Here is a 59918-nt window from a genome sequence, read left to right on the forward strand (position 1 = left end):
GCTGGGGTAAGCCAGTCAACTAGGTAGGGTACAAATAAAGTAGTAGTAGTAGTAGTAGTAGTAGTTGTTGTTGATAAAATTGTTGTTGTTGTTGTTGTTATACAAAACAACAAAAGTTGTTAATCTGTATGCCAAACAGGGAAGATGAAGATAAATATTGGGCAGTATCCAATGAAGTGTTTCAGCTAGTGCAAGGACTTTTGGCTGAGTGATGGAATTTCCCTTCCCTCTCCTCATGCATCCCCTAAATCTGTTCTGAGGTTTTCCCCAATCCTATGAAGCAAATCTGGGGAAAGGGTGCCAGGGGGGACACATGAAGAGAAGAGAGGGAGGGGAAGTTCCACTGTGCAAGTGGAAATCCTTGCACAAGAAAAAGCACTTTGCTGAACACCTCCCATACTAATTGGATAAAATATTTAAATTAGCCCAACAGGCCTCAGTTGCCTTCATTGTTGTCAGAACCATAAAACAAATTGTGAAAACAGGAAACTGCAGCATTTTATGAAGTACCAAAGAGGGATTCATTTTTCCAGCCTGACTTCAACAATATATGGGTATATTGACTGATTGATAGCTATTGATAAATTGATAGGGTTTTTTAATAATCATAATTCGAACATTCTGGTCCAACACCATGGAATTCCAAGACCAATGCTTTAGTAGCTTAAAGGCAATCCAGTTCCAGCATGTATGTCCTACATTTCTCACTTTACTGCCTTTCAAAAGAAAAACCACATTTACACTCCTGGAAGGTGTTCCAAAAGTATATGCAATGACAATAAATGCTTTATTTACTCCATACATAAACAGGTCTAAACAGAATGTGAACTTGCTTAAACTATCATAATATAAATTAAAATCTAACCTTAATGTTAGAACTATTTAGAGAGAGAGAAAATTCAGTGGACTTCTTGATACTACTTGTCTCAATAAAATGGCTGGAAGAGGACCATAACTGCTTTTAAAGCAAATACATCTCAAGATAGTCAGCTGCAGTTTGAATTACCTTGCAGGTTTCTAAAAAATTATTACTTTAATGTAACACTCAACTAGTCACTTACCCCGCAAATGACAAGGCAGCCCTATTGACCCCATAACAGTTGGCAGTAGGAAGTGTTAAATGTACACGCTCACACCTATGGCGCTGCTCTTTACGGTTGACCTGTATTAAATAAAAGTGGCACACAGCACCCTTTCATTCTCTTTTCTAGCTTTAAAGAGGTACTAGAAAGCTGGATTACTATATTCCACAGAAGCACAAAGTGCATCAGACCCTCTTTTTAACTCCTTCCCTCTTTGTTTTTTAAAGGTCAGTAAACAGAGAAGAAGCTGAATCTCCAGTAGTGTTGTATAAGAGAATGGGGGTAAACAGGAGAGAGGATGTATAACTGCCTAATTATTTAAAATGCTGACCTGCATTAGAGGAGAAATGCCACAGAGTTAGATCATTTATACAGATAGTAGCATAGACGGTGGAAACTTTATCTGCTCAAACTTCTAGAATCCCTGTGGGTATTTGCCCAAATGCAGTATTTATTAAGAATAAATCTTCAATCCTACACAGAAGCCATAGCATTATTAGTAATGAGTTAATGTGAAACAAGAAAAGTGCAATGTAATAGCATTAATCCAAATGCACTCTAAGAAATGTGCCAGTACTCAGCAGGAGTAAGCCAATGTTATAAATAACAGGTTTCACTGTAAAACCCAAACTGTAATGTGAAAGGAATAGGATATTTAAAAATAAATTCATATTAAAAGAAAGTCTCAAACAGCTACAGAAAGCTGTTTCTTTTTATTACTGAATATATCAGAGTATTCCATTTGGCTTCTAAATAGCTAACAAATACATAAAAACATTGTTTTATGCTGAATAAAACTATTTTGGCATAGTTCAAGAAAAATATACTTAACAGCAGTTCACCAACCTTTTAGCGTAAACTGGGCCAACAGAGCTCACTCTCATTCCATTAAGAAAAGACCCATTCAATCTTTCTCCATGTAACTAAAACACTTATTTCCTTAATGTCTGCCGTTCAACCCATTTAATCAGAATTTTAATTTAAACTTGTTACCTAATACAAAGCAATCAACGTGATTCAACAAGATTTCAAGATGCAAGCAACCATTATATATATGCATGTTAAAAATCATGTCTCTTCAGATTTTTATTACTTTGAATTTCTAGTGTTTAAACCAGAAATTTATTTAAGCACTGTCCAAGACCCAGAATCTTCTCAGTCACTACAGAGCAACACCACAAAATTGAGACATCCAGCATTATTTAAACAGTGGTGTAAACAAACATAGGAAGTGACTTTTCTGTTTACACACAGCATTAGAATTCAGATGGAGAAACCAAGTGTCAAAACCATGAATAACAGTTTTCCAGCAGACAGGCAGCACCTTCAGTGCAGATGAGGCAGGAAGAAAAAATACTAATATATGTTGAATCAACTCATTTGCAGTTTAATCCTTCCACTAATACACCCAGCAGGAATCCTCACCACTAATCCTTGCTTCATTTTCTATGCACTCTCACAACATTTGGAGCAAGGCACCGTTGTGGGAGAAAAGGATTTGATCACATGTATGTCAATTTATGTTCACTATTGCTTGATATATATCACATGGGAGTTCAATATACACGTAATCTATGATTGCCTCTGATGAATGTTTAAAGATTGTAGGCATGCTGAGCCCTGAACCACAAACACACACAGTAATACCTGACAACACTGCAGAAAAACTGCAAAGCTTTCTATTGCTAATGCACATAGATCCCGTTTATCAAATACAATGTTGTCAGGGACTCAGGAGCAGGAGCACTGGGGAGAAAGGAAATGGAGAGCGAAGGGGAAGAATCCGAGGGCAGCGTAGGGGAGTATGACAGTGGCCCGAGAGATTCCATGAGCTTCTCCAGCGAATCAGAAGATTCCCAGAAGGGGGCGCCGATGGTCAGGGCAAGGGGGGGTCCCAGGGGGGACGCACCAGAAACAAGGAGCCAGAGGGGAACCCCAAAGCAGCAGTGGGGGATCGGGACCAGTTTCCCCACCAGAGCGTAGTGGGGGGGAAGAGTCACATGTGTCAGGGCCAGCGTCTCCTCCAGCGGGGAGAGAGAGTGAGTCAGGGCTGACCACGCCTCCAACGGAGGGGAGGTCAGTTGCAGCTAGCCCCCCCAGAGGGGGAAGCAGTGACAGCAGCAGCAGTGAAACGGTCAGGAGAAAAGTTACCGGCTGGGCGCGCGCGCCAAGTTCAAATGTACAGGCGCGGGGAACAGCAGGAGACCCGGATGGGGAACCAGCTCCTAAAGCCCGCCGGAGGGAGGGGGAAGGCTCAGGGGACTCAGCGTCAGAAGAGTCTAGAAAGGGCGAGACCCCAACGGCCAGGCGGAACCAGAGGCGGAAGGAACAGAGGAAGAGGTGGAGTAAGGCTAGAGTCTTAAATTGGTGTCTGGGGGGAGGAGACTCAGACGGAGCATCAGCGGTCTGACAGTTGAGACGTAGAGCTGCGCGCTGCGGCTCTGGAAGTGAAACTGAACTTCAATAAAGACTTTTGTACTTAACAACGAAGCAGTGTTGGTCCTTTGTGAGCTGGGACCTTGGGTAGCTCTGACAAATGTGTTCCCTGGAAATGATTTTATTAGGCAAGCGTTCACATAACAAGTCCGCGATTTCCATTATTTCCTATGAAAATATTTCTAATCGGGGATTTGTCTGTTCTCTTTCCCCCGTCTCCATGGTTCTTTCCTGAAATGGCTGCAGCAAATCAGCAAAAGAGAGGCAACAGAGAAGGAAACTGATTTGTCCTCTCTCTACTGCTCCCTGATTTGTTTGATTTTTCCTGCTCTCTGATTTGTCCAATCTTGCTCCCCCACTCTGTGGTTTCTGTCCAGAAGTGGCTGCTGCCAACTAGCAAAGCACAAAAAAGGTAGTAAGGAAATCAGCTGTTCAGATAATAATAATAATAATAATAATAATAATAATAATTGTTATTTATACCCCGCCCTCCCCAGCCAAGGCCGGGCTCAGAGCGGCTTACAAGCAATAATAAAAACAAGTTAAATGATTACAACTTAAAAACAAAATTAAAAAATACAACATTAAAATATTGAAACATTAAAATATTAAAATGTAGCCTCATCGCAGAGGGAGAAGGAAAAGAAAAAAGAGAGGGAGGGAATCAAATTGGCTCCAAGCCAAAGGCCAGGCGGAACAACTCTGTCTTACAGGCCCTGCGGAAAGAAATCAGATCCTGCAGGGCCCTGGTCTCGTGAGGCAGAGCGTTCCACCAGACCGGAGCCAGAGTTGAAAAGGCCCTGGCTCTGGTTGAAGCCAATCTAACTTCCTTAGGGCCCGGGACCACAAGGGTGTTGCTATTTATGGACCTTGAGGCTCTCCGTGGGGCATACCGGGAGAGGCGGTCCCGTAGGTACGAGGGTCCTAGGCCGTGAAGGGCTTTAAAGGTCAAAAGCAGCACCTTAAATCTGATCCTGTACTCCACCGGGAGCCAGTGCAGCTTGAAAAGCACTGGGTGAATATGCTCCCATGGCAGAGACCCCGTGAGGAGTCTCGCTGCAGTATTCTGCACCCGCTGGAGTTTCTGGGACAGCTTCAAGGGCAGCCCCGCGTAGAGCGAATTACAGTAGGAGATGACCGTCGCATGGATCACTGTGGCCAGGTCGGGGCGGGAAAGGTAAGGGACCAACTGCTTGATGCGGCGAAGGTGGGAAAATGTCGCCTTGGCTGTTGCTGTAACTTGCGCCTCCATGGAAAGGGAGGCGTCAAGGATTACACCCAAAATCTTAACGGAAGGCAATGGCACTAATTGGGCCCCCGCAAGAGAAGGGAGTTGGTCCCTCATCCCCATGCCATCCCGACCCAGCCATAGGACCTCTGTCTTCGAAGGATTTAGTTTCAATCGGATCCCACGAAACCATCCAGCCACAGCTTCCAAGCATTTGGTCAGTGTGTTCGGGGCCGAGTTGGTGTGGCCATCCATCAGCAGATAGAGCTGAGTGTCATCAGCATATTGGTGACAGCCCAGCCCAAAGCTCCGGATAATCTGGGCGCATAAAGATGTTAAAAAGCATTGGGGAGAGGATTGCGCCCTGCGGCACTCCACACACCAAGGAGTGGCATGACGACATTTCCCTCCCTAGTGCCACCCTCTGTCCCCGACCAGAGATAAAAGAGCACAGCTAGTTACAGGCTATGCCCTGTATCCCCACGTCTGCGAGGCGGTGGACCAGAAGATCATGATCAACCATGTCAAAGGCTGCTGACAAATCTAAAAGGATCACCAGTCCTGACCCGCCTCGATCCAGCTGTCTACGGAGATCGTCTGTTAGGGCAACCAGAGCCGTCTCGGTCCCAAAACCAGGACGGAAACCGGACTGAAATGGATCTAAAGCCGTTTACTATAAGTGAATCTGTGGAGTTTATAGCGAAGTTTCGGCAGAATTCTTTAAGTATGAATAAGTATGAATAAGTGAATTTTCTGATAAGAGAGTGTGCAGATAGCAGTACATGCTTTCCCCTTCTGCAAAACAGAACACATGAACAAGCCCTAGGAACCTAACTGGTTGAACAAAGCAGTGACAAAGTACAATTCAGTTCTTGAAATACAAGTAAAATACAAGTAAATAATTTAAAGTGATTTTCAGTCAATAAAATGGAACTGATTATCGAGAATAATAATTTATCTCAGAAGATGGCAAACATTATTAAGATAGTTCATATTAAAAGGGGTATATTAATTTTCATAAAGGGAGTTATTACATTAAAATAAAAGAATTTTTAAAAATCAACTTTGTAAGTATTCCGATGAAACCTCATAACATTCCATAGAAAGGTATCCCAAAAAACAAATTACACAACTAAATGTATTAAATTAGTGGGCAAATGTATAAAATTATTGACAATGCACAGATATTTAATAGCCATGTTCACATGTACTGCCATAATTTAGCATTATATGAGTGAGCCTTAGAATTATACATTCTCTGGCAATGGTCACAGAAGCTGAGAGGCATTATTAACGGAACATGTTGAGGGAGACACATGGTAACAAAACTGCACAAGGAAACTTGTTTTGGACATTAGTGTTGCTATTATTTTGCTTCGTGGTCAAAATATTTATCCTGGTATAATACTGGGTCAGATTCAATCTGCTAATGTTATTTTTCAAACTAAGGATCATGTAGAGGGAATCTCTTAAATGAAAATGTAATACAAGCAAAAACCTACTATGGATCTTGTGACAGGGACCTCTAGACAACAACTGTATTTTGTTTGCAAGAAATAAGCTAGTCCTGTGTATTCAATAGCAAGAGTCTTTCTCTAAACATCAGTACATTTGTTTCTCAGGAAAAAATGTGTTTTGCAAAGCCTCTTTAGTTCAGCAGCAATACTCACTAGAAGATGGGAGTCAGCCTTCTTGTAACTTATGCTGAGCGAAACATTTAGGGCCAATTCTATGCCACAGTTGCACTGGCAAGGGTAGTATAGCCAGATATGGTACTCCGAGACAATAAAAACAAATGCTATGTACTGGGACAATAAGAAAAAGGAAAGAAATCCAAGAGAATAGGCGTACTGTTTATAGCGTAACGGATAATAACTACAACTTCAAAAAGCAAAATGCAACTGTCTAGAATGCAAATTTTGTAGTAACATGCTGCACTAATCGATAAGGTGAGCACCCAATGGACTCCAAATCTTGTGGAACATCTAAGAAAGAAAAAATAATCAGTGGTCAATCCAGCAGGAAAGGTGACAACACAAACTCAGCAGAATTTGTCCTGGGGAAAAAACAGTTACATTGAGGACAAGTAAATTTCCCCAAAGAACAAATTGTAAACATTCTGATATGGAGTAGTGGAGGATTATAAATTAACAAAAACATTAATCATGTAAAAATGACACACTCAAGAGGAATGACTCTTTCCTAAAAGCAGAAGTCCACTATTAAGGGGGAGACAATATATTTCATACAAATATAGAAATATCTCAAAAGAACCCAAGAGACAAGGGATAGACCAGTGGAGATGGTAAAGAATAACCAGAAGGAGAAATGGTACATCAGGCATCTATGTAAAATAAAGTTTCCTTATAAAATAAGACAGAGATTTATTTATTCTGATTTCTGGAAATAGCACTCAACAGTATAGAAAAGCTGTGTACACATTACTAGCTTAAAATGCACATAAATTGTTCTATTTCCCAATTCAGATTGAAGCTGAGGGGGAAGCATAAGAATGCCATATTTCATAAGAAACAAATAGAAATGATACAGGATAGATATGGATTGTGCCTAATGTGTATACACCACTTCCCCAACCAGGGATGAAAGTACACTATGTACATATTAACTGGGTGTACAAAGCTTAAAAGAATAAGATTAAACGTAAGCGCAAGCCATCCAAAAAGTCAAAACATTAAAAATCAAGACATAAAACAGCAGCTAAAATTTGAACAGTACAGCTGCCAGATTAACCTGGTTAGACTAGATGACCCTTGGAGTCCCTTCCAACTCTACCATTCTAACCTGTCTCTATAAAAATGACCTTGCTCGGTTGGGAATCAACAAAAGAGAGAGAGCTTAATGAACCTATTGAAAGAAGAAAGTTTAAAATATCAGGTGCAGCCACTGAAAAGGCCCTTTCATGTTTTTGGCAGCTCAGAGAAAGGCCTATATGGAAGATTTCAAAGTTCTGGTAGTCTGGATAAACTTCTATTTGTTTGCTCTCATCCAGTCCATTACCAGCTCCAGGCACACAATTACAACAATCTCCCTGGATTGAGATGCACAGGAGAGACAGAAGTTTCATGCAAATGTTGACTTGCCTGAAGTAACAAGATGGGATACCAAGAGGCAACACCCAGTATCAAAAAAGAAATCCTACCAGCACCAACAGGAAATAAACAAAAACTGCAGGAAAGGGGTGATGTTACTGAATGCTTCTCTAGACAAAAGAAAGGTTGATCTTGAAAGCTACCGTATAATGTCAACGAGAAGACTAGGCTACACCACCTCGCCCTCTGTGGAGGAAAAGCAATCAGTAATTGAATCCCTTCAATAGTGTCTGAAGTTGTGCTGCCGGGATACAACTTGACAACTTCAGCAAGAACTAGGCCACAGCAATATGAAAAGTTATCCTATTAGTAATATGAGTATCTTATTTGAATTATTTGACTGAAAGGTACATAGATAATGTAGCAATTAGTGTATAAATACATACTACTGAAAAGAACTATGAAACACCTCTATTCAAATACAAAAGATACAAAAATTAAAGCAGACTAAAAAAAAATTGTCCGGTACAGCCAGCTGTGCGGTAAACATGCACTTGAAAAGGAGTTCCTAAACTGGTTTCAAATGTTCCACAAGTTTAATTCTGCTTGAAAACAGCACATCTATTGATATGTATATCAATAGATATATATATATATATATATATATATATATATATACACACACACACATACATACATACTGATTTTAATTGTATTTTATTGCTTCTTCTGTGTCTTCTATTTTATTTATTAAAATATTTATTCTATAGAATTCAAGTTGTAATGCAATAAATGCAATGCAGTAAAATACATATACACTAAAAGCAGTAAAAATATAATTAAAAATTATACTGTATCTAACACAACTCACACAGTGGTCCACGGGAAAGAAGTTTTGGAACTACTAGATTGATGGCCCAATGGATATAGAGCTAGACTTCAAACCTGGGAGGTCTCAAGCACAACAACAGATTGTTTTGGAAGGCTAGCCATTCTTGCTCCATCTTAGTTCACCACAAAACCAGTGACCTAATTCACAGAATTGTTTTCAGACTGAAATAAGGAAGTGCTGTAACTGGTCATCAGCCTTAGGCCTGGGTATAAGTATAGCATGATGTCCGAAGGGGGGGTGTTATTGCTTTGTTTTTGTTCTATTATGTATTTTGTTTTCCCATTTTGTACTTTGTGCTATGAACCACCCTAGGATTTCAGATGCAGGGTGGCATATGCATTAATCCTTAATGCCTATATGCAATAACATCAGGAAGGGCAGCATACGATTGCATGAGAAAAGTACTTGTCCAGGGCAGGAAAGGAACATGCATGCACAATTTGCAAGAGCCGATATGTATGGAGGAGAAGGTGGAGGAGGGAGAGGGGGCTGCTCTGGAAATCCCAGCATCAACTCGTCTAGCGAGCCTGACCCACAAACACAGAAAATCCCCCGTGCCCGTTGAGATCCGGCCGCCCTGACGAGAAACGGCTGCTGCGGCGAGAGGCGCAAACACGCAAAGATCCCCTAGGAAAACGCGTGTCAACGAGGCGGCAGAAAATAATAATAAAAAAAAAGTACAGGCTCCCAGCAGCAGCCGGCGCGACTTCGCACCGCCAGGCGGGAGAAGAGTTTGCCCAGGACGGAGCGGGAGGAGGTGCGCTTCCCGGAGGAGGCGCCGGGGCCGCCGAGCCGCGCAAAAGGCGCGCTGCCCGCGCAGGGAGAAGAAACTCACTTTTTGTGTGGCGGCGGCGGGTGCTTCTCTTTCCTGCCGGGCGGCGCAGGGTGCTTGGCGCGGCGCCTCCGGGCCTGCAGGGCCAGCACTGCTGGGCGAGAGAGAGGGAGAGAGGCCGGTGAAGGGAGAGGCGGCGGCGGCGGCGGCGCCTCACGCTCCCCGTGAGGAGAAGGACGGGGAGACCCCGCCAACCCTGGGGACGACGACCACCCGCCCACGGTACCTCTCCGGGAGCTCATAGCCGAGGACACCACCGCCGTCGTCGTCGTGGGGCCGCCGCGCCCAGCGCCTCACGGCACATCGGCCCCGCTGCTGCTGCTCCTCGCCGGCCTCGACCGCGGGCGCCGGCTGAGGAGCAGGAGCTCCCGGACTCGGCGCACATGCGCAGTTGGCCCGCGCCGGGCGGGAGGCGGCGCTGGAGCCGGAGGGGGATGGTCGCTAGGCAACCGGAGGGAGGCCTCGAGAGGGCGGCAGGTGCCTGGGAGGGAACCCCGAGGTTTCCTTCCACCCCGCCTTGCAAAGGCGTTGGCGGCCGCTGCTGGCTTGTTATTCAACCCGCGCTTCTTCTGTTGCTGGGGTGCCTGAACACGTGGGCTGAGTGACAGAAATGAGCAAAAGTTGGCAGCCCTCGTTTCTGGAAAGCAGTCGCTTCAAAACATACGCGCGTGGTTTCGTTTCGTTTGCCACCTTTCCACTGTTCAGAGCATGCTCGAGGCGGCTCACAATGGAAGGAAAGCAACGTGACAACATCACGGAATCGTGAAGTTGAGAAAGGACCAGTGGCGTAGCGTGGGGGTTGCGGGGGGGGGGGGGCCGGCCGCACGGGGCGCAACATCTGGGGGGGATGCTTGCACTCGCAGCTCTCTGCCCCTACCTGGCTCACTCACTCTCTCTCACTGCAGTGCTGGCTGTGCGAATCCGATCCGAGCCGCCGGGTCGCCGCCCACTGTGGAGGGGGTGGGTGCCAGGCGTGCGGTGCGGAGAGAGAGCGAGGGACTATCTGGGGGAGGGACAGTGCAGCGGCCACCCAGCGCAGCGCTGAGCGCGGGAGAGAACCACACCAGACCAGACCAGGCAGCAGCAAGAAGAAGCTGGCAGCGGCGGCAGGTTAGGGGGCGCAAATTACTTGCTTTGCCCCGGGTTAGGGGGCGCAAATTACATGCCTTGCCCCGGGTGCTGACAACCCACGCTACGCCACTGGAAAGGACCAGTGGCGTAGCGTGGGTTGTCAGCATCCGGGGCAAGGCAAGTAATTTGCGCCCCCTAACCCGTGGATTTGCACCCCCTAACCCGTGGATTTGCGCCCCCTAACCCGTGGATTTGCCCTAACCCCAGATGTTGCGCCCGGTGCGGCCGGCCCCCTCTGCACCCCCCACGCTACGCCACTGGAAAGGACCATGAGAGTCATCTAGTCCGCCCCGTGCAATGCAGGAATCTTTTTGCCCAAGGTGCATAGCTGTCAACCGTCCCTTATTTGGCGGGAAACTCCCTTATCCCAGTGCCATTTCCCGCTGCTGTCCTGGATTGATGATGTCCCTTAAATTTCCCAGGTTTCATTCTCGCCCGGCTCGGGGTCCTCCGCCACGAGAGAGAGCGCACGCACGAGCTGCCGCGTCTCAGTCTCTCCCTTTTCCCCCTCAGGGGGCATGTCGTGAGGAGACGGGTGGTTTCGGGTGGGCAGGCAGCCCCTCTCTTGCTAGACTTCCACCGCGCCGCCAGGGGAAGCTGGAGGTGGTGGTGGCGGCGGCGGCTGAGGAGGCGGCCTGAGGGAGGAAGAAGAGGAGGGGATGGGGAGGGACGCAGAAGGGCAGCGCTTCAGCAGCCGCCACAGCGCCGCAACCACATCATGCCGGGCTCGCGGGCGGCATGGGCGAGAGTCTCCCTCCCTCCCTCTCTCTTGGGTGGGGAAGGGCCGATGGAACTCCTCGCACCAGGACGACGGCAGCCCCTACGTGCTGCTTAGCATCCCCTCCAACCAGTGCAGCATCTTAATGTAGTGATTTCCCCCTCTGCATCCCTTCCATAACTCTATTTTTATAAATCATTTGTCCATCCATACTTCAAATTTTTACTACAAGTTTTCTGTCAGTCCTACCAATGTATGTAACTCTTTACAATAGCTTTTCAACTAAATTATAAACTTTCCCCATTCTTTATTAAAGAGGTCCTCTTCCTGGTTTCTAATTCTGCCTGTAAGCTTTGCCATCTCGACGTCATTCATCAGTTTTGTCTGCCACTCTTCTTTGGTCAGAGTTGTAGATCCTTAGGATCATTTAGTCCAACCCCCTGCAAAACACAGTCAGTGGCAGCAAAAGCAGCATGGCTCCATGAGTGCCGGATTTCTTGTATAAGCTCAGTAAAATCCCTTATTTTGGCTGCTGATCCCTTATTTTCGAGGCTGCTGGTCCCTTATTTTCAAATCTGTAAGTTGACAGCTATGCCAAGGTGGAGCTCGGACCCACGACCCTGAGATTAGGCGTCTTCTGATCTACTGACTGAACAGTAAAGAAAACATTATAAAAAACACAACCAAATAGAAGAAGTTCCACATATATCACAACATGATCAAAAATGCAAAAAGCCAACAGCGACAAACACAACCTTAAAAACCCAAACAACACCCCAGTGCATTGCTGAAGTCAGTCAGGGTCCTGCCTTCCCAGGTCAGGTATAAAAAAGCCGTGCAAAACAGGGAGTAGGTCTTCCATTTACCGTATTTTTTGCACCATAACACTCACTTTTTTCCTCCTAGAAAGTAAGGGGAAATGTCTGTGCGTGTTATGGAGGGAATGCCTACGGGTGGCATGCCTACGGATTTTCCTCCTCTAAAAACTACGTGTGTGTTATGGTCGGGTGCGTGTTATAAAGCGAAAAATACGGCAATTATAACACTGCTTTCGCATATGCAGAGTTATCATTAGTTTGCAGGTGGATTATGTTTGGCTTTACAAGAAGGTTCATAGTTCAGTGGGCAGAGCATATGCCTTGCGTGCAGAAGGTCTCAGCTTCAATTCCTGTGATCCTTAGTTTCATTACCTTCAGTTGTAAAGAGATCTCAGGTAGCAGGATTGAGATGATCTCTGCTTAGACTCCCTTGCCAATAGACAAAATAGTCAGCACTGAGGCAGACATGGGCCTGGTCTGACATAAGGCACCTTCCTATGGTAGTATATGAACTCTGGCGCACCATGCAATAACCATTCATGTGGCAATTTCTCCTAGTTATGAAAAGCATGGAACAGCTGCATACATTTTGCACACCATTGCAATACCTAATGTCACTGAGTTTCTTTAAAAAAAAAAGATATTTATTAAAGTTTCAAAAAGAGTTACAAAGTAAAAAAGGGGGGAGAAAAAATACAAAGTACAGAAAAATAGAAAAATAAAGCAGTTAAAAACATATCAATCTTTTCATGTCTTGTCTTTCATTTGCTTGTTTCCCTGACCTCCTCACACCTCCCTTTTTTGTATTCCAGTTCAGTTAGTTAATTCAGCAAATCCTTTCCCTTCTTGTTTTTATCTTAGTCCTTTACCTTAATGTATTGTAACTTTGCATTCTCATCTAATAACAGACCATTTTTACATACTCCTTTATGACATTACCGCTAAAACCACTTAACTTCATTCCGACATCGTTCTAACATTCATTTATTTTGCAATATTTATATAAGTAATCTTTAAATTTCTTCCAATCTTCTTCCACCGACTCTTCTCCCTGGTCTCGGATTCTGCCAGTCATTTCCGCCAGTTCCATATAGTCCATAACCTTCATCTGCCATTCTTCCAGGGTGGGTAACTCTTGTGTCTTCCAATACTTTGCAATGAGTATTCTTGCTGCTGTTGTAGCATACATAAAAAAAGTTCTATCCTTCTTTAACACCAATTGGCCGACCATGCCCAGGAGAAAGGCCTCTGGTTTCTTCAGGAAGGTATATTTAAATACCTTTTTCATTTCATTATAAATCATCTCCCAGAAAGCCTTAATCTTTGGGCATGTCCACCAGAGGTGAAAGAATGTACCTTCATTTTCTTTACATTTCCAACATTTATTATTGGGCAAATGATAAATTTTTGCAAGCTTGACTGGTGTCATGTACCACCTGTATATCATTTTCATAATATTCTCTCTTAAGGCATTACATGCCGTAAACTTCATACCTGTGGTCCAAAACTGTTCCCAGTCAGCAAACATAATGTTATGTCCAACATCTTGTGCCCATTTTATCATAGCAGATTTCACGGTTTCATCCTGAGTATTCCATTTCAACAGCAAGTTATACATTCTTGATAATATCTTAGTTTTGGGATCTAGCAGTTCTGTTTCCAGTTTTGATTTTTCCACCTGGAAGCCAATTTTCTTGTCCAGATTGTAAGCCTCCCTTATTTGATAATAATGAAGCCAATCTCGAACTTTGTCTTTTAGTTTCTCAAAACTCTGCAATTTCAATTTATCTCCTTCTTGTTCCAAGATCTCCCAATATTTCGGCCATTTGGCCTCCATATTGAGCTTTTTCTGAGCCTTTGCTTCCATCGGTGATAACCACCTTGGGGTTTTATTTTCAAGTAAGTCTTTATAGCTTATCCAAACATTGTACAATGCTTTCCTGACAATATGGTTTTTAAATGCTTTATGTGCTTTGACCTTATCATACCACAAATATGCATGCCACCCAAATACATTATTAAAACCTTCTAAATCCAAAATGTCTGTGTTCTCAAGAAGCAGCCATTCTTTCAGCCAGCAAAATGCTGCTGATTCATAGTAAAGTTTGAGGTCTGGCAGGGCAAATCCACCTCTTTCTTTTGCATCGGTTAGTATTTTAAATTTTATTCTGGGCTTCTTGCCCTGGCAGACAAATCTAGAGATATCTCTCTGCCACTTCTTGAAACAGTCCATTTTGTCCAAAATTTGCAATGATTGTAACAAAAACAACATTCTTGGCAATACATTCATTTTTATAGCAGCAATACGGCCTAGCAAGGAAAGCTTCAAATTTGACCATATTTCTAAATCCTTTTTCACTTCTGACCAACATTTTTCATAGTTATCTTTGAAAAGATTTTTTCCTTCCAGTAGCACCTTAAAGACCAACTAAGTTAGTTCTTGGTATGAGCTTTCGTGTGCATGCACACTTCTTCAGATACACTGAAACAGAAGTTGCCAGATCCTTCTATATAGTGAGAAGGTGGGGAGGGGTATTACTCAGAAGGGTGGTGGGAATGGGTGATTGGCAGATAGCTGTGATGAGCCTGTTGACGACTCTTAACGACTGCAATAGGTAATGAGTTGCATAATGTTCTTGATGTCCGATTTATGTCCGTTTATTCTTTGGCGTAAGGTTTGGCCTGTTTGTTCAATATAGAGAGCTGAAGGACACTGTTGGCACTGTTGGCATTCGGACATCAAGAATCACAAGACAGAGAAACCAGTAGGAGAACACTTCAATCTCCCAGGACATTCTATACAAGATCTCAAAGTAGCTGTATTACTACAAAGGAATTTCAGAAATAGACTGGAAAGAGAAGCTGCTGAATTGCAACTCATTACCAAACTTAAAACCATGGAGAGACCTGGTCTGAACAAAGACATTGGATTCTTATCTCATTATACATGACAAAGCCATTTTTCACCTTCTCACCCCTTGCTTTTTCCTGTAAGACCTATTGCAGTCGTTAAGAGTCGTCAACAGGCTCATCACAGCTATCTGCCAATCACCCATTCCCACCACCCTTCTGAGTAATACCCCTCCCCACCTTCTCACTATATAGAAGGATCTGGCAACTTCTGTTTCAGTGTATCTGAAGAAGTGTGCATGCACACGAAAGCTCATACCAAGAACTAACTTAGTTGGTCTTTAAGGTGCTACTGGAAGGGAAAAAAATTTTTTGTTTTGACTATGGCAGACCAACACAGCTACCTATCTGTATTTGAAAAGATTCAGGTTCTTAGCGGTCATATTAACCCCCAGGTATTTTACTTTCTTAACCAATGTTAAACCTGTCTCCTTCTGAAACCTCTCTTTCTCAATCGGTGTTAGATTTTTCTCTAAAACCTTAGTTTTTAACTTGTTCAACTTGAATCCTGCGACCTGACCAAATTCTTGAATCAATTCCAATACTCTTTTAGTACTAGATTCTGGCTCCTGTAATGTCAGTACTAAATCATCTGCAAATGCTTTCAATTTGTACTGTTTAGCTCCGACTTGTATACCTTTAACCAATTGGCCCCTTCTAATCATATTTAGGAGAACCTCCAGGACCGAAATAAAGAGCAATGGGGAAATTGGGCAACCTTGTCGTGTCCCTTTCTCTATCTTAAATTCCTCCGTGACCACATTATTAACAATTAGTTTGGCCTTTTGTTCTGAATAAATTGCACCTATACCATTTCCAAAACCTTGACCAACCCCCATCCCCAGAAGATTCTTCTTCATGAAGCTCCAAGCAATGTTGTCAAAAGCTTTCTCCGCGTCTACAAATATCAAAACTGCTTTAGTGTTAATGTTCACTTGTAATTTTTCTAAAATATTAATTATATTTCTTGTGTTATCAGACAAGTGTCTGCCCGGGAGAAAGCCTGCTTGGTCTTTATGTATCTCTTCCACTAGTACTTTTTTTAATCTTTTAGCCAAAACGTCTGCAAAAATTTTGTAATCCACATTAAGCAAAGATATGGGGCGGTAATTCTTAAGTTGTGTCTTTTCAGACTTGGTTTTCAGTATAAGTGTAATGTAAGCTTCCTTCCACGACTCTGGTGCTTTTTTCCCTTCCAAAATTCCATTACAAACTTCTAATGTCACTGAGTTTCCTGTGGCTTGTAAACAGTAAAATCCAGCGTGTATAGACACCCTAGATACAGACCTCTTGCCTTGGTGAAGGAGTCACTGCCACAACATATTTTGTGCCAGGGCAGAAAATCCAAATGGTGCCCATCATAGTGGCAGAAAATAATAATAGACTAAAATACATAAGAACATAAGAGTCTGCTGGATCTGGTCAATGGCCCATTTAGTCCCGCAACCTTTTCTCACAGTGGTTAACCAGATGCCCACAAGCAAAATCTGACCACAACAGCAATCTGCCCAACTGGTATTCAGAGGTCTGCTGCCACTAAGAGTGGATGTGGATGGAACATTACCATAATTTGCTGCAATTTAATTGTACCCCAAAACATACTATCTGAGGAATGCCACCCTGCCTGGTGGCAGAAGGGCCCCAATCTCAGCTGTCATCTGAGGGTCAAAATAGTTAAGATGCCAGAAGATCCATGAGTGGGAATACAGGTACTTCAAGATTGTTGCTATTTTCAGGTGGTATTCCATTATACGCTGGCAAAGTAAGTTTGCTCATATACAGTTGATTGGCAGGTCTTGTGCAATGACAGGAAAATGCATTGTAAAGTGAGAAATAACATTTGCTTTGATGCCACATCATCCAACCTCCCTACAAACAAACCAGGTTGATTATTCAATAAAGAGATCACCTGGAAGTGCCTTGGGTCTCTTTGTGAGTTTTGTCAAAGGTACAACAGCAGGTGCAGATGTCCGGATTTGGTTTTGGACCACAGTACTAAGGTTAGGAATCACCTATGCCATTTCCTCAAATTAAATTGCCTCCTAAAGTTGCTGTTTGCCCCATGAGGGGAAGTTACATGTGAGGAAAGGGTTGTGTGTGGTCTGGTCTGAATTCTCATTCCAACTCCCCACCCCCATGTTCCCTGTTAGCTTTGGGGAAACCCACAGGAGATCAAGTCACCCATTTCCCATCATCTAGTCTAGTTTGGACATCAATATACAATACCAACATTGGCCCGAGGCTTAATTGGAATGACCGAAGAGCTCCATAAGTTGTTTTTACATCCTACATCCTTCTAAGACAGCTGAAAATTGAATTTTGAAAACACAAGAAGCAATTTTAATGTTCTAAGGAGTGGACTTTGCGTGGTGGAATAGGAGGGGTCGTGGTAGCCCCACGTTTCTCTCTCTCTGTCTTCGCCTCTCTCAGGGCTGGTGATGGCCCACCTGCAAAGGAAGGTCGGCATCATTGCAAGGATAAAAGGAAGACAAGCGGTGCTGTAGAGTTTAGGGAGGGTTTGGAGTTTTTCTATCAACTCATCGCAACTCATCGCATCCAGGGCAGCTGTCTACCAACTCCACCTGGTATGCAGGCTGAGACCCTACCTGCCCGCGGGCTGTCTCGCCAGAGTAGTGCATGCTCTAGTTATCTCCCGCTTGGACTACTGCAATGCACTCTACGTGGGGCTACCTTTGAAGGTGACTCGGAAACTACAACTAATCCAGAATGCGGCAGCTAGACTGGTGACTGGGGGCGGCCACCGAGACCACATAACACCGGTCTTGAAAGACCTACATTGGCTCCCAGTACGTTTCCGAGCACAATTCAAAGTGCTGGTGCTGACCTTTAAAGCCCTAAACGGCCTCGGCCCAGTATACCTGAAGGAGCATCTCAACCCCCATCGTTCTGCCAGGATGCTGAGGTCCAGCGCCGAGAGCCTTCTGGCGGTTCCCACATTGCGAGAAGCAAAGCTACAGGGAACCAGGCAGAGGGCCTTCTCGGTAGTGGCGCCCGCCCTGTGGAACGCCCTTCCACCAGATGTCAAAGCGATAAATAGCTACCTGACATTCAGAAGACATCTTAAGATAGCCCTGTTCAGGGAAGTTTTTAATCTGTGATATTTTAGTGTATTTTTGGTTTCTATGGAAGCCGCCCAGAGCGACTGGGGAAACCCAGCCAGATGGGCGGGGTACAAATAATAAATTATTATTATTATTATTATTATTATTATTATTATTATTATTACCATGAAAAGGGCAAGAACTGTCCGACCCACCTTCTGCCTTCGCAGTTTTAAGGAGGAGGAGGACCTAAAAAATGTGGGAAAGGCATTCTGTTTGAAGTCCAAACGGAAAAGGGGACACTTTTGTCCAAAAAAGGAACAATCCTATTTTTCTAGGGATGAGTGGCAACCCTATTGGTATCCCAAAATAGCTACTAATACAGTGTGATCATACCTTGCATTTATGCAGCACATGTAAAGTGTTCAACATGCTTAGGATGCATTATTTTGGTTCTTACAACAAACATATAATAAATTGTCCCCATATGCGGAGTGAGGACTCAGGAGCTGAAACACTTGTGATTTGCCTGGGGTCATCCAGTGAGCTAATAGTGGAAGTAAGGTTTGAATCTGAACTTCACACTTTTAGTTACTTTGGTGTTCATATAATACATATAATTCAAGCCACATTAGCACATATTTAACTGAACTGTAATACATAGCTATGGTCTGCCATAGTGATTAAAACAGGACACATCAAAAGGCCACATTGAATATATAAGCAGCCTGGCCACAGCTGCCAGAACAACCAAGTTATCCTAAATCCACTATCACAGGAGCAGTCCAATTAGGAACACATTTTTCTTTATTCTTAAAGGATCTAAATTGTCTTAAGACTGTCCTAGATTCTCTCCAGCTTTAAAGTTGTACTATTTCAAACTAGTGCTACCAAAAAAACCCCATGGGATCATTAACCTAGTTATGGGTCAGCACTTTTTTCTAGATCCATGAAGGCTAGAAACTAAAGCATAATCCTCAAACTAAGTAACTCAAGATTGCCCCATTAAATTCAAAATTCAGTAGATCCTTCCTGGATTTGTGAATTGATAACTGCGGTCCAACATTTAAAATTTAAAGCATCATGATGAATAAGATTGCTCCTCCCACGCACTGCCTTTCTTCATTTACAGTAATGACCCTGTTTACTCTGTAAGAACCTGAAGACACTGCATATTTAAAGCAGTTTAATCACTATTATATGTGAGGCCCCGGGATGTCTAACAGATGTTTAACCTCTACAAAACTATAGTGTCCTAAGTTCCTTAGGGACAACAACAACAGTTAAATCGGTTTGCAATCGGCTTGTAATGCCAACTAGTGTGTCCTTGTTTTCCACTGTTTTTTACTGTCACGGTTTACTGCATTGTGTGGCTGAAACTGTATAAATATCAACATCCACTCCTTGTCTTCAGTAAAGTGCACAGGATTTGTGAGGAGTTACAACATAACGGGCCAACATCCAACATGTTTAAAGCCTATCAAAAGTAATAAGAGTAGTACCTTGGGTTAAGAACTTAATTCGTTCCGGAGATCCGTTCTTAACCTGAAACTGTTCTTAACCTGAAGCACCACTTTAGCTAATGGGGCCTCCTGCTGCCACCGCGCGATTTCTGTTCTCATCCTGTAGGAAAGTTCTTAACCCGAGGTACTATTTCTGGGTTAGCAGAGTCTGTAACCTGAAGTGTCTGTAACCTGAAGCATCTGTAACCCAAGGTACCACTGTAGTCTCAAGTGTGCTTAACTTGACTTTGGTGACTAGATAATACTTTGCCCATGGAAAATGCTGCCCAAGTGCATTTTCAACTGTTGCTTGGCCTGACCAAAACTTTGTTGATGCAAGTCCCAATCCAAAGAGTCACATGAATCCTGCCTTTAGGAAACTGTTTTTGAGCCCCAGGAGACTTTCAGAAGGGGCTGCTGCTAAAAGCAAAGAGAGAAACTCTGTGCAAGTTCCTGGGCAAACATAAAGGATCTTGACCACAGTATTTATTTACTAGCTGATCAGATGTGAAGTACAAATGAGTTTCCTAAATGAAGGAATGAAAATCCTCATTAGCATGCCAGTCCAACACCCTTCTCTTCCACAGCCTCCCTCGTTGCTCATTTCCATGCCTATTGTATGCATCTGTGGTGACAAAGAGCTTCTATATGTACAAAGAGTTGGCAATTTTTCATTCCCAGCGACTAGCTGCATGCCTGCAGTTACTCTATGTCAACCTGGCTTGAAGAACTCTTGAAACAAGTTTGGTGAAAGGCTGCAATTAATATAACAATTTAAAAATGCATTTGTACTTGGCACCTGAGACAGAGACTTTGTTACTCCATTGCACATATGTAAAATATTGCATCTCTGCAGGCATGAAAAGAGTCAGGACTGGGATTCTAATGAGATGTCACCATAGTAAAACAATACATTGTTTTGTTTTAAAAAAAATCTTACAGTGGCTTGCTGGTGGTATTGTGGCTCTTCTAAAAGCCTACTTGTATGATTTTAGAAAAACGTATTATGATGAGAGACATGTGCTCCACCTATTTAGTGCTGATTACAGGTTATAGTAATGTTTTTAAAGAACAAATAAAATGGAAGTAGATAAATAGATGGGGCCTACTTGTAAGGGATGTTCCTAGGGGACCAGATTTATCGGACCATACCAGCCCCCTACCTTGCAGAAATCCACTATGTTGAATACCGCAGACTTCTTACAGCGGCTAGATTAAATGTCCTTGACTCTGCGATATTGTGGGGAAGGTACAGGGGAGTACCATACGCCCAGAGAACCTGTCATTGTGCCATGGGTGTGGTTGAGTCCACCGAACACATTCTCTTGACTTGTCCTTCTTATGCAGAGCTTAGACAAAATTTTATAGACCCACACCTATGTCAATTTAGCTTCCTACCCGGAGAAAACCAGGTTTTACACTTGCTGAATAATGTCACTAGAGCTATACCTTCCTTGGTGGCCAAATTTCTTTTTTTAGCTTTTAAGCGTTGCAAGACTATAATTGACTGTATTGATATGGGGCTATCTGTTTAGCCCATTTTAGTGTTGGCTAAGTTCTAAAATCTTCCTGGATGTTTTAACTGTGTATTGACAAATGTACTTTTTTCTTACTGACGGTCGAATAAAAGGTTGATGATGATGATGAAGGGGCACAACACTTTCTACTGTGGCTCAAGTGCTATGCTGTACAATTAAAATTGCTGCTTTATACAGTGATCCTGCGGTAGAACCTTTAAAAAAGAGTAATCTCTGCAGAACGTGACCTGTAGTGTAGCGTGCAGTATGAAGAAAACAAGTCCAAATTCTCAACATTTGGCATTTTTCTGGAGAAGGCACTTAAATATAGTCTTGGTAGCAACCTTACATGTTGTAACGTAAGTGTCAAGATTAAAGACTGCTTATATGTTTTCCAGTGTTTAAACCACATAAAAATTTAAGCATAAAAGTTAAACCAATATATAAGCCATATTATAGAAGAAATGTGTGCAGCAGCTACACAATCTAGATGCATGCAAAATCTCATAACTATACAACCGTCTCCCTAAAATAATAGCATCAATGTTACATCACAAGTAACTTTTATGAGTCGTGTTTTCTTCAAAAACTAGCACAAGTTTTCAATGGGATCTGCATAACTGGTTTCAACTGCTGCCTGTGCCAAGTAACACACCCCATACTCTCAAATAAGTGAGCATACAATTGCAGACTAAGGTTTTATCTTATTTTAAGCAGGAGTGGGTGGATCCAAAAGGGTGGAGCACCCACACAGAGGGCCATTAACTTCACCCCTTATTTCCTCATTTCAAAAAATGGGCTTTAGCCATTGTTATGTACTGAGTTGAATAGGATCCAAACTGCAGCAGTCTGACTGGTCCTAGAACAATAGGATCCAAAAGGCAGCAGTCTGATTGGTCCTAGAACAATAGGATTCAGAATGCAGCAGTCTGATTGGTCCTAGAACAATGCAGCAGTATGATTGGTTGGCAGGAACCACCCAATCATGCTCCAGATAGAAGTGAATCCACAACCTGATTGGCTTACAGTAGAATTCCGGAATTAGCCAATCATGTGCAGCCCATTGTGTAAATAATGTATATAAAGCAGATGCTTTGAGGGGACTTTCATTCATTCCTCCTCACCACTATGAGCTGAATAAAGAGCATGAAATCACTTTGCGACTCTGAGTATATTTCAGCCATGGTAACTACAATGCATAGAACTGAACTGTAGGTTCAGTTTTCAGGGACAAATGATGAAGTATTCTTAATTCCTGGGTTTCAGCCTACTTTTTCTGGCTATAGTGTTGCTGCTGGTATAGCAGTAGTAAAAGAAATAAACCTTGCATTTGCTCAGAGAAATACAAGGTTACTTCTCATGAAAACTTCACCTATCAGATAGTTTCCTATTTCATGTAGCATCAAGATCTCAAGCTAATTTATTGAACAGTCTGGATACTGATGCTTTTCCTCCTACACGTATGCAACAGTTTGGCTCTAAAAGTCTACTTTTGGCTTATCAAAGCAGGGCAACCTTCTTTAACGCAAATATAAACCAGTTACTGTGATACATGTATAAACAAACAGGAGCAGTCAATTAACATGCCATTCATGACAGTGACTGCAGCTACATCTAATGTTATGCAAGCAATAAATGAGGAGGCCTTGCAACTAAACTTCAGAATGGAAAACGTCTAACTATTGTGCGTTCATAAAGAAGTAAAAATCCTCTTTTAAGTATTTATAAAGATCTCTTATGAATGAACTTAGTCAGTTTCACATAACTGGGGAAAACAGCAGCTCTCCGCCTCCAGGCATTGAAAATTCTCTGTACTCCTACAGCAACTTCCATTTCAAAACAAAGTAATCTCTTATTAGTGTTTCTAAATATGAAATGTGACACTAAGAATTAATTTTCATCCGATTCTAACTTTATCTGGTGCAGCTTTAGATCTACATTTTCTTATTTCCATCAATGCCTGTCTTTAGCAACAAAAAACTAGGCAGACATCAGCCAAAAGTATAGTTAATGTCATTTTTAGTTTAATTGGTCTGGTGGTGGAAGAGCTGCTACATTGTACTAGTGGCAACTGTAAGATCACAGCCACAAAGGCACTCTGTACTGTGAGAGTTCAGATGGTCATGTCTAAGCTTAATAAACCAAGTTATTAATAAGTCTCTTGGACTTCTCCCTTCAGAGTGGGAGCTAGCAGTCTAGGTTTTACAATGACAATACTTTCTTAGTTCATCCGATCCAAGAAACTATGGTTAGCAGTTTTGGAAAGAGGCAGGATATTAAGACAAATGCAATCTATGATTTAATATTCTGGCTTGTTCCAAAGTTGTTAACCAAATTATGTATGCAATGTATGTATGTATAAATGACAAGCAGTATGCTATTTTATACAAATAAATAAAACTGAATAGTTTCCAGTTGTGTGGACCAAAAACTTGTTAATTAAAGACTTCCTGTTTTGTATGCTGATTTGTGCAAAGAGAGGTGCAAAGGGCTAAGAAGCTCATTCGTATCTTATTAAGCTGATTTATGGTTATCCAAGTGTGGCCACTGTGTGAAAGCCTGGGCATGGCTTGCAGTTATGCATTCTCTTAGAGCTTAATTCTCCCTCCATGTGTAACTCTGCCCCTCCTTTTCTCTCACCAGTGTGTCGCTTATGTATGTCCATTCCTTTCCTTATTTTTCCCATGGGCAAGCTGGCCCTCCAAACACACGGCCTAGAAAAAGATGTATTTTAAAAATTATTATTATCCCCTTACATAGTTATTGAAATGCCTCTCTCCATATCCACCAGTCCAAGTCCTAGTATTGGGGGGTGGGGTGGAAAGCTGCTTGTAGTATCACCAAGTGGTGTGACCGGGAACCTGGAGCAAGGCCTTCTCCGTGGTGGCCCCCCAGCTATGGAACTCCCTCCCCACAGAACACAGATGGCCATGCCACAGATGGACTTTCACCGCTTGGTGAAGACGTATTTATTCTCCCAAGATTTTGGACGCTGTGTGAGCTTTACTTTGCTTTTTAACGCCTTTCTGATTGCAGTAGCAGCCATTTTTATTTGTTCAAATGCAAAATAAATAAATAAATCACAACTAAATCTGTAAAAAGAACTTCTTGATAAAGCAGTATCAGTACTCTGACAAGGCGTTTTGTGGCTTTGTATTCCGTCCTTGAAATATATGACTACGTAATAAACCTTGGGACTTTGACTAATCCTGTTGATTGACACTAAGATATTTTATACAAATAAAAAAGAAATAGAAATTGCTGGATTGGAAGGAGACCTAAATGGCATCTAGTCTGGCTATTTACACGACTGCAGATCCTTACATTAGCAAAGGTAATTGGCAGTGTAATTAAGACTACAGTGCATAAGATCCTTACATTAGCAAAGGTAATTGGCAATGTAATTAAGATTACAGTGCATAAGAAGCTGGCTGAAGGAAGGACCAAGGATTATGGTAAGATTGTCATATGGATAAACAAGTTATCACCATGTTACAATTTTCTCAAAGCAGTAAATTCATATCAATGTAAATGTAAACAACATCCCCCCCCCTCCATATTTGCACTATCAGCAGGGATGGGAAGGAAATTGCTTGACCTGTGGTATCACATTGTCATATATACGAGTTCAAAGAAGGGCAGATGGGGTTGCCGTCACTTTCCTTTTTGGCATTTTTTCATGAAAGCTTTGTTAGCAAACATGGTTTGTACTATGTATAGACTTGAAGGGGTGCATTAGCCTTCCCCAGAGAGATCTTGACCATTCAGACCACAATCTACCTGTTGACTCAACACCATTGTGACCTCATCTGGCAAGACGGTAGATTTTCCAACCACAAGGGCCTATGTTGAAGAAGCCAATGAAATCTAGATGTAACTCTGGCCATTAATTTTAGCCAGGCAAATATAATTACTTTATGCTGTTTTGCAGGTTATCTACTATAATTTGGTTCCCTGTAATTGAATTCCCTTTCCTTACCTTAGTCCTCCCATGTTTTAATGTTGCATGTTATCTCTATGTTATGTGATTTATTTCTATACTTTAATCCCAGAGCCATTTAGGTATTGCGTAAATTTTTAAATCATCTAAATAATATGAATCAGCATAATGAATATTCAGTCAGATTATTAGCTTTCAACTGTATATATTTTATCTGATTTCCCCTCGCTAGTATTTTGGAAAAGGTGAGCTTTTCAAATCCTTTACAAATGAATTATAGGATCTACTTATTAATAGAGGGGAATTCAATTTAGGTTAATGATTTTTAAAATAAAGATATAATAGTATAAAGCAACCCTTCTCAATCTTGGGTCCCCAGATGTTGTTGGACTACAACTCCCATCATCCCTAGCTAGCAAGACTAGCAGTCAGGAATGACAGGAGTTGTAGTTCAACAACATCTGGGCTCCCACAGTTGAGAAATGCTGGTAAAAAGATATAATAGTATATACAAACATGTCTGAAGAGGGACATGGATTCATGCATTAATTGAAAGAAACTGAAATAATTATATATGTGGTCTCCCAAGTTTTTGAGCTTAATTGTATTTTTAAAATTTAGGTAGACCATGTAGTAGTAAATAACTAGATAACTAATTTGTTATGGATAGGCACTAATATTGGTTTTGATTAACATTTTGTATCTTCTTATGTATAGGAAATAATGGTGGTTCCAATTATCACTAGAAATATTATTGTCTTACAAGTTGGCAAACAGGTATCTCTTGGCAAAATCAGTTGTGTAATTTGGCACTTGGCACGATCTAGCCCAGAGATTTTTAATCCTTTTGTGTCTGGAATTCTGGAAAGTTTGAGAAAGTGTTAAGGGCACCGATCACAAAATGGCTGCCGCCAGGGATGTGCCCAAACACAAAATGGCTCCTGCCTCCAAAAGGGCAAAGAAAGAATGAAAGAAAATAAATGGAAACATAAAAGGGTTGTAATATGGAAAAACATTTTAATTTTCAAAAAAAAAATAAGTTTGAACAACTTTCTTCTTTGCCAGACACTGTTGAGTTGTTATGTTGTCTGTTACTGGTGTGCTGCTGTAAATTAGAGTTAGAAAATAAAATATAATTGAATCCAGAAATTATTTTGAATTACTACAGCCAGCCATACACATGCATATTTACAAATAAAAAGTGTGTGGTAGATGAACAATACTAGCCCAGACTGGTGTGATGTTTAAGACTGAATATCACCTACAAGCTTCTCAATATTTGGTGTGTATGAGAAGGTTAGAATAATAATAATATTGTTGCTGCTTTTGCACTGTGTTCTCCCCTCCCCAAACATATTGGGAGCCAGACAAGAGGAAATAGTGGTGATAATAATGATGCCTCTGAAATACCTCCACCTGTAAAAACAACACCACGTGGTAACAACCAGGGAAAATATTATAATTGTTATCTCTATCATCATTATGATGCCTCTACATTACACTTCCTGCCCCCCCACCCCCACAGAAACAACTTTGGAACAATCTCTACTATAAGAAAAGAAAGCATTGCTATGTCCTCACCTCTCTTTAAGAGCTGTGTGCTCCACATACTGGCAGGCAGCAAAATAGACAATGCAGCAATGGGAGCATTCTTGCGTTTCCTCCTCTACCACCATTTTTTCATAGTTTCTCAAGCAAGCTGCCTCCGACTGTTCACATGGTCAGTGGACAACAAAGTCCCATCCTTCTTTCCTTACTCCAAACACACCTATTGAAAAAGCCTCTCAAGTAGGGCTTGCCAATTGCTCGATGCAGCTGGTAGGCAGCAAAACAAAACAAATACTGCAGCAAACACATAGAATCAAGAAATAGAACATAAGACAGAAGCAAGAAAGCTCACTAAAGGGGAGGGAGAAACAGCAGCTTTTTAGTACTGCAAGGATTCCTGTCACCTGGGGTCCAAAGAACTTGGTCTTCAGTCACAGCTCTCTCTACATTCATTAGCTAAAAACATGAAATGTGGGAGCAGCCATGCTGGCTCATTTCACAGAAATTGCTTAGAAGGGTACCTGGACATTTTGCTTCGTAACTTTCCTTTTAGGAGGGCTACAGATTTTATTTTATTTTTTAAATGAAAACTCAGAGTCTGGGGTCCTTGCAAGAGGCACCAATGAAGGCTTTTGTGGGTACCATGGCATCCACAGGTACTGGGGTTGGTGACCCCCCTACCTAGCCAAAGCTGTGCACTTTAAAATCCTATCATTTCAATGGCAGAGATTTATGTACTTAACTATTCAATTAAAATGAATGGAACAACAACTTTTACTGGATCATGTACTCTCTTATGAAGTAGCCTCTGCCACCACAGTCTGATTTAGGAGTAAGCAGGGCTGCTGTTTGTTTTGACAGTTCTAGCCTCAGGCCTTATTTTTAAATAGACGTAATAAAAACATTACATTACATTCATGTAAAATACTTGTTTTCAGTATACCACTTCTCTAAGGCTAGCAGTGTGAATGAGATCTACATGAAGGCATTTTTACGCATGATCCACATATACTTTCCATACTTAATTCCTTTACTTAAGCCTCAGATACTTAAAAAAAAAAACCATTATGCAAGAGAGACAGGAAATGTAGATTGAATTTGCATACATTAAATATGTGGGAAATGTAGAACACTATTTCCAGATGGCACCAGAGGCCTATGCTTGAAGGAGGCTGCAGACTCCCGGGAGCCTAAAAGGAAATCTCTTGAGAAAAAGGGTGGAAGACTTGCACAAGCTTCTGTACTACATAGGTTAGGTCCAGATTACATTGGAAAATCATGTTGACAATGAACTGGATAATGATTGGGGGCAATGCCTGCCCTGCCTTAAATGAATCAACCAACATCTTATTGAAATACCAGAGTATATGAGGAACAAGAAGAAATCCAAAACATACACTTAGATTTATCGGATATAATGGGCATTGTCAAGACGCTACTGTGTTGTCAGAAAAGAGTTGGCTTCCAATTCAGTCATGCTCAGAGTAGGTCCACTGAAATCCATTGATTTAAAAGGATCTACACCAAGCATGTTTTAGCTGGATACCATCCAAGATATATAGATGCTGAACTGTCTTTGAAGCTTGACAAAAATTGGTCTGCTTTTCAAAATAAACAGCTGACGTTTATAGGGTTGCCATATTCTGAAGAACAAAAAAAAGAGGACACAGTTGCCGACTTCCACTTTTGGATCGACATGACGACTTTATCCATTAAAAAGAGGATGTGCCCTGGAAATGACGACATATGGCAGCCGTGAAAGTAGTACCTGCTGTTTTAGTTCTCCATTGCTTGTTCTTTGGCACTACGGAATGGAAGGACAAGTTGCTTTTCAAACAAAGGCAGATCTAAAGGTTAATAGGTAAAAATCCCAAACATAATAGGTAAAGGTTCATACCATTAGGTCCAGTTGTGACCGACTCTGGGGTTGCAGCACTTACTTACGCTTTACTGGCCGAGGGAGCTGGCGTACAGCTTCCGGGTCATGTGGCCAGCATGACTAAGCCGCTTCTGGCGAACCAGAGCAGCGCACGAAAACGCCGTTTACCTTCCTGCCGGAGCGGTACCTATTTATCTACCTGCACTTTTGACATGCTTTTGAACTGCTAGGTTGGCAGGAGCAGGACTGAGCAACGGGAGCTCACCCCGTCGCAGGGATTCAAACCGCTGACCTTCTGATCAGCAAGTCCTAGGCTCTGTGGTTTAACCCACTGCGCCACCCACGTCCCGATAACATAGTAGGTACCATCTAGCTAAACATATGCATGCTGGAAAGATCTGCAGCATATTACCTCTGAAGCGGCATGTAAATATACCTTTGGTATATATTTTCGCAGGACATGTACTTGGCCGGATTCTGACCATTAGGATTTGCATGGAAATAGCATGTTTTGAAGCAAGATAATCATATTCTTCCAAGACATTCCCCTACAATAAACTTTTAGTAATCTTTAGTTACCTCAATGACACATGGTGCAGAAAAGTTGGATATAAATGACTGCAATAAGCAGGTCTTCTATGTTTTAATATGGTGCACTGCCTTGCTGTTTTATTATATGGCAGTACTGAAAGACTTCCACAAAGAAACAAGTGGCTATTTTTCCTGCCTGTGTTTTGACAGTTAATTTGTCTTACTCCAATCAGAGAAAAAGCTGGCATAGGCACAGCCAATATTCTACGAATTATGTTCCCACTCACTGCATTCTGGAAGACCTGGCCTCCCTTCTTTTGCTTCCTCCCACTAAAATGCATTAACAGTTCTTTATTCTTCACTTTGCTACAAACCTAATTTAAAATGGTAATAAGACTATAGAGAACTAAAGGTCTTTCTTCTTTTAATTTGTATATAGACCAGTTGTCTGTGCTTACATGTTTTGGACAAGGTCTGTTACGAATGCAATGCCAGCAATACTTCAGGGTGGCAAAAGGGCAGTCACTCTTAAAAAACAACAACTGGTAAGAACACTTCATTATGTGAAGAGAACAATGATGACGAAAGATAGCCACTGTACCCGATAAGAGACCAAGGCTGGTTATCTTCATGCATGGGAAGCCAATGGGAAGCCCTCCGGAGTTGACCAACTTAACTAGAGTTCTGTCTACCACCTTGTACCCTGCTTATTAAACAGAACTTTAAAAATACACATTTTGAACTGGGTCTCTCGTTTCATGATCATGGAGGACCAGAGGACCCCAGCCCACGTAGCAATTGGATGAGCTGTCTTAACATTGGGCATTATGAGTATTTTATGTGTATTTTAGTGAACTGAATAGAAAGATTATGAATCACGGGGGGCATGGAGAGATTGCATATGAACTTAACAATGCTGAGCTTATGTTTTTAGTTGCCCTTTTGTTAACGCTGTTTTATAGATTATAAATGCCATATCAATTAGTTGCCTTTTTGTTATGGCATTTATCATCTATAAAACAGCATTATCAATTGCTAATCGTGTTAATACGCCTTTTGCTGCAATTGTGATGTTTGGCTTATTTTTTTAGTTGCTGCTGTGTTAATAGCATTTTATAGATTGCAATTGTTTCATGCATGATGTTAATTACTTTGTAAATCGGGGGCGTTTTTTCCATTATGTTTTATTACATTATTGTTATTTAATGTTTGTAAGCTGCTGTAAAATTCATTTCAATGAAAAGCGGCAAGGAAACACAATAAATCAAATCAAATGAGAAGCCCCCTGGTATCTTCAGCTGGGGATAAAGAGACCTCTTGAGACCTGCTGCCAACCACTGTAAACTCAGCTGGACGGAGGTTAGAGGTATAGTAGCTATGAATGAAGCAGGTGTCATTGGAATCCTGTTTTTATGTGTGTTGGAAACCACCCAGAGTGGCTGGGGCAACCCAGCCAGATGGGCGGGGTATAGATAATAAAAAAAGAATTATGATCCTGCAAATTGGTGTGAGAGATGTCTCAAGCAGCCTACATACTCAGGCAACCTGCTGCAGTTCTAAGAGGGAAGATCCATGTAAAGAAAATGAAGGAACCTTTTATCATATGTGGTGGACCTGTCCCAAGGTGAAAGACTTCTGGGAAAAGATTTATAATGAATTTTAAAAAATGTTGAAATATACATTTATAAAGAAACCAGAGGTCTTTCTTCTTGGAATAACAGGTTTGGAATTGCCCAAGAAAGATGTTAAATTATTTTTGTATGCCACAACTGCTGCTCGTATTTTGTTAGCTAAAAAGTGGAAAACCCAAGAATTAACAACGATAGAAGAATGGCAGATGATGGATTTTTCGGAACTAGCCGACCTAACTGGAAGAGTCCGCGACCAGGAGGAGGAGGAGTATCAGGAAGACTGGATTAAATTTAATGATTACTTAGTTAAATACAGTGGTACCTTGGGTTAAGTACTTAATTCGTTCCAGAGGTCTGTTCTTAACCTGAAGCACCACTTTAGCTAATGGGGCCTCCTGCTGCCGCTGCGCTGCCAGAGCACAATTTCTGTTCTCATCCTGAAGCACAGTTCTTAACCCGAGGTACTATTTCTGGGTTAGCGGAGTCTGTAACCTGAAGCGTATGTAACCCGAGGTACCACTGTATGTTAAGTTAAATTAAGTGAAAACAGCTTGCAGATACTTAATTGGCTTAGGATTTTATGTTAAGCGATGAATTAATGTTTAATTTCATAATGTGAAGATCTAAGGATGTTAAATTTTATAAGAACTGTGATTTGGAAAACTGTTAAAAGGCTGTGCAATGAAATTCAACCAAGGGGAAGCGAGGAAGTCACTTAACAATGTTAATAAGTGTAATTTTCAATAAGGCTATGGTTTATGTTTGTTTGTCTTATGTGCTTGTTTGTTTATAATGTTGTGAAAATCAATAAAAAATTGTTTGGGGAAAAATGAAGAAAATCTAAGAGGGAAGATCCCCCAGGGAGAAAAGGCGCGTGCAGCAGAAGCGCCACCCCTTGTTTCTCCATCCTGGAACCAGATTACGCCTCTTCCCCGCAGCCTTCGAGAAACACTCGCCGAAGGAGCTCGTGTACAAATCCCCATTACGGCGGCCGAAGAGGTTTCTTCATCTGCTTTCCCAAGCGAAATCTTCCCCGGTCAAGGCGGGGAGCCTACCCGGCCTTCCCGCTTGGGATTGACGCGCCGCAGGGTAGCCCCAAGGTGCGCCCCGGTCCCCCGGCGAGGCGCACGAGGCCGGAGCTCGCCAAACCGATCGCCAGCTGCGCCCGATCCTTCGAGCGCTGCCGGATCCCCCCCCCCCGGGCCCTTGTCCCGAGGCAGCCATAGCGCCTGCCGCCAGCCGGGCGCCGGAGGAGGAGGAGGAGGAGGAGGAGGAGAAGAAGGCAGCCCTGCGCGCTGCTTGGCCGGGGCTGTGCCCGGCGCGCAAGGGCGCACGTCACGCGTGTCTCCGGTGTGCCCCGGAACAGCCTGAGCAGCTCGCCCAGAGCCTGTGGGCCTGAAAGCGAGAGACCGCCCCTTTCCCCTCCTCCTCCTGCAGCTGCTGCCCGGGCCTTTAGTTCGTGTGGAGAAGCTGGGCACGTGTGCGGCCAGGCTCTCTTGGCACCGGACAAGGCTGCGCCGTGCGCCCCGCTTCCCTCGGCCAGGCGGGAGGAGAGCGCGAGGTGGGTCAGTGTTTCTAGGGCAGCGCCCTTGCGGATGCCGGCGCAGGGGGAGAGCCCGGCCGGGTTGGGGGGTGGAGAGGGACGAGGAGGGGCAGAAAGGCGCCCCGCCGCCCTCGCCAGAAAGGGGGGCTCTCCTCTGCGGTGCCTTTTCTGCGTGGGCCCCCGCAGAGGCGAAGCGCTTTCGGAGAATCTTCCTTCGAAAGTGGGCGCCGGGGGCGGGGAGCTGTGCCTTTTGCGCCCCCGCCCAGCTGCCTTTCTGCGACGTGCACGCGCGCGCGCGCGCGCCCTCGGTTGCACGAAGGCAGAAGGGGACACCTGACTTTCCAAATGGCAATGGGAAAGTTTTCACTTCCTTTGATTTCCGGGGACCCCGCCCCTGGGAGCCCCGATTCTCCCGTAGCGTTGCCGTGCAGCCCATGACATTTCTTTGGAAAATCGGTGCACGTTGCGCTATGCCAACTTCAAACTTGAATTTGTGCAGCCTTTCCAGGGAGGGGGAAAATCGCGGGTTGTTTTTTTTAACTGTATTGGTGTTAGGGGAACAGCATGGGGGGAGGCACATAATGCTCTTAAATGCGCATTCAACTAATTATATTTGGGTTGCCGTTGACTAAATATGCAGTGGTACCTCGGGTTACATACACTTCAGGTTACAGGCGCTTCAGGTTACAGACTCCGCTAACCCAGAAATAGTACCCCGGGTGAAGAACTTTGCTTCAGGATGAGAACAGAAATCGCACAGCGGCGGTTGCAGGAGGCCCCATTAGCTAAAGTGGTGCTTCAGGTTAAGAACAGACCTCCAGAACGAATTAAGTTCTTAACCCGAGGTACCACTGTATTTGGACTAGAGCCACTGAAATAAATGAACGTAAATTAGTTATGCCTGGTAACTTAAGTGGGAGTACTAAGAGTAGGATTAATATTCGATACAACCCAGTATGTGTACAGCAGCCCTGAACATGCCAGAGCTATAGTTTGGGCAGATTTCAGACTTGTAGGATCTACTTTGTTTTCCCCACTAAAATCCCAAGGTACACCAAGAGGAGCCAGATGTGCATTGGGAATTTAAAGGTGGACCCATATGCAATATGTTGACTTGGGGGGTTGTAGACACTGGGATAATAATAATAATATTAATAATAAATTTTATTTCTACCAATCCCTCCCCAGCCACCTGCATATACAAAGTGCACATCTATATCTGAGTTCTGATCAGGGATTTTCAATAACCTGAGGGGTTGGGCAATGAAATTGTTGCAGATCAGATGAGATCTACCAGTAAATCTCAAATCTTCTGCTCACCCCTACTGTAGAGGGAAACTATTCGGGACAAAGGAACTGGTCTGCTGCTTTACCTGATGCAAAGGACAAATATATTTAAAATTTTTAGGAAGAGAAGGGTATGCAAAGTCTTGTTGTTTTTTTGTGGAAGTATTTATCACTGATCGTTTCCATACAGCATGATATTCTTTTCTGTTCTTCTATAATTTTCCACCTTTGCCTATCCAAGAGGGGACGTTGAAGCGCCTACTGAAGCACCCTGTTCTGAAAAAGTGAGTAAGCAGTATTATTTCTTGTAGCAAGTTTGCTTTCCCCTTCCACCTCAAGGAGCCTGTTCACTCTCCTCTGGTTTATTAGAGGGGAAGGTTTTTAGCTCTTTGTCAACCTCCAGGTGAGTTCCAGAAAGAAGGCAGAAGATTCTCTTGGTGTTGGGGGTGGAACCCAAGCAACGGGGGGAAACTGGTGACACTTATGGTGTAGGCTGGATCAAGAGCAAATAACTTCAGATAATTACAGATCTATCAGGAAGACATGCCAGGGTCTAGAAGCTGGTAGTAAACTAAGGTTTGCTCAGAGTAGACGTACTGAAATTAACAAACATAATTAAGTTAGGTCATTTCATTTTCATGGGTCTACCCTGAGTAACACAGCTTAATATCACCCAGAAAAATCTACCCATTCCACAGCAAAACTGTTCCTAGGCCATATCATTTCAAACTGTAGATGGACACATTGAAGATCATCTGCACATAGAAACTAGGTGTCAAGTAGGGATCTAATTTATCCATTGCTCTGATGTGTTATTGTTCCCCATTCTCCCTCTTGTGTCTTTTTTGGGCCTGTGCCTATGCACCTCATTTTAGGATGCAAAGGCATATTTTTGTGGGGTAGCAGTCATTCACGACATTCTCCCTCCGATAGTCTCATAAAACAACCGGGGGGAATGTGCCAGAAAACAGATGGAAAACTAGCTTGCTCTGCCATGTTCAGTTAAAAGAGTGCATATGCCTTTGTTGGAAGGTTTTTTTGTTTTTATTTCATGGGTGCAACACACAATGCATAGGTGTAACACAAAACAGTCAACACATAGTTGTCCCCTGTGGAACAGAGGCCTGATGGGCATTAACTAGAATTCAGATAATTAGTGTCGTTAGTCCCATGACGTGGAACACACTTCCAGCAGAGATTGGGCAGGAATCCTGACTTTTAACTTCCAAGTATCTCTTGAAGATATTTCTGTGCCTACAGGCTGATGCAGCTGTTTGAAACTTTCTTGATGAGGTAGTCGTTTCAGTAATAGTTTAGTAGCGTTTTTAACGGTGCTTTATGTTTTGTTGGCTACATATTGCTGTACGCTGCACTGATATGTCATGAGATGGTGATATATAAATAAACAAAAATACAGGGAATATCTTTTTGGGTTAAATGGTCTACTTTTTTCTCTGCAGGAGTTCATACCACCAACTTTATGCTTTAAAAATGGAAGCGGTAGAAATGGATCCTGCATCCCTTAAGCGTCCTCATTCGGAGGACAAAGAGGCTAACGTGGATGAAATCAAAAGGCAAAAGGTCTTGGAAGAAGCACTGAAAGAAAGAGAGAATACTGACCAAAAGACTGAAGCTGAGGCAGAGCTCAAACCCATCAAACCTCCAGTTGAGGATGCAAAAAAAATAGTTCTTAATGAGGGAAGTGCAGGCCAAGATGAGGAAGAATTGGAAGAAATTGATGGAGAAGGAGACCCAGAGAGCTTTGCAGACATGATGAAGCACGGCTTGACAGAGCTAGATGTTGGCATAACTAAGTTTGTTAGTTCTCACAGGGGCTTTTCTGGAATATTGAAAGAGAGGTAAGTACTAACTCTTCTGCTGCTCAACCCTGTGGATGGATCAATGCTTAATGTAACCCCTTTTGTTGGTTCAGCTTTAACGTGGGTCCCATCTGCACAATGCATTTAAAGCGGTAAAAAGTCATGGCTCCCCCCCCCAAAGAATCCTGGGAACTGTGGCTTATTAAAGGGGCTGTGAGTTGTTAGGAGACGTCTGGTCCCCTCAGAGCTACAATTCCCAGAGTGGTTTTAACAGTCCAGTCCCTCTTCACAGGGAACTCTGGGAATTGTAGCCTTAGAAAATAAAGCAAGTAACCACGTCAGTCTGCAAAATCTGTAGTCGGATGGAGGGGGTAGATGTAGAGCAGGGGTCTGCAAACTTTTTCAGCAGGGGGGGCTGTCCACTGTCCCTCAGACCTTGTGGGGGGCCAGACTGTGTTTTGGAAAAAAAAATGAACAAATTCCTATGCCCCACAAATAACCCAGAGATGCATTTTGAATACAGTGGTACCTCGGGTTACAGACATTTCAGGTTACAGACTCCGCTAACCCAGAAATAGTACCTCGGGTTAAGAACTTTGCTTCAGGATGAGAACAGAAATCGTGCAGCGGTGGCAGGAGGCCCCGTTAGCTAAAGTGGTACCTCAGGTTAAGAACAGTTTCATGTTAAGAACGGACCTCCAGAACGAATTAAGTTCTTAACCCAAGGTACCACTGTAAAAGCACTCATTCTACTCATGTAAAAATGCCAGGCAGGTCCCACAAATAACCCAGAGATGCATTTTAAATAAAAGGACACATGCTACTCATGTAAAAACACGTTGATTCCCGGACCATCTGTGGGCCAGATTTAGAAGGCGATTGGGCCGGATCCAGCTCCCCGGGCCTTAGTTTGCCTACCCATGATGTACCATATTTTTCGCTCTATAAGACGCACCAGACCACAAGACGCACCTAGTTTTTGGAGGAGGAAAACAAGAAAAATAATACTCTGAATCTCAGAAGCCAGAACAGCAAGAGGGATTGCTGCGCAGTGAAAGCAGCAATCCCTCTTGCTGTTCTGGCTTCTGGGATAGCTGTGCAGCCTGCATTCGCTCCATAAGACACACACACATTTCCCCTTACTTTTTAGGAGGGGAAAAGTGAGTCTTATAGAGCAAAAAATACGGTATAATCAACTGTTTTGACTATGGGCAGTTTTGGCTTTAGGCACGATCCCCGGAACAGAACCCCTGTGTAAGTTGCGGGCTTATTGTAAAATATGAAAAGGATGACTCCTAAACCAAGGGTGAGGGTGAATCTGCCTCTTGGGAGCAGTGCCACTGCCTTGATGTAGCACAGCTGTGGGAAACATCGCTCATCCGTGCCAAAGGCAATAGATGTGGGAGAATTGGGGTGTGAAAGAGTTGGTCTCTTGTCTCAGTTTTGGGCTCCTGTAACCTGCTCAGGTTCATTAGCCCTAATTTCATATATTGGAATTTTTTGTTCCATGCTGCCCTGTGACTTCGTAGAAACCCAGCTTGGAGCTATTAAAATGGCAAGGATCAGTAGAGAAGGTGTATTTCATTTACACAAATAATTATTATCCTTAACTATCTCTGAGAAGCAGGGGGAGCCTTATACTATTTTCTTCACTCTTTGGATTTTAGGGAGCACAGATTAGCAAGATGTACATTATCAGTGTTTAATACCTAAGCTTGATATATATTGCAGTCTTACTGATAACTTTTGCAGATTGACTTGATTACTTGCTTTGTTTTCTAAGGCTGCAGTTCTGTGCACACGTATTTTGAATTAAGTCCCATTATATTTCTGAATCAACTTGCTTAAGATTGCATTGCAGAACTCGTAGGGTCCACTCTCTGCAGCAGTCAGGTTGGCTCCTTGTTAAACTGAGAACCAGCCATTTTCAATGTACGCTTTCCCCCCTTTCTGGAGCAATTTCTCCTTTATACTATAAAAAAGGTGAGGGTTAGTTTATAGCATTAACCATGTTCTTGTGTTGTGTGTTCATCTGCACAAACCATGGTTTTCTTTTATAATACAGAATTTGAAATCCTAGCTTGAAGTGGGTTTGCAAACTGCAGCCATGAGGAATTCTGATTTTTGTTGACCACTGAGCCTCTTGGGCTTGGTGATCAGATGTGTAAGGTGAAAACACAATGCCAGGAAGAGAGAGGGAAATAACTTGGAGGAGGAAGGGGGATATACATTTCCCACTTTGGCTTTCAGTCAGTCAGTCAAGTTTATTCAATGTATACAATGTCAGTCAATAAAATGTATACTAATTTGATACAAAAACTTAAAACATTTGCATTGTCAAAACATGACCTAATCTGCACAAAGCTATAGAAACTCCTTAATATACAAATTAACATTTATAAGCTAAAATCACTGCGGGGCCACTGATATATTAAAAGTAATGTTAAATAATACAATAGACAATTATGTACAAAGGTTAGTGAGAAAGAGCTTGGTGTAGATGGGGTCAAATAAATTCATCTCCTTTACAGTTGATAGCTATCTTGGCTATATAATTTTTTCTAATTTTCCTGACAGCAGTTGCAAAAAGTGCTACACACGCCAGGTCACATACTTATGAATGTCTGCAAGGAGATACAGAATCATGTCAGAGGGATTCTGGCCAGGGGACTTTATCATTATAGGTGTCAAAAACCATTCTATTGCTTCAAGATATAAGGGGCAGCGCAAGATATAATGCGTAAGGTCCTCTAATTCAGGGCATCCCCTAATACAAACACGTTCAGTTACTGGTATGCCTCTATGAGGCTTTCACTCTGTAAGTTACGCGTTTTAGGGAGCCCATACTTTCTCTTCATTAGACTGTTTTTCTCCTGCATGTTCCTTTTGCAAATGAAAGTCCGCTGTGGTAGAATAAATCCTACATTTAGTTCCCTACCCCTTAAGCAAGATTCTTCTTCTTTTTGGTTTCTTCCTTTTTAGTTTCTGGTATGAAAGGGCTGATAGACCTCAGTCCCAAATTTAAAATTATAGAAGTGTCTTCAGGGTTGCAATTTAAGCTGAAAAGGCTCTTGTTTGACATTTGTATCCCATTCTCTGTTGACTGTTCTGTTTCATTTTCTACTTAGATATTCAGATTTCGTTGTTCATGAAATAGGAAAAGATGGGCAAACCATCCATTTGGACGACTTCTCTGTGCCTTTAGATAAAGAGGTAACTTTTCTCTGCCTAGCTTCAAATCTTGGTTGAAAGATTTCCATAGATTTCTACATAACATTTTGTGGTGTTTATAGGATCCTTCTGAGGAGATCTTCACAGTGTTGTCAGCTGAAGACAAGCAGCGGTTAGAAGACCTCCAGCTTTTTAAAAATAAAGAAGGCAGTGTGGCCATTGAGGTAATTGACAAAATATCAGAGCTAATGAATAAACAAGTTAATGATTGGCAAAATGATGCAACAGGATCAAACTCTTTTGGAAGTTGATTTTGTTCACCTATGCACCTGTGAAGGGTATATAAAAAGATGCAAGGCTTCTTTATGAAGTGTTTTAACTTAAATTTCCTTAAAAGTTGGGAATAACTACAATCCTCTACATTCATCACGCTGGTAAACAATGCTTCTTGTGACTAAATTTACATATAGGAGCAAAGAAGGCCTTTCCCTCATGGGAATATACCCTCCTGCTTGCCTAAAGGCAAATGAGAGTGGTATTTTTTTGTAGTTTGTTGTATTGGTCTCCTTACTATTCTAAGGGATTATGAAAATGGGATTAAATGATTGCATCTGTTAAAACAATAACATAATGACAAGAAAACTGAATTTAATAATAAAATAATTTATTATTTATACCCCACCCATCTGGCTGGGTTTCCCCAGCCACTCTGGGCGGCTTCAAACTGAATATTAAAAACACAATACAGCATCAAACATTAAAAACTTCCCTAAATAGGACCACCTTCAGATGTCTTTTAAAAGTAAGATAGTTGCTTATTGCCTTGACATGTGCTGGGAGGGTTTCCACAGGGCAGGCGCCACTACCGAGAAGGCCCTCTGCCTGGTTCCCTGTAACCTCACTTCTCGCAGCAAGGGAACCGCCAGAAGGCCCTCGGCGTTGGACCTCAGTGGGATGAATACGCTCCTTTAGGTATACTGGACCGAGACCGTTTAGGGCTTTAAAGGTCAGCACCAACACTTTGAATTGTGCTTGGAAACGTACTGGGAGCCGATGCAGATCTCTCAGGACCGGTGTTATATGGTCCTGGTGGCCACTCCCAGTCACCAGTCTAGCTGCCGCATTCTGGATTAGTTGCAGTTTCCAAGTCACCTTCAAAGGTAGTCCCACGTAGAGCGCATTGCAGTAGTCCAAGCAGGAGATAACCAGAGCATGCACCCAATCTGCGGACAGGTAAGGTCTCAGCCTGTGTACCAGATGGAGCTGTTAGACAGCTGCCCTGGACACAGAATTGACCTGCGCCTCCATGGACAGCTGTGAGTCCAAAATGATTCCCAGGCTGCGCACCTGGTCCTTCAGGGGCACAGTTACCCAATTCAGGACCAGGGAGTCCCCCACACCCTCCTGCCCCCTGTCCCCCAAGAACAGTACCTCAGTCTTGTCAGGATTCAACCTCAATCCGTTAGCTGCCATCCATCCTTCAACCAACTCCACACACTCACACAGGACTTTAACCTTTTCTAGACTATGTCACTTCAGATTTGGGCATCTGAATTGTAGTCCCTGCATACAGAAAAATCTAGCAAGTCAAATAAGGGTTGAATCTTAGCTTTCTCCCTTATGGACTATTTTATTTTTCTTTTAAAATGTGCAAAGAATTCTTTTTCTCCTGAGGAGCATTCAGTCCTAACCCCCACCGGCTGCCTCACCTAGTGATGGTCAGAAATGGGCTTCTGTCCTCATCTGCTGTTTATGAGATGATGTTTACTTCTCTCCCCCCCCCTTCTTTAAGTTGGTTATTTATTGCTTTTCAGAGTACACAAAATAGCAATACAGTGAGGTCTTGCAGGCCTCCAATATCACCAAGAAACTACAAAGCTAAAAACCAACTAAGCTATCACTTTTTGTATTATTCTTTTTTTGCCGCTGCTTAGGTCATTGAAGACACTAAGGAAAAAAGGACCGTTATGCACCAGGCTGTAAAATCTTTGTTTCCAGGGCTAGAGACTAAAACAGAGGATCGGGATGGGAAAAAATACATCGTTGCTTATCATGCAGCTGGAAAAAAGGCTCTTGCAAGTGAGTTTGACCTTATTTGAAACTTTCAAAACAAAAATGGCTCCGTAGTATACCCGCCTGTAAAAATATGTCTTAACTGTGCAATTCCAGGTGTCTACTCAGATGCAAGTCCCATTGGGCTCAACAGAGCTCGCTTCCAAGTGCACATGTGTAGGATTGCAGCCCAATTAATCAAAATCAGCATTAACTAGGCATTGATTGTGTTATGTTTAAGTCACATAGGATGATAGGAAGTCTTGGAGGAACATTAAAACTCTGTGTACTTGCTTTGCTTAGTGCGTTTTTACAAAGCTATGGAAGAATTGTCCTTAAAGAAATAACGGTCTTGTAACAGACAGTCCATAAGTATGTAGTGGAAAATGGTAATATTCTGGTTTGGGTCTGCACAGAGATTTGTGTAACTGTAGAACAAACAGATTTGATGTAAGCTCAGCCTTTCCCCTCCTTTCAAAATGCGGTTTCTGTAGGTTTTTTTTTTTTTTTAAAGGTCTGAACATGCAGTCAGGTTGTACAAATAAAGTTAAAAGAAGTTGCAGGGGTTACATGATCAACCTATGTTGCTGAAACACTATTTTGTATGATGGAATTGCTCAAAGAAAATAAATACCTCCGTATAAACCTGAGGAAGCAAGCATTAAACAATCTGTGAGGATTTTAGAAAACGTATCGGTTTTAAAATAAATGTTAATCTTACTGTCTAAAAATGGAAAAAGTTTGGAAAGGGGAAAAAAAGCCCTGTAGGCTGCCGTGCTGTCTGCTTACTTGGGAATAAGCCCCACTGAACACAGTTCCTTCTGAGTAGCCTTGGTAGAGGAGAAAAAATATCCAGGCTGAAAATTAAAGCATGGATGGCTAACCTTTTGCTCTCCAGAGGTTGCTGTGCTGAAATTCCCATCATCCTGAACTATTGGGCTTGCTGGGTGGGAATAAGGGGAGTTGGAAGCAAAACAAGGTCACAGGTTAACCACCTGTATGGGATGAATGGACCCATTGCAGTCAGGTGCTACCTGAGGATGGGGCTAAATCTGTCATGCCCCACTTCTGCACAAATTTTATCTGTTCGGAAAAACAAATTAACAATAAAAATACTTGCTTACATGAGGCTGTCAGAGGGTTCCAGCGCTGCCTGCTTGGTGCTTTCTGATCTAAAAGCGTGTTTGTTCCTTTTAAAATTGACTAGAAAAAGAGTCTTTATGTACTCTTTGTGCCTTTAAATAGAAACCAACCAACCAGTAGGTTGCTCTGCAGCTTGGCATTTTTCCAGCATATGCCAAGATTGACTGGGAGAAAAATATCCTGGCTTGCTTTCTGAGTCTTTATTGGCATCTTGATCTGTTAAACAGTAGTCAGTAGATGATGCTCATCTCCATAGAGTGAAAAACGTCAGCTTAAGCAGCTTGATAGGGCAGATAAATTTCTCAATCCTAGCTGCTCCGTGTCTTGGAATTAGAATATTGTTGCTCTTCACAGCTGTGAAATCTATATTGCCTATTTTATTTTTATTATCACAGCCTAGGACCCTCGTACCTACGGGACCGCCTCTCCCGTTATGCCCCACGGAGAGCCTCAAGGTCCATAAATAGCAACACCCTAGTGGTCCCGGGCCCTAAGGAAGTTAGATTAGCTTCAATCAGAGCCCAGGGCCTTTTCAACACTGGCTCCTGCCTGGTGGAACACTCTGCCTCATGAGACCAGGGCCCTGCAGGATCTGATTTCTTTCCACAGGGCCTGTAAATCAGAGTTGTTCCGCCTGGCCTTCGGCTTAGAATCAATTTGATTCCCTCCCCCTCTTTCTTTTTTCTTTTCCTTTCTGCTTCTGCGATAAGGCTACCTTTTAATATTTTAATGTTTCAATATTTTAATGTTGTATTTTTTAATTTTGTTTTTAAGTTGTATTCATTCAACTTGTTTTTATTATTGCTTGTTAGCCGCCCTGAGCCCGGCCTTGGCTGGGGAGGGCGGGGTATAAATAAAAGTTGTTGTTATTATTATTATTATTTATTATTTAATGTGATTCAAAATAGGATATTAAAGATCTGGGGGGGGGATATGTGGTTGTCAATTGCACTGAATTTATTTATTGCACTGAATATATTTAAGTACAGTCCATGTTTGCATGCGTTGTGCATGGAGCATGCATGTTTACAGGTACAAACAGAAATACTCAAGCCACGCTCTCCATCTTCCCTACTGTTGGAGCAAAATGCATGTGTTAGCATATGTTATCTGGATGATTTTTCTAAAATGGTTGAAGGGAGGGGGTGATGTGAATGTCTTTGTATGGTGCTACCAAACTTCAGGCAGTGACTTTTCAGACAGTTGTACGTTTTCCCAGACGTCTAGTACAAGTGAATTTGTTCAGTGCATATGAACAAACTTCCTCCTGCATAAGAATTTGCAAGTTCACTGTAGCCTGTACTGGTTGGGGGATGACACAACCTGACTCATTGAAATTTGTATTAATTAGACTCTCAGTTTGGAACTGGATTCTGCAGGCGCTTCTGTTCTAAACACATGGAACGCTTAATAACCTTTGTTTATCCGCTCTTTGCGTCGCTGCCCTCAGTGTAGTTTGTCGCGTGTGTAGCTGAAACCTTTCCATTTGTTCACTTCTCCCTCTGCACGATTCCATTGCATAGCTGTCTAAATAGACGTCAGTCGCCACATTCACCGTTGAATGCTCCAGACATCTGCAGAGTTATAACACATAAACTTGCATGTTCCCATCTGAAGCACTTTGATACCTTTAAAAAATAAAAACAAAATAAAACATTGCTCTCTTATGCTCTTTACCCCATGCCTATGAACAGAGGTCAGAACTTCAACAGGTAAGAAAGAGATGTTGGCATTTCATGTTAGGAAAAAATGAAATGCCAATCCAATCAACAGTAATTTAGACCAGCTAAACAGTTTTCCAATTTCACGACTAATGGAAATAAACCTTTCTCCAGCCCAATCCTATCTATCATAGAATCATAGAGTTGGACCACAAGGATAATCTAATCCAGCCCCCTGTAATTCAGGAATCTTGTTGCCCAGCATGGTGCTCAAACCCACAACCCAGATGACAAGACTCTCCTCTCAGCGAGGCTAAGGTGGTCCAAAGGAAAGCAGAGCAAGACATTTGGCACCAGCTTAGCTGCCTGAGCTGCTGGAAAGAGGTGTATAAGGCACCATGCAACCGTCTTAGGGACTCCACTCTGGGTTTGGGTAGGGTTCGCTCCTTAAGCCTTTTCTTTTCCCACAAGGCAGTGGAGGTTAAGGACCAGGTGGGCAAGCCTCATCTGCCCCTCACTCATTTTCTGTGAGCCACCCAGAGAAGCATTGTTACAGCTACAGCATACAAAAGCCATAAATAAATCAATAAAAATAAATTTGTCCTCAACAAATATGATCCCTAATTGTCATAATATTAATATAGATAGCCTCTTTGAGAGTTAGGTTTTCAATATGCTCAGAATTCTTACATTCTACATCGCTTTTTTTGTAAACTGCCTTGAGGGTATGTAAATTTTATGAAATAAAGGATAAATAAAATAGTTTAACCAAAGTAATTTGGAAATAATCCCAAGTACAGTGGTACCTCTAGTTACAAACTTAATTTGTTCCGGAGGTCCGTTCTTAACCTGAAACTGTTCTTAACTAGAGGCGTGCTTTCGCTAATGGGGCCTCTTGCTGCCGCTGCGCCGCCAGCACACAATTTCTGTTCTCATCCTGGGGCAAAGTTCTCAACTCGAGGTAACTCTTCCAGGTTAGCAGAGTTTGTAACCTGAAGCATTTGTAACCTGAGGCGTTTGTAAGTACTGTCCCTCTGCTTGGTTGCAGACCATAGCAGTTAATAATTCAGAAAGTTATAACCCATTAATATTGTTCTCTCTATATAATGCCTCTCTTTGCACTTGAAACAACAGAAGACAAGAGAATTAAGTGCTAAAAGAAAAAGAAAAAAAGTTCAAACCCCTGAGGATACATTTGCATCATAACCCTTAACAGTGGTTAATGTGAACCATGGTTTGCACGTTCTGACCATAGTTTCTGTCCAATTTTGAACCATGGTGTAAATGTTCACCATATCTAACCATAGTTAAGGAGAGCAAGCAGTTCTTAGGCATTATGTCTTCTCAGAGCCTGTTTGAATGCAGTGATGTACCATAATTGATTGCAGTGGGAACAAGGTTTGTTCTCGGCTACAGGTAGTGTTTAGCGAGGAGAGTGCTTGACCACGGTCCCAGGTTTGGATGACACGCTAAGCCTAACCTCGACTTAACTGAGTGCAGCTCAGAGTAAAAAAGGCCAGGGAGGAGTGAAGCAGGTGCAAGCTCCTCTATGGGAGACTTCACAATCCAGGTAGACCATAGGTTGGTTAACTGTGACATGGGAAGAAGACCATTGAGTTTGTTCACATGTACTACCAAACCATGGTTTAGCACTTTAGGGACAAGTCCTCTGCTTGAACAACGTTGTTTAATTAGGTTTGTCAAAAATGGAGTATGAGGAGGAGCATACTAGCCTCAGGCTTGGTAATACGACACTAAACCATGGTTTGGTATTAAGTGTGAACCAGCCAAGTGCGCTTTTGAAAACCACCCAAGAGTCTTCATAAGGAAAATGCGATTTGAACTTCCTTGTTTTCAGTCCCAGTGCATTAGCCTCAGCATCACATTTGCAATGAATGAAATATTTGGCAAGAAGTGTAATCGTTGCATTAATAATGCGTGACTTTGCCCTAAGACTATCCAATATAATATTTTTTTTCATTGGTGGGACCCCTGACATCTCTGCGTATGGGCAAGCTACAACAAACAATCTTTTCAGGTGGTGACACTTTGTTTTGCCCAGTACTGTTTTGTGGGATGAATTACGTTGCATAGTAGTAGCTCTTTGCGGTGTTCTGATGGACTCCTTTAAAAAGTTGCCAAGAGAATTTAGCATTGTCGAAGGAAGATGTAAGCCTGATATATTCCACCCCCACAAAGAATGGATAAAGCACCAGCAAGTGTACAAATTATTTGCCCGGGGGGGGGGGGGAGAGAGATTTACACAAGACTTTTTTTTGTCTGAATTACAAAAAACCAAAAAAACCAAACAACCCTAAATAGAAAACAGTGAAAATGGCCATACTTTAATACTTTGTATGTTTTAACGTTTTGTCTTTAAAGATCCAAGAAAACATTCTTGGCCCAAATCTAGGGGAAGTTATTGCCACTTTGTCTTGTACAAAGAGAACAAGGACACCATGGATGCCATTAATGTGCTGTCGAGATTTTTAAGGTGAGTCAACCTTTTGACAAGAGAGGACAGTAAATCTGCAAAACTTGCTGTTTCTGATAGGTGGTAGAAATGCCATCCTTTGAGACGGTTGGTTTGAGCAACATTGCAGCATGCTGAAGGTAAAGCGGCTGCTTTTTAGTGGTCAGTTTTGGAAATAACGTGTAGCCCGTGTGTAACAATTTGTAATTTTTGATCATTGTGGAATCCTGAGGCGGTAAGACTCCATTACAAAAATGGGAGAGAGAGAGATAGAGAGAACCATGCATCCATGAGAACTATATGTTATTTAAAATAGTGTTTCGAACCCTCAGGGATAAATTCTCCCATTCAGTTTAAATCCTATGCATTATAATAACCATAATTTTATTATTATACTCTGCCCATTTGGCTAGGTTTCCCCAGCCACTCTGGGCGGCTCCCAACAGAATATAAAAAATGCAATAAAACATTAAACATTTAAAACTTCCCTAAACAGAGCTGCCTTCAGATGTCATCTAAAAGTCAGATAGTTGTTTATTTCCTTGACGTCTGATGGGAGGGCGTTCCACAGGCTGGGCACCACCACCAAGAAGGCCCTCTGCCTGGTTCCCTGTAACCTCACTTCTCAACGTGAGGGAACCGCCAGAAGGCCCTCGGAGCTGGACCTCAGTGTCCAGTCTTGTGTGTGTTCAAATACTTCTTTCCAAATTCAGTCTTTACATCAGCCTGGGCACAGCGCACATTGCTTTTGTCCTGTTGAGCTCACAACTTCTAAGACTATAAGTGTGGCGACACATAATAGAAGCAAAAGCTTTGACTTGTGCGCTCTGGCTCCTAATTGCGGGTAACCGTGGTGAGACAGAGACGTGTGGTTTTCGCCTAGACTGTCGGAAGTCCTTTCCCTGAATTTTTGTTCTGCTTTGTACTGAACTTCAAAAGAAGCAGCCTCGGTATAAGTGCAGGGTAGAAATAAATAAAAAGTGTGCACTTGGCATTGGCTCGCAAGTTATTCGAGTGGTGGCAAACAGAAATCCTTACAGATGGTTTTTATTTGGGAGAGTTTTTTGGGGGGGAAATGGCTCTTAACTGGATCAGATTGCTGTTATGTCTCTCGAGTTTCTCTCCTGTGCATGATTATGGATCAAATCAGCAGTAGGGAACCTCAGACGAGGATGCCAGACATGGTCCCCTAGGCTTCTCTGACCCTCGAGACTCATGCAAGCCCTGCCCCTCCCCAGGCCACTCTCTCTTCCGAGACCAGGCCTCCGTGGGTCGTGCTCTGCCCTTGCTCAAGTCCTGTTACAAGGTGGAATATGTCCTTTAATTGTAACAGTACTTCGCACTTGCCTGGATGAAAAGGAGTTGTGTTTGTAGAAAGCACTGACATTTCTGCAGGGCTGGAAGGTAGCCTACTGTACACAGGTAAGAGTCACATCCGTTACACCACCAACTTTGTCCACCTGCTGACATGTAGCCCCTTTCAAGGTCGCCCTAGCGGGAACCTGGCCCTCAAGTTTATTTAAATGAAACACTGTTGGCAAGCAATGGTAATAACTTCTACGCTTCTTTCCTCTGCCTGTTTTGCTAGTGCTGAACATTTTTCTTTCTCATTTTTTTATAGAGTTAAGCCAAACATATTTTCATACATGGGGACGAAAGACAAAAGGGCTATTACAGTTCAAGAGATTGCTGTTCTTAGGTAAGTAGAAGCAGGGCGGTGTTTAAATGTTACCTGGCTTGCTGACAGAAATATTTGGATATTATTATTATTATTATTATTATTATTATTATTATTATTATTATTAATTTGTATACTGCCCTATACCCATAGATCTCAAGGCAGTGCACAAAATAAAATCACAATATAAAAATAATCTTTGTGCAAGTTGGAAATAATTGATTTTATAAAAGTGTTGTGGCATTCAGTAAATACCCAAGGCATTTGTATCAGTCATCCCCCAATTCTGCAGAGTAAGTGGCTGCAGTTAGATTTGAAAACCCTCAGTTTTAAACTGGGGGCATGAATGTTAAAAAGATGTAATGAACGGGCTGCTGGAATCACGGTTTCAGAAATAGATTTCAGAAATACAGTTTGTACTTGTGCTTCAGTTACTGTACAGTAACTCCAAAATCAATTATCCGGTGTGGAGACCCCATTTTTGTGAAATCTTTCCCTCTCTATCTCCATGCTTAGAATCACTGCACAAAGGCTGGCTCACTTAAATAATTGCTTGATGAATTTCAAGCTTGGAAACTTCAGTTACAAGAACCACCCGCTAAAGCTGGGAGAATTGCAAGGAAATCATTTCACAGTAGTTCTCAGGTAAAAGTTCTGTTTTCCAAGGCTGCTTTGTTACAGTTTAATGCTTTATGTTAAATCCCACTGGGTTGTGTGAAAGATACGACAATCACAGTTGACTTGGTGTTCTATATATTTTTTTCTGTTGGAGAGATAGAAAATCCATTCATGTAAGAGTGGGGGCTGTATTAAAGAGACTTCTGGACTTCACAATCGTCAACAAAAATGTGTCCAGCTTTGTTTTTCTTACCCAGGGTTATAGCCAAGATAAAACAAAGGGAGGTGATTGGTCTGGTAGCATCAGTGTTAGGAATATCCCAGATTTGAACATGGTGGGTTAGATCCAGATTAAATTTGTTGCATTGGACCCACTGGGTTCTATTCAGTGCTGCATGAGCAGCGTTCCACTTGCGCAGCATAACTTTCCCTTTCTCTCCTTTGCCTGTGTGCCCCCCAAAATCTGATCCAGAGTCCCCCACCCCCTGGAGGGTATTCAGGGGGCTGCAGAGGAAAGGAAGGTAAAATTTCATTGCAAAAGCTGAAGTATGTTACATGAGTGGGAACAGCAGTGTTGATCTAAGCGATATATTTCAATGGAACCTAAATTGTTTCTAATGGAAGTTAAGTGTGTCTAATTTACCCTGAACACAATGCTTTCTTTTTAATACTTTTTAAAAAAAATATTTTTTGCACAGCCTGATTTTTCTTTATCATGCCTTTTTCTTCTGGATGCAGCTCTGCTTTAACAGCTGCGAGGGCAGCGTTTGCATGCCTGTGCACCATTGCTCTGCGGTTGTGGAATCTGGAACTTTGCCCAGGGTTTGGCTGCTTGACAATCTAAAGCAATTCAGGGAGCAGTCATAACAATGACACCAGGTTAAGTTGGTATAAAGTCTTCTTCTCTGGCGAAGATTGTCTTCCATAAACCCGGTTTTAACAATGAGTCCGTAAGTGACCGTGGAGGCCAATTCTGGACCCACGCGTCCTTCCACAATGGGGACATTGGTTTCCGGGCGGGAGTTGATCATGGTGTGGATTTGCCAAGTGTGCCTTCCTCTTAGCACGTTTCTCCCTTGCGTCCTGAGTTTGAGTGTCTTCAAAGCCCATGACACCTTTGGTAAAGGCTGTTCTCCAACTGGAGCGCTCGCAGGCCAGTGTTTCCCAGTTGTCGGTGTTTAAACTACATTTTTTTAGATTTGCCTTGAGACAGTCTTTAAACCTCTTTTGTTGACCACCAGCATTACGCTTTCCATTTTAAAGTTTGGAATAGAGTACAGTCATACCTCAGGTTAAATGTGCTTCAGGTTGAGCGCTTTTGGGTTGCGCTCCATGGCAACCCGTAAGTAACGGAACGTGTTACTTTTGGGTTTCGCCGCTCGCGCATGCACAGTCAAAATGACGTCATGTGCAGAAGCGGCAAGTCGCGACACGCGCATGTGCGGGTTACGTTCGCTTCAGGGTGAGAACGGGGATCCGGAACAGATCCTGTTCATATCCAGAGGTACCACTGTAGTTGCTTTGGAAGATGATAATCAGGCATCCGCACAACATGACCAGTCCAATGAAGTTGATGTTGAAGAATCTTTGCTTCAGCACTGGTGATCTTTGCTTCTTCCAGTACACTGATATTAGTTCGTATAAAGTACGTCAGATCCAAAACCCATTCAAGAGTGAGGCTACTGCTGGCAGAGGAAAAGCAAGCCTTTGCAGTAGTTTTTTACTTACACCACCCGTTCTGTTGGGTTGTGTGTCATGTGACTCAGCTGAATAGAGTTAGGATTCAGCAAAGGACCCCCCACCCTGTCCAGCTATGCCCTGCAATGCCCCTTTTGGGGGCTTACACCAGACCCAGAATGTAGAACTTAATCCTGCGTATCTCTCTCTGAGCTGGGATTGAGGACTTGCGCCACTATAGCCCTGGCTAAGCCAGGGTTCAGCCAGCTGAGCTGGAGATCTGCTGGATCCTAACTCACTCATTCTGGCAGATTCCTTAGTGGTGTTTTTTAATGCAAATTTCAATCCCTTATGACTGGAGGGACAAATACCTTGTGAAACATCTGAAGTAGGCGAGGGTCTGAAAACTGATCTAGTCAGAAAAGCTATTTTTGCAGATAAACTTGATTTTTCTTCCCTGCTCCTGTTTACTGGATGGATGGATGTTTATTTATCCAATGTTTATTGGATGGATTTCCCCCCTAAATTGATTTTTTATTTTATTGTTATTCACATTTTATACCGTATTTTATGCTGGTTTTTTTGTAGCATCAATTAAGTTTTTTAAGTTTGTTGTTAGCCACCCTGAGCCCGGTTTTCTGAACCGGGAAGGGTGGGGTATAAATAATTAAATTTTTTAAATTATTATTATTACTCAGGGCTATAAACCTAAACACTCAATGGTGAAGCAAGAACTGAACAGAGTGGGATTGACCTCTGAATATATCTGTGCATAGGACTGTGCTGTACACATGCCAATTCATCATGACTTTTATCTTTACGTTCTAACGCATGGTGTGTGCCTATGTACTTTTTCCTAAAAATTTTTTTTCTTTAATCAGAAATATAACCGGGACTGATGATCAAGTTCAACATGCCATGCAGTCTCTCAGGGAAATTGGGTTTGTTAACTACTATGGGATGCAAAGATTTGGAACCACAGCTGTGCCTACATATCAAGTTGGAAGGTGAGCTCCTTTTATTTGGCATATATGTGGCACCCTAAAGCAGCTGGGAGTCCAGTGAGTAGGAATTTTGGGCCTGACAGATACGGATTCCAACCCCAGATCACCTGTCGCCTTGCTAATTGGCCTGGAATGGGCTGCTATTTCTCAGCTTTAGCCCCTGTCAGTAATAAAAAATAAAATAAAATCATAAATCTCCTGGTCCATATGATTATGGGAAGGATTGCATAAGGAATACTATGTTTAAAATTTTGGCTGCTGAATGCACATTGTAAGCAGTTTTCATTTTATCTGAATTGCATGTTTTTCCTTAAACCTTTAGTAGAACTAAGATTACAGCCCAACCCACTTGTTTGCTGGTTCAAGTGATTCTGTATTTTGCCTTGGCAGACTCATAGGATTTTCCTCCCTTGCTGGCAATGCAATATTAACCAGATGCTCTTCTATATTTTTAGAGCTATACTACAGAATAACTGGAATGAAGTCATCGATTTAATCCTAAAACCACGTCCTGGAGGCAAGTAATTTTTTTTAGCCATTTTGGACTCAATTTCATTCAACAGTGGTTTTACATACTCAAAGGAGCACTTCTATATAGTTTGCCTGTTTATGTTTTGAAAGCAAGTGATTATATTAATAAAAATATCGATAAACAGCTACAGTGGTACCTCGGGTTACAAACACCTCGGGTTGCACACTTCAGGTTACAGACTCCGCTAACCCAGAAATAGTATCTCAGGTTAAGAACTTTACCTCATGATGAGAACAGAAATTGCGTGGCAGCAGCAGGAGGCCCCATTAGCTAAAGTGGTACCTCAGGTTAAGAACGGTTTCAGGTTAAGAATGGACCTCCGGAACTAATTAAGTTCGTAACCAGAGGTAGCACTGTATTCTTTTAAAAAAATAGTAATAGAATGGTTCACCGCAGTCATACATAAAACCATACAATTAAATCCATATAAAAATTTAAAATCAGAAATCTACGAGAAGGATATTTTCTTCATTGCCAGCAAAAGTTTGCCAGTTTCCAACAGCTGCTTAAAGTTTAAAAGAAGCGGCTGAATCTCTGTTTACAGAGCATTCCACAGGACTGCAATAATGGTAATGGCACATTTTCTCATTGCTCATTCTTTTCTCATTCATTTCAAATTGTGTCCTGATTCTATAATGCTAAGTATCGTAAGCTGATGCTGTAGGATGGAGCTTGATATTTAAATTCAGAAATGCCGTATCCTGAAGTTTTAAAATGGGGAAACAAAAGGATATGTGGGTTGCAGAGTAGGGAATAGTTAAAAACCCAGCTAATAGCACAAATTGAAGATGGAAATATAGGTGGCCCACTTGATATGTGGGGACAGCTGTGGTTCCAAATCTTTGCATCCCATAGTAGTTAACAGTTAACATGAAGCTCTGAGGAAAATGGATTTTAAGGGCAAGGATGCTGGTTTGTGGGTCTAGATGTCAGACAGCATACATTTCAAATGCACCCAGCGGATAGGTATTTGCTGAAATTCAGACTGACTTTAATGGGGCTAACCTCAAGGAAGTTGAGTAAGGTGTGCAATCTAGCATGTTGCTATCTGTTCCAGATAGTTAACTGAAAATGCAGGATAGTTTTGAAACTGGCTGAGATGGATTTTGTGTTGTAGATACCATTGACTTAGGTTCTGTGTGGGCCTGTTTTTGAGCTGAACTCCTTTTAAAAATAAAAAGGAAACCTGCTCACATGGGTTGAAATTAAAGCGCTTCCCATTTATGCAAATGGTCGTTGCAGCTGAAAAGGGATACTTGGTAAAATGCCGAGAAGAGTGGGCAAAAACGAAAGACCCAGATGCGGCCCTCAAAAAACTGCCCGTGAAACGGTGTGTGGAGGGACAGCTACTCCGGGGACTTTCAAAGTACGGACTGAAGAATATAGTCTCTGCATTTGGCATAGTAAGTTGAAGCGTTTGCTTGTTTTTGTAGACCGTCTCTGAGCATGTCTGAAAACAACTTGGGGGTGAAGTCAAATTTATGGTGAATGGTAAATGGCCTACTGGAGAAGTATGTCCCCCTCCCTCCTTCCGTCCATATTTTTCATTAGGGTTTATTAGTTCTGACTTGCCAGGCCAAAGGGAGTTGTTTTTTAAAGATGTAAATTGAGCCAGAGGCCCCTAGTATTTTCTGGTGTGTACTTAAACCATTAACAGTGCCGTCCTTACATATGTCTGCTCAGAATTGCGTCCATTGAGTCCATTGGGTGGTGCTGTGGTCTAAACCACTGAGCCTCTTGGGCTTGCCAAACAGAAGGTCGAAGGTTTGAATCCGCACGATGGTGTGAGCTCCTGTTGTTTTGTCCCAGCTCCTGCCAACCTAGCAGTTTGAAAGCACACCAGTACAAGTAGATTAATAGGTACAGCTGTGGCGGGAAGGTAAACAGCGTTTCCATGCACTCTGATTTCCGTCAGGGTGTTCTGTTGCGCCAGAAGCGGTTTAGTCATGCTGGCCACATGACCCAGAAAGCTGTCTGTGGACAAACGCCGGCTCCCTCAGCCTGAAAGCAAGATGAGCACCATAACCCCATAGTCACCTTTGACTGGACTTAACCATCCAGGGGTCCTTTACCTTTACCTTTACCCTACCCCAGGCATGCGCCTTACAAAATTAGCATCATGTTGATTAACACTTTTTCCTGGTCTGCAGATCCCAAGAAATAATCGTTTGATGTATATTCATAGCTATCAGAGTTATGTATGGAATAACATGGTGAGCCGCAGAATAGAAGAATATGGGCTTGTTGCTGTGCCCGGAGATCTTGTACTAAAAGGAGGTAAAATGTCAACATTGCTTGATGTCAGGGCATGTGTGTATGTGGTGGCACATAGTCAATAATACATTTTGGAATAGCTTCCTAGTATCTTGTTCCTTAAAACTAGAGATGAGCACATACACCCTCTCGTTTATTTAGAATTAGGCTTGGCAGACTTTTAGAACGTTAATGGAACAAGATTCTTTTTTAAATGCCCAATTCTGGATTATGCTCTTGGTTATATCATTGGAAGTTCGATGGGATCTGAAAATCCTTTGAGCTCCTCTCCCTTCTGACTCTGGAGATGGCAGCAAGCTCTTGCTCCCAGTAGTTGCTCCCAGTTGGATTCTGGTATCCTGTGGGGTACTACATTTCCCAGGTTACCTGAGCTCTGGAACATGGTTGTTTGGAAGTCCCCTGTGTTGACAGGGAAGAGGGCCTTGGAGGAAGGGCTTCAGTGAGATACTGCCATCACTGCCTAAATTAAGTAGGAGAAGAAAGAGGTTTGGTGGGGGAGGTCTTCAGAGGGCAGAGGCACAGATTTCAGAGAGGGAGGACCTGGTGATCCGACTCAGCAACACTAGGTCTTAGATTTGCCAGTAATTTGTCAGTGTACCTACCAGTGACAGTCTGGTGCCTTCCATTGTGTACAATTTTGTGCTACCCAGGCTGCCTAATCCTGTTTGAAACTGTATGTCCTCTTTGCTTTGTTCCTTGTTAAGGAGCTCATAAAGATACACTATCTAGAAAAAGATTTCTCAGTAGGAAATCTGGTTGAGATGACCTGGAAATTACTTGAAACATCCTCTTGCTTTTAGGTACAGCTGTTTATATCGAAGAATCAGATGTTGACAGTTACACCATCCATGATGTTGTGATGCCGTTGCCTGGTTTCGATGTTATCTATCCAAAGCACAAAAGTGAGAATTCTATTTAAAGTCAAAAGTGGATGATATGTGCATAATCAGGTTTGCTATGCTGGCAGATAAGTGCTGGGGATGAGTGTGTATGTGTGTCTGTACAAAAGTAACTAAATGGGTTTTGTATCTGATTTCAATAAGCACAGATTAAATAGGTACACTGAAATCAGCTGACTTCATTGATTTCAATGGATTTACTAATGTGACTAACATTTGATGTATAAATATTGCTGTATATTAATGGAGAATTCGGAGTATTTTCTGTATTTGGATCAGCGGTAATTTAGTTGTAACCATATTTTAAGGGAAGATCATTCAGTCATTAACTAGTGTTCTCCAAACAATAGGATCAGGCATTAACAAAGTGCAGCTAGCAGGAGAAATAGAAAAGTGTTTTTTTAAGAAACATTCATCAGCTTGTATGCTAAAGGGAGAAGGAAGGAAAAAGAAACAGTTTGTTGGAGGCAAATAGTCTAGCAGCATCCAGATTTAGGGCATGTGCAGTCATTACTTCATTCCTCTATCCCCAGCTGGTACACATTGCGTGACTGGAAGCATGTTAATAGATATTTTTAATAGGAATGGAGGCACATCTAACTAATAGGGGCTTATATGATCATGGGTGTCAGGGAACTGCCATCGGAGCCAAGAGTGGAGGTAAGGCTCCCCAATGATGCAGGAGAGGGGACCAGCAGGGAGAGAGAGAACACTTCCTTTGGGGAAGGAAATCGGCGTGACACCAGGAAGAAAGGGGAGCAGGGAAGGACTTCGGAGAGATGGCTCCAAGACTCTTCCACAGAGACCAGCGGGGAGAGCCCAGGACCTCCGCTGGCCACGCCCACTCTGCGCAGAAGACTTCCGCGCAGGGAGGCTATGCGGAGACTTGGCGTCAAAGAGCTTTTATGTTGGAAGAAGTTCAGGAAACACCCACTGACGGATTCTGCCAGTGACTGACACAGCCACGGAGAAAGGGCTGTCCAGCCAGGGAAAGATTTAGCCAGACAACATTGCCTAGAGCAGCAGCCCCCTTACGCACGAGCAACCCCCAATTCCCTTTACAATGCGCTTTGCTGACACCCTAGTTCTATTTAGGATGATTGCCTGCTTACCAAAATGGCTTGAAAGCAGGTTTTTATATCCCAGGACCAGGGATTTCCTACAAATAATTCCTTATTAAATAGAGCTTTAAAGAACAAAGACTATGCTTTTGGGCCACGTTTCAGCATTACAGGTCAGAATTGCATCAGATGCAAAAAGGGAAACTTACAACGCATTTGCCCTGAATTCCATGATGCCATTCATTTATATGTCCTTTTACGGCAGTTGGGAAAGCCTACGAGGAAATATTAGCCGCTGACAATCTCAACATCAGTAACATGAAGCACAAAATTCGAGACTATTCCTTATCTGGAGCCTACAGAAAGATCATCATCCGACCTCAGGATGTGAGCTGGTAAGTAAATAGCCCACAGTTTAGTAGCCAGAGGAGGAGACGGATGATAAGCCTAACAACTGCTACTAGAAATGATGACTTTATTGCTTCCAGAGTGTACCAGTTACTTGAGGATCTCAAGCGGGAGAGGGCTGCTGCATTCATGTCCTGCTTTTGGACACCCCAATGAGCATGGAATATTGGACTAGATCGGTCTTTGGACTGATTCAGCAGGTCTTTTTTACGTTCTGAACCATGTGTTTACTGATGTGTGCTTGGTGATGGTTGTGCTCCACTGCTTATCTCAAAGAGCAGCATGAAGCCACAAGTCCATACTGCTGCTGCTGCTCAGTTAAAAAGGAGATAAAAGTTCCATGTTTAAAGGGAAGCCCCATATGTATGTAACAAAGGTAACATATAGCATTTAACCTTTGTTAGAAAGAAATCCCAAGATTCAGGCGCAAGACTCCGCAGAGCTACTTGAATAAATCCCATTGGTTTCAGAAGGAACCAAGTACGCGTGGAAAGTATTGCAGTGTTTAAGCCAACAGGCTTTGCACTGAAAACAGGTTGCCATCTTCAAGCCCGGGTGTGGGGAGCCATTTCTACCAAGTATAAAACAGTCTCCTAGAATAACGATGCAATGAGGAATTTCTAATACAGTGGCACCTCTGGTTGCGAACAGGATCCGTTCCGGAGGCCCGTTCACAACCTGCGCCTGCACGGGTCGCGATTCGCCGCTTCTGCACATGCGTGTGACATCATTTTGCGCGCATGCGGCGCAACCCAGAAGTAACCCTTCCCGGTACTTCCCGGTTGCTGCGGGACGCAACCTGAAAACGCACAACCTGAAGCAAACGTAACATGAGGTCTGACTGTACAGGTATATGATTCTTATTGTTGGGCACATTTTAAATCTCTCTTTCTTAAAGGGAGCTAGTTGTGTATGATGACCCGAAGATTCCATTATTTAATACGGACTTAGATAAACTGGAAGGAAAACCACCTGCAGTTCTTGCAACAGGTAATATTTTTTTTCAATTGTGCCATGCATGTCCCTTTTTAACAACAACAACAATAACAACAACTTTTATTTGTATCCTGCCCTCCCCGGCCAAGACTGGGCTCAGGGTGGCTAACATCGAATATATGACATTGGTATAAAATCAAACAATAATTAAATTACCCCCTAAAAACAAGTCAGGATCAAATTAAAATCTAATTAGATGGCTTTCCGCAGAATTAGGGTTGGGAACAGTAAATGTTCATCAGGCCCAACTGATGCTCTCAGAATCTAACTGCTTAATACAATGGGTTTTTTTTAAAAAAATGTTGGGCTGAAAGCTTTAAAAAGTATGTTTCTTCCCCAAAATTAGATATTGAGCTAATAGACAGAGTTAAAACAGCTTACCAAGAACACTGGTACTTTTGCTGTAGAGATAAACATGAGCTGGCCTCTTTGAAGGGCTGTGAGATACTGCTGATGGAGGCAAAGTTGCTGCCAAAACAAATCTCCCATTCGAGGGACAAATTGAAGAGAGCCCTCAATACTTGGTCACCTCACTCTCTTTTGCAATAGTTGCTTGAGGATATCAGATGCCTCTTGGCAAAAATCTAAAGACAAAAGGTAAAAAAACATGGAGCAAGCTCTTTCGGGGACAACTGGACTTGCTAGCAGACTGGGTTTGTTGAGTTGATCCTTCAATACTACCTTAGAGATGTTGGATTACAAGTCCCATCATCACTAGCTATAGTAGGACCAGTGGTTGAGGACGATGGGAGTTGTAGTCCAACAACATTTGGGGACCCAAGGTTGAGACAGGCTGCCATAGAGAATTTTATCTTTTTTACTATAAAGGATGTGTGTGTACTCCTGTAATGACACCGCCCAGGGAACACCCATTATTTCTCCCTTGCTCTGTACATTCCCACGCAGGAGATCAGATTCCGAATTCCTGCAGATCTGTATTTCTCCCAGCCTACATCTTGTGGCTTGATTTGCTGGGTATAATTTTGGCCTTTTAAACCAGCTTATGGTTAGGAGGATTTGCCATGAGTCATTGTGACCCTTTGCCTGAAAAGAGTTAGCCACCCTTGTGACTTCAAATCCGGAAAGCAGGTTGAGAGATCCCACGGGAAGGAAGTGGCAGCCCACCTGAGTTGTATGTTTAACATGAAGATCTTGGGAGTGATGTAAACTGAGCATTTGGAGGCAATGTGTCTCTGAATAACAGCTGCTGGAAACCACAGGAGGGGAGAGCACTCTCTTGCTCAGGTGCTGCTTCCAGGTTTTCCACAAGCATCTGAGAACAGGATGCTGAATAGATGGGCCATTGGCTTAATCAAACAAGCTCTTCTGAAGTTATTACATCAAACTTAACACTGGTTGATATTTTGCTCCTTTGGGGGATGAAGTCATTTGCTTGGCAAACTCTAGGCCTGTTTGATAACCCGTGGTTTTTTTCTTCTTCTCCTAAACATTAATTTACTTATGACAGAAGGCAAATACAAGGCTTTGAAGATGGACTTCTCTCTCCCCCCATCAACTTATGCTACAATGGCCATTCGAGAAGTTCTAAAAATGGACACGAGCATAAAAAACCAGACACAGTTAAACACAATATGGCTACGCTGAAGATCCTTAGCAGTGATTGGATAAAAGTTTTAACATGAAACTGGTTTCGTATTTACTAGTTCTATCCAGGCAATTTCTAATTAAAATTGTATTTTTGTATTAGCTTGAGGTATATAATTTCAAATTCATTGTAAAATGGTGTTTATAAAAATGTAACTTTTAATTTTAAAAAATCTGAGCAAACACGGTGCTTGAGCTGTCTGCACAGTGCAATTTTGCTGGCATAGAAGAACACGGATGGCTTTGCTAGTAATTTCAGGTCTGCAGAAAGCGTTTCTAAAATGTTTTCTCCAAATAAAGTAGTAAACAAGACTTCATGAGTTTGGTACAGATGAAAACTGATTGCAGGCATGTGTAACACTGCAGTTCAGGAAATCTAATTAGAATAGGGTACTGATGAATGCATATTTATAACCAGTGAACAGATATATTTAGCCTTAAGAGTGCTGATAGGCTGTGCACTCACAACTGGCAGAATGTTCATGTCTTTTATGCGTACACAAATGTGTACAGCTGCTTTTATTTGAGCTGTAGTTCATTAAACTTTTGTGTTGGTTTTTCACAACCTATTTCAGTTTCTGCTGTGGGTAAAGCAGTGAGCGAACTATGTCGGAGTTTGTACCCTCAACAAACAAGGTTTAGCTCTAACATTTATGGTTTGTCTGTTGCTGGCAATGGATGAACTAGGAAAATCTCTATCCTGGCATGTCAGGATTAAATAGCCATTCTTAACTGGACAGCTATGATGTTGTACTCTCATTTTATTTCTAACTCAACAAAAATATGTTTTCTACTGCTTGGTTTATTAAAGAGTGTACTGAAACCTCTTCCCCTTTTTTGTTCTTGTGCCCCTAATTTCTACCAATATTATTTATGTCTTTACAGGCAACTCCCCCTTTCCGTGGCAGTTGTGTTCTGGGTCATTTTGCGCTTGTGTGAAATTGCTTATAATCAGAACGCCCATTGAAAAATCCTGCAAACACCCCATTCTGCCCCTGCCACGATCCGGCCCTTTTTGTGACATTTTTGAGTCACTTCCTGGTTTGGCATGATGCGTGTGTGTGCAGTTGCGCACATATCGGACATGCCTAAAACGGTTGCTGCCTGCATTCGACTTATTTAGTCACTTACTACAAAAAAAGTTTCCAAGCAACTTACTAACAGGATAAAAGACAAAAAGGCTTTCTTCATTATCACACAGCAAAAAATGTATTTCTGCACACATGCATGTGACAAATGTATAACTTTGGAAAAAGTTGTGCTTTTGCAAACAACTCCACAAATCCAAATCCATTTCCCCCAAAATTTA

The 59918-nt window shown here is 42.4% G+C and overlaps 2 protein-coding genes across 13 annotated transcripts in view; one reads left to right on the forward strand and one right to left on the reverse strand.

The window, feature by feature from the left end:
• The window catches only part of SRPK2 (SRSF protein kinase 2), an 86613-nt gene extending 76595 nt beyond the window's left edge, over nt 1-10018 (reverse strand). For 3 of the 9 annotated variants that reach the window (XM_083575102.1, XM_083575091.1, XM_083575097.1), the window contains exons 1-2: nt 9747-9925; nt 9524-9611 (exon numbers count right to left, since the gene is read on the reverse strand). In XM_083575102.1, the coding sequence (XP_083431228.1) occupies nt 9524-9611; nt 9747-9762 (104 nt within the window). In that variant the 5' untranslated portion in view covers nt 9763-9925. Of the gene's footprint in view, nt 1-9523; nt 9615-9746 lie in introns of all 9 variants that reach the window. The other 6 variants (XM_083575101.1, XM_083575096.1, XM_083575093.1 and 3 more) reach the window with 4 other exon arrangements.
• Nucleotides 10019-31593: 21575 nt separating this feature from the next.
• PUS7 (pseudouridine synthase 7) lies at nt 31594-59436 on the forward strand. Of its 4 annotated transcripts, XM_083575174.1 has the most exons (18): nt 32635-32706; nt 33439-33668; nt 33779-33821; nt 34998-35396; nt 38486-38570; nt 38651-38752; nt 40463-40607; nt 45767-45878; nt 47479-47556; nt 48052-48180; nt 50712-50837; nt 51290-51351; nt 52609-52769; nt 53517-53643; nt 54441-54542; nt 55866-55995; nt 56907-56998; nt 58473-59436. In XM_083575174.1, exons 4-18 carry the CDS (start codon nt 35029-35031, stop codon nt 58607-58609), a joined length of 1956 nt encoding a protein of 651 aa, XP_083431300.1. In that variant the 5' UTR covers nt 32635-32706; nt 33439-33668; nt 33779-33821; nt 34998-35028; the 3' UTR covers nt 58610-59436. The 4 variants fall into 4 exon arrangements, with proteins under 4 accessions (XP_083431301.1, XP_083431299.1, XP_083431298.1 ...); XM_083575175.1 differs by lacking the exons at nt 32635-32706; nt 33439-33668 and adding an exon at nt 31594-31807; XM_083575173.1 differs by lacking the exons at nt 32635-32706; nt 33439-33668 and adding an exon at nt 31621-32268.
• The last annotated feature ends 482 nt before the right edge of the window (nt 59437-59918 follow it).

The sequence above is a fragment of the Podarcis filfolensis genome (assembly GCF_964270895.1).
Source record: "Podarcis filfolensis genome assembly, chromosome: 10".
NCBI classification, from domain to species: Eukaryota; Metazoa; Chordata; class Lepidosauria; order Squamata; family Lacertidae; genus Podarcis; species Podarcis filfolensis.

What these genes read in the sequence shown, in the direction of transcription:
- PUS7 (XM_083575172.1), top strand. Translation starts at nt 35,029, where the DNA reads ATGGAAGCGGTAGAAATGGATCCTGCATCCCTTAAGCGTCCTCATTCG. An exon ending in CAAGAGATTGCTGTTCTTAG is followed by an intron (nt 47,557 to 48,051) that starts GTAAGTAGAAGC and finishes CTCCATGCTTAG; the next exon opens with AATCACTGCACAAAGGCTGG. An exon ending in CCTACATATCAAGTTGGAAG is followed by an intron (nt 50,838 to 51,289) that starts GTGAGCTCCTTT and finishes CTATATTTTTAG; the next exon opens with AGCTATACTACAGAATAACT.